Genomic DNA, 70,460 nt, shown 5'->3' with positions numbered 1-70,460 from the left:
GTCATATTCCCCTGCAGTCTGTACAGCTCCAACAGCAAGTGCACCTGCAAACAGCAATAGAGCAGACCAAATCAGCAAAAATCCTGGCCTTTGAGCAGGGACACCGTCCCAGGACAAGTAGGGAAGAATAACTTCCTCTCAATTTTCGCTGGGACTAGATGAGGCTGGCCAGGCTGGTTTTAGCTGGTGGTTTTCCAGCCTGACCAGCTAAGACCAGCCTGACCAGCCTGGAAAAAAGGCCAAAACCCCTCTAAAACCAGCCTGCCGACCAGCTATGACCAGCTAAAATCAGGCTGGTTGACCAGCTAAAACCAGCCAACCAGCCTAGGCTGTACTGTAGATCTTTTAACAAGGAAACTGAAAAAAAAAAAGACGGTTTTCAGAGCTACAGTTGAGGTCAAAAGCTTACACCTTGCAGAATCTGCAAAATGCTAATTATTGCTAATAATTATGCTAAATATTAAACTGCATGTTGTTCTTTTATTTAGTACTGACCTGAATAAGATATTTCACATAAAAGACATTTACAAATATTAGTTACATTTATAAAAATGACCCTGTTCAAAAGTTTATATACACCTGATTCTGAATACCGTGTTGTTACCTGGAATGATCCACAGCTGTTTTTTTTTTTTAATGTTTAGTGATAGTTGTTCATGAGTCCCTTGTTTTTCCTGAACAGTTAAACTGCCTGCTTTTCTTCAGAAAAGTCCTTCAGGTTCCACAAATTCTTTGATTTTCAGCATTTTTGTGTAATTGAACCCTTTCCAACAATGACTGTTTGATTTTAAGATCCATCTTTTCACACGGAGGACAACTGAGGGACTCATATGCAACTATTACAGAAGGTTCAAACGCTCAATGATGCTCCATTTTTCTTATTTCGCCTAAATATCATTTTTTTTTTTTAGTACTGCCCTTCAGAAGCTACAGAGGATACTTACATGTTTTCCCAAAAACTAAATAAGTTAAATTTACCCTGACCTTTAAATTCCAAAGGTTTTCACCACCGGCTCTTAATGCATCATATTTCCTTCTGGAACATCAGTGAGCGTTTGAACCACCCGTAACAGTTGCTGAGACCCTCAGTTGTCCTCAATGTAAAAAGTTGGATCTCAAAATCATACAGTCATTGCTGGGTTCAAATACACAAAAATGCTGAAAAAACAAATAATCTGTGGGACCTAAAGGCTTTTTCTGAAGAACAGCAGGGAGTTTAACTGTTCAGGACAAAAAAGGGACTCATGAACAACTATCACCAAACAAAAACACACAGCTGTGGATCATTCAGGTAATGACACAGTATTAAGAATCAAGGGTATGTAAACTTTTAAACAGGGTCATTTTTATAAATTCAACTTATTTTCTCTTGTGAAATATCTTATTCAGGTCAGTACCAAATAAAAAAAATAACATGCATTTTGTATGATCCCTCTTATTTTGGTAAAATGATTAACATTTTTGCAGATTCTGCAAGGTGTATGTAAACTTTTGACCTCCTAAAGGAGAGCACTAAACAAACCTTGTTGTTGTCATTGATGAGCTGCAGGGTCAGTCGGGAGTCACTGAGCTCCAAAGTTTCCAGAAGAGCTCGGTACGGTGACTGACCCGGCTTGAACGCTCGTTGACGTCTACAGACAAACAGACAAATCATTGCATCTCAATTTTACATATGCTATAATAATACAATAATACTGCTATCTTTCACAAGAATCTTAACATGTAAACCTATCTGCACACTGCAGAGGTCATTTATAATGTAGTGATTAACAATACAACTGACATACTTGCAAAAGGCACTCTGATCACAGGTTTTAAAGTTCCCCCGATCCACAGCAAAGGCGCTGCTGACAAACAGAGCCACACAGACCACAGACAGCAGCCCCATCCTACAAAAAAAATACAAAAGAAGAAAGTTACTGTTTGGATCAGGTTTGAGTAATGAATAAGCAGGACAGAGTAACAATAAGAGTCTATGTTCACTTCCTTGTTTGCTACCCTTGAGGATCATTTTCTTCTTGTCTGTAATTAGACATGTGATCAGGGTGGGAAATGAACACCCACAGCCACCCATGCGTTTTTACAGTGGCATGTAATTTTGTCTTATCTACTAAGCACTATGATAAGCCAACTTTTTTTAAATAAATTTTCTACAGGTATTCACAATTTCTTTGTATCATTTTTTTAAGAGATGGGAGAGAGAAGCTATTACCCACAATCCAAAGGAGATCAAAGTCCATTCACAAGACTTTGGCAGAATGTGTATGCAAAATAAACTGGGCTTTTATTATATTCACTTTTTGTTCAGTTTTTTTAAAGAGAACTTAAATGTGAAGAAAAAGGGAGATAACAGCTTTTTATAGTTACATGGTGCCTATTAAAAATATATATTATAAAAGTTTCACACCCTGCAGGTGACACAAGCTGGTGTCATTCATTCAAAAAACAGCTGAGATGCCATCTCAGATGTTAAGATGCATATAAAACAGTTTTATAATTCATAAAAAGCTGTATTTTTTTCAATTAATTTATTATTGTATATACTCATTCACTCCACAAAGCTTACCTTCACCTTAATTTAAAAAACACGATTCAATTCTGGTCTATGTGCTTGATAAAATTATTTGTAAACTCCTCGGATATTATTTAGCACTGCACACCGATCAAACAAGTACAATCTCGATTCCCGGATTGCCTTTTTTTTTTTTACAAAAAAAGATCAACGCCTAAATTATATGGAAAAGGCTACATGCATGCGCAAATATATATTATGGAAGATATTCGTGTACTGTTACATCAACCATAGAGCTGTATAAAGACATCCATGTCTTATAAATTAAAAGATGACTCGTCATTAATGCCAGCGATGGCTCAGCCACGCATTCACATCAACTATTTGCTTCCTCGTTCAACACCTGCAGCAGATTCACAGCCCAGCTCTCACACGAGCTGGTCGTCGGTTATCTTAAAATAAAGACAGTGGAAATTCGACAAAAGCCATAAAGACGAACTGATATGTAGCTTAAAGTCTTTGTTTTACCTTTCAATGGAGATAACCGCCATCTTGGACACACAGCGTTAAGCCCAGCCTCCCGGAGGTTGGTTGGTAAGTGTGTTTGCAGGAACACTATTGGGTAACAACCGAATCCCTAAAGACTGTACTTACCATGGAAACGAGTCCATCTGACATGTTTGCTTGTGTACACAAGATAATTGTGTGATGAAACTACATTAATTGCAGATAAGCAGGGATCATTCAGCAGAACTGTTGTTCGTTTCATGTCAATTTCTACTTTGTGTTAGGCAGATTTTTAATGATGCATATTAGGCATAACTTGCACTAATAGTACAAAACATGTATGTCATTGGTTTATCTCATGCAGACTTTAGTTTTATGTATTTTTTCTTCTTCATGTCATAATGAAGAATAAAAGGCTATTTCTGTAAAATAAAAAATGGAGGGTTTGCACTTATGTCATGATTTGGTCAGTTGCCTGGATGCGCTGCCATATTGGCGATATTCAGATGTAAACAACAGCATGGATTGCAAGAATAATGTACTACTGAATACACTGTTTTGTTAATCCATGGTCTAAATAATGGAAAAATTTTGGAGGCTGCTAAATCATATAGAGAAGAACTTAGAAAATAAGAAAGGGCGTAATATTTTGACAAACTAAACTTAATAGGTGATAAAGATACGTAAGAATTATTTAAGATATTAGCCTAATATTTCACCTGACAGGAAATAAGAACAAACATGAATGTTGTAAAGATTCTTGCCTTGGAAATCCTGGTTTAGTTTGGCTAACCACAAACACTTTTTGTTCCTCAGACAGCTTTTTGCACTCTTCTCCTTGATTTGTTAGACGTTTTGGCAGTCTACAGTACTCCCACATGTTTCTTCTGGTTTGACTGATTAGTACAGCCCCAAACATAACAATAACTGGACATTTTGAGCAGCAATAATCAGCAAAATATGTGAGTTTCATTCAGTTCAGTGGGATTGTTTACATTCGGTGCTGCCAATATGAACGACTGATAACGTGTGGTGAAAACAAGAGGCATTTTTAATGCATTTTTATTTTTATGCTTTCCCACCCAAAAACAGAGACAGAATGCAAAAACAGAATTTAGAAGTCTTTTACATTCTGCTGTAGGCATAAAACTTTTTCAGTGCTTAAAAAATGAAAAAAAATCTACAGAAAGCTGGACAATATAAATGTTAGATACAAAAACAGATAAGCAGTATTAACAGAAAAGCAGTTCCTAACAGTCACACTTAGGGTTTAAAGTGGTTTTCTGTTACTATTTTTGACAACTCTTAAAACGTAGAAATACCAATGTCACAACTAAGTTAACAATATGTAGAAAAATAACTGAATGCAATAAGTCCATGACCTCTCATAGTTTGATAGTCGTCAAACTTGAAACCTCCAACAAAGGTGTCCGAGGCGGTCAATGTTCTTATGCAGAACACTGTGGATGGGTGCAATATAGCGCGCAACATCACCATCCCGTGAAAAGTCCCTGAAGAAAAGTCCTTGGTCAGCACAGAAGGTGAACTTCTGTGGCATTGGGCTGTTCCCCCGCATGTACTCCCATACACCCAACAGCAGTAGCCTAACTTCAAAGGGTGAAAGGTGAGGGAAAACCTCATGGATGTTACTCAACACTGGTGGTAGTAGCTGACCTTCACCCATACATGATACAAGCAAACAGGAGGTCTGAAGGTGCCATGGGGAGTCCACCACCAATGGTTCTCTTGATGCTTCCCAGTGAGCTAGTAACGTGGAAAGCAGACCTCTTAAAATGACGGAGCAGTAACAGAGAGCTGGACGTCCAGCTGCAACTACACGGAGGAGATGGAACAGCACAGGGTTTCCTTCGAAGCAACGACGAATGTGTATGTCTCGCTCAACTGTGGTTTTCGCATGTTCTTCTGGAGGCCAGGACAGTTCTCCATTTGCAACATCTGGGCAAATGTTCTCCACCAGAGTTACAGCAATGACTTTTGCAGCTTCAGCATTAATTGGCGGAAGTTCATCAGAAATGAGAGGTTCACTAGCAGGGAAGCGGCCATTAGTGGTACCTCCAGTAGGGCTTCCTCCACCTGAGCTACAGCACTGAACCATGACTGCAAACAAGGTTTGCATATTCTGATTGACTCTATCTGGGTCAGGTTGTGAAGGGGTGTATGGAGGCTTCAACCCCTTTCCGATTACTCCAGCGTGGAAAACAGACCACACATTACCGGAGAAGTTAACGGAGGTGCCAAATTTGCAGTTGATGTCCAAAAGAGAGATACCCAAGTCTGGAACAAGGTTAGAGGACTGTGTAGTGCCATCACCTTGGTTCTCCTGTGGACCTCCAAACAAATCTCGGTTGCCTCTGTGCAAGGCTCCCTCCACCAATTGTTGCAGCACAGCTTTAAGCGTCAAGGGAGAGTAGGCTGCGAGACGTGACAACAGTCGCATAGAGTAGCCCACTTCCTCTTCCCCAATCGTAAGGCTATCTCCTTGCTGTCGTAAACACAAAAAGAAGTGTGACACGGCTGCTCTACATATCAGCAACAGATGAGCTGGAGAGCAAGCTCTGGGAAGCTGGCTACACGAAAGCAGATGGACAGCTGCCTTGGACACCATGGTGTCCCCATGGAGAAGCAATGGACAGAAATCCTGAAGGTGGCCGGAGATGGCAACTCTGACTTGTGTGGTCATAGACGACTGAGCTAAACTCCCAGTTGCAGCTCCACCATTTTTACGATCCTCATCTTGACTCTGTACCGCAGTAGCCAGGTTGTTCAGGAGCTGAGCCAACTCTTTATTGTCAAGGGTTTCAGTGTGGATCTGGGCAACACAGCGGGCTACTGTTGACGGAAGCAACCCGGAAAGTGAAGTGGAAAGTGGGGTGTACAATTGCGAGGCCAGAGCAAGCTCTTCTGGGTTTCGGGCTTGGGTGAAGAGCTGACACAAAGCTTCGGTGGCTACGCTCGGGCCGCCATACACTGATAGGAGACACAGGAGCTGATGCAACCAGAGATGCCTTTTCCGCTCAAGCCGGAGGGTTTCTGCACATAGATCACCTATGTGTCCCTGGAGCTCATCGAGAAATGGGATCACTTGGGGCATTGCCGAGGCAGTAGAGGACTGTGGGAAGGGTTCATCACCCTCTGGTCTGTTATGCACCAACTTGTGAAGATGTAGCAGAAGCATTTGCAGCAAGCGGTCACAGGCTTCTCGAATACTATCATGGGGAGAGGGTGTAGGGCCTGAAATTATCACTGAAGATGGTGTAGCAGTGTCCGCAAGGAACTTTAGCACCCTTGCTCCACCCGAAGGGCTTTGGCTTATGAGATGCACCGCTAGACCCAGCATATTCTCGAGCTCCTCTCGGGGCAAGGCCTGGAACTGAGCCTGGAGTTGAATTAGGATGGGCGGTCTGAGAAACTCCACCAGTTCTGCGGAAACCGCACCCAAGAGAGTGGGGGAAAGTGCAGCTAGTTGAAGCAAAAATGGTACAGTGGCTCTACGGAGATGAGGGGAGTTCTCCCACCCACCCGCCCCAGATGAATGCGGTGGAACATTTTGAGCGGGTGGAGATAGACTATCCTGAAACATCCTGAGAAGCTCTTTTTTGATGCTATCAGAATGTCTGGAAGCCAAATGCCCGAGGATACCAACCACCGAGCCTATTTTGGGGACTCTGCTGCTCTTATCTATTGCCTGCTGTTGGTTGATCTTCTCAGCAGAGGAATATCCGTGTGCATAAAAGTCTTTGAGGCCACAAGCCAGCACCCTGCTGATGATAGTGCCAGGAAAAGCTGAACCAATGTGGGCGACGACCCAGTCAAAATGAGGGGAGTGCTGGACAGAGGTATCCAGCAAGGCATCCACACAGGCATCGGGGCACCAGGCCAACATGGCCGCTAGACACTGTGAGTAGCACTCCATAAGTGAGCGAGTGGCTGCACATGACATCCAGAGCTGGAGCAGCTCATTCAGGCTGGACGAATGAGGAGCCGCTCTTCGTCCTGCATGCTTGCTGCTAAGCTGACCGAGAAGGTCAACGGCCCATGTGGACACAAGGGGAGCCCAAGCTTTAGGACTAAGTTTGATAAATTCAGAAAGGACTGCATGGACTTCCTTAATAACGTCCTCCAAATTGGATATACTGGTGCTGCCTCCGGCACTTGTACTGTTGCCAGCATTTTCACCCTCTGCCTCCAGATCTTGCAGAAAGGCTGCAACATATTCGTCATACACTCCCCTTAAGTGCTCCAAGACGGCTCCACGACAGGCTGGGACAGTTCGAAGGAGGCGCACTGCACAGCGGGCATGATCCCGAACGCTGAGTTTGCGTCCCTGTGTCTGGTCAACGCCACTGATGAAAGCCTTGATTTCTAAAGCCAGCTCTTGAGGACTGGTGACAAAGAAAAAAGACGGTTAGAATATATAGAAATGAAATTTAGAATGTAGTCCAAAACCAAAAATTATTCAGTCACCAGATATTTTTATTTTTATTTGACACTATAGTTCATTTATGTAAATGAGGATAGCAAAATAAAGTAAACAGTGACATATTATACCCCAAAATTAATCTTACAGTGGACTACAAGTAAAATGTATAAAAATTTGAGACCAAAAATATTCAGACACTTTGCCCTGTTTTGTTTACTTTTTTTTTTAATTGCTAATGCTTTTTACACAACAGACTAAATAAAATAATCATTGCTTGGTAATTGGTCAACAAAGTATTGAGAGTTATGTAAATATTGTCATACAGTTGTCTGAATTTTTAGTTGACTGCAATCCATTACATACCGTTCAACAACAAAGTTATCTGACATTATCAAGATAAATCTGTTGACAGTTTTATTACCATTTTTTTAACTATAGCGAATACACTGTGATAATGTGAGAAATGTTAAAGGTGTCTGAATAAATGTTGGTTTGACTGTACATTTGCAATAAAATATGATTTTTCTATATTGAACCATGACATGTCTAGAAGTCACAGCAGTATAAAGACATACAGTTTTATGACTGTGTATTAATTGAGAAACAACAAAGAACATTTATAACATTTATCATTTCAAAGAAATTGTCATACATTTTATAAGTGCATAAAATTTATGAAATAAATATTTTAAATATTACAGCCAAAACAATGGTTTGATATATTCTACAATTGTGCTGTTTAAGGAACTGTTTCATTTCATATTAGTTTTAGTTTTTTTTTTCTTCTAAAAAAATAGGCTGTTTAATAGTAGTTTCCATTCCAACTAACCCCATACAGTGTGACAACATGCCGTGTTTTAGGAATGCTGCCACAAAATGTCAACATATGTTTCATTAACTGTATCCTGGGCAATAGTTGTGAAAATATTTATTAATAAAAAACGAAAATGCATATTTTTAATGTTTTGGCAATGTAAAGCTGTTCACCATGTTAGGATATTTTACTGAACCTAAAATAAACAGATGCAATGACAAAGATATATGATATCCAAAATAGACATACAATTACAATGGGGATTTATGCTTCGAGTAGTTTTTTTTTTTTTAACCTTTACTAACATACTGGACTGAATTTGGCATACACATGCTGACTGTATCATTTCTATAAATCAAATAAACCAACTTCGTTTATTGCAGTTAAAAGAGAACAATAGTTTGTTTATTCATTCAGATAACAGAATTTAATATAAACTGGAATTCTTTCCAGAAACTGAAGCATTGTTTTATAAGCTACTGTTAACACATGAATATTCTATTATTGCTCACCTGTAATTGTTTAGAGGAGTGTGGCAGTGAGTCGTCTGCATGGCTGACAAGGCATTCCCCTCGAACATCGCAGACATCGTTTATGTGCTTATGCCAAATACTCCATGCACAATATTTTATCTACACAAAAAAAAACAACTAGTACAATGGCGAATTGTGAGGGGAAAATGTGCAGTATTTGCAACTTTTGCCAATTTCTACACCGTTTCAATGAACGATGCACTAAACAGCGGAAGCTCGCGTGTATTATTTCGTCGGAGGGAAATTACTAGTTGGCTATCTTTATCGCCCTCTGTAGTGTAGGAGTTATTATTCTCAAAGATGCATCCACATCTTCCTTGGTAAATCCGTGCAAAATGGGGTATTTGACGACGTTATAATGACTGGAATCTCTGTTTCTCCTGTTTGCGTTTTTCAGTTTAAATAATCCAGGAATAAACAAAAATGTAATCTCTGGTAACTTTATTATATGGTACACATTAGGCTACTTTATGCTTGGTTAATTTTTAGATAACACTGTATATTTCTAAATTCAAAGCTTAAGTTTTTGTTTGATTATTTATGAGGTCAGTAACATTAGTAGCTCATTGATACAGTTTCCAACAGGTGCGTTAACTTTTAGAGGAACTACTTGTCCAACATTACAAAAGTTGCCCCCTGGTCTACTCTGTCTGCCTTAACTATGTACAAAAAAATATGTTGTCTTGTTGAAAATAAAATATAAAATTGTAAATACATTTTAAATGGTTTTAGAAGAACGCCTAAACAGCTTTATGGCGTCTCTATCCTCACTGTGACCGGTTGATCTCGAAGCGCGATATATTCGCTTTGATAGCGCCGTATAAATCATTAACGTTAACACGATTAGTTTTAACAATATGCAACCACTTTATATCGACAAAAAAAGCAGAATAAAAACCGCCTACGTGTATTATAGCTGCAAATTTAAACCGGAGAAGGCTTTAAGGGACCGTCTGACAATTTCTCAGACTGGGTTAAAACGTCCATTGTATTTTAATTAAAATTACTTTTAATATTAAAAATAACACACTGTCAAACTTTAAAGCTTGTATTTCTCATAGTGATTTACTACAGCTGAGATTTAGCCAATGTCTTCCTTCATATTCCCACAATACACATTTATTTTCATTAAAAAAGTTACTGTAAGTGCCCAAAAGATTTTTTCTCATTACCAAGTGTTTTTTTTTTTCATGATCTAAAGGTTGTAGTATGTTCCTAGTGGCCTGACTACTACAAGTACAGTTTTGCCAAATACCGTATCTCCCTTAGGCCTGCTAGTACACAAATGTTCTTAGAAAAAAAAAAATCTTATTATTTTTGTTTTTGTTGTTACAAAGATTGTAGTATGTTCCTAGTTACAATAGTGAATGACTACACATGAGATTTTGCCTGTATGTTCAGTCAGGGGTGCCGCTCGCAATGTTGGGCCCTATGACAAAATATGAGGTTGGACCCCCCCTACCACACCAAAGCAGATCTCTGGGGGCCCCTGTAATCTACCAGCAGGTTTTTTCATGTTCCAAAGGTTGTAATAGATACACCACTGACTTACTACATGGTACATGTTGCTAATACTACAATTATTTTCATCAACAATTTCTATTAGTTTCCAAAAAATGTTTAATGTTCTAAAGGTTATTGTTTTTCTCTCTTACTGTACATACAGTACATACATTAGAAAAAAATACTGTAATGGTTGTATTTTAATGGTTGTAGTATATCCTCAGTGACTAGACTGACTTACAGTAGCGAAGGTTTGCTAAATATCTCCTTTAATGTACGTATTGTACGCAAATATTTTACTACAATCTTTGAAACATTTAAAAAAAAAACTTTTGGGGACTTAGAGTACTTTTTTAAAAAACAATTGTGTACTGTACATATATGAAGGGAGGTATTGGCTCACCTGTATTAAGCCAGTGTTGTCTCTAGGCAAGTTTGCAGTCCCTAAAGCAGCCTAGACTATATGCAGCGAATATCAAACCTTAAACTAACTCGCGTTGTCTCAGCGACGTAGCATTACTGCGACGTACACACTTGTAAGTATCCTAATTATTTAAGATTACATTAACTTTGCGTACTCGATTATGTAAAATGAATACCTTTTTAAACATTGATCCTAAAGCGCAAGCTTTGTTAGTTTGTTTATGGAAGACCGAAGTGTCGAGTTGCCTCTTCCGATGTTTCATATGAATTTATTTACGACAGCCTTTAAATTAATGTAGGCCTACATGAAATGGGATTTATGTAATTTAGAGAATGTGTTCCTTGACGTAGAGTTTTGAAATGTCGCATAAAATGTTTTGTTATGTGTTTCTTATAGGATGAAAGTGAAAGTTTGAGATTGCCATGTCCAAGGTAAGTATTTGTATGACCTTAAACAAAACGGAACAACGAGAGCTCACGTTACATAGGAAATATATATATTTGTTGTGCTGTTTATATATTTAAAAACGGATTGTTTGGTACTATTAAACGGTGTACTTATAGGTCGAAGTCTGTCGCAAAGCTATTTTTTTTCGGTAACAGAGAAACTTTAAAAACTACAAAAGTGCAACGTAGGTTGTTCTATAAGTTATAGGTTTGCGTACAGTTTCACTTTATGGATTTTATCTAGCCGATTCACTAGTGCAATGGTATTGCGTTATTAGTTAAATAGTAGCCTATAATATTATTTTTGACAGATTAAATGGCTCTGTATTTATGTATACATTATTATGTACTCATTTTTTTTTTAAATAATACGCCTGATATTGTCTCCTAGTACGAGGAAAAAGCCAGAGCTCGGAGACCTTATTGAAGTTTTCCGAGGCTTATACCAGCATTGGGCTATTTATGTTGGTGATGGTTATGTAATACATCTGGCACCACCCTGTGAGTGTTTACGTACCTAAACTTGCATTGAATCTGAAACATTCCATTTAAAAGTCTCATACTTTTCCATTTCTTTCTCTACAGCTGAACATGCTAATGCTGGGGCCAACAGTATGATGTCAGTAGTACACGAAAAAGCCAAAGTGAGGAAAGAAGAACTTTATGAAGTAGTCGGCAATAATGATTACCGTATCAACAACCTCATGGATGACAAATATAAACCACGCCCTGTTCGACAGATTCTACGGGATGCGCAGAGTTATGTGGGAAAAGAACTTCCATATAGTGTGTTTACAAGCAACTGTGAGCACTTTGTTACAGAGCTGAGATACGGAAAACCACAGTCCCGCCAGGTACAGCTGTTTGGCATGACCTGGCATACGAGATACCTCACACAAGTACTTGTAAACAAATTATGTCTCAACTAACTGTATTACATAGCTATTTTTATGGTCAAATGTTTTAAATTTATTTATTATAGGGCCGTATGGTCACAACAGCAACAACCTTTCACACAGTGAATTGATATAGATCATTTGTGTTTATTCTAACAGGTGCGAGATGCAGTGGAGACTGTTGCTGCGGCTGCTGGTGCAGGGATTGGCCTTGGAATCATTGCTTATGCTATTTCACAATTTCTTGGTTCAAATGACAAAGAGAAGCAGACACAATGAACAGTGAGAAATAAAGAACTAAAAGTACTGTTTTATTTTATTTAAAGCCAGTAAACTGTTTTGGTGTTTTTTATTAAATGTAAATAATTTAAATAAAACTTAAATGTAAAAACTTGGCAGCCTTTTATGTGTTTTATGAGCACAAATCTGATAGATTATAGAATGTAAATACAATAAAGCAATGGGTCCATAGTCCACTAATTCATCTTGTTTCTTTTCTTTGTTATTAAACATTTCGTCGTTTAATCACCTATAATCATTTTCACACATTCTCATTTGCCAATAAATAAATAAATATTAGCTAAAGATGACTGGTTAAACTATGGAACTATGGTTCCAATCTGAGGAATTTTATGTCGCTTTAGTCTGGCGTCCATTGTAGTTAACATGAAAAAAAAAATAGTTTCATTGTTGAATTAAGTTGTTATTTTTGTTTTCTTTGCGCACAAAAAATATTCTTGTAGCTTTATAAATTATGGTTGAATCACTGATGTCACATGGACTGTTTAAACCATGCCTTTACTGCCTTTCTGGGCCTTGAACGTGTCAGTTGTGTTGCTATCTATGCAGGGTCAGAAAGCTCTCTTGATTTCATCAAAAAAATCTTAATTTGTATTCTGAAGATGAACAAAGGTCTTATGGGTTTGGAACAACATGAGTATTAGTAATTAATGACAGAATTATCTACCCAGCACTGATCACAAACAAGCATACAACATATTTAATTGTTTTATTTCCATGGACCATGAATCTTGTAGAGTTTATCTCTTTGTAACTCTAAGTAATCAGCTTCATTTTTAAACTGTATTAGAAATAATAATTTCCCGTTCACTCTTTAATGATTTCGCACATGTCAGCTGTTTGGACTCTAAAGGCCAGGTAAATATCCATCTCTATTTTAATCTTTACCGATATGGAGTGTTTTCATGTTGCGTCATCACAATCAGCCATATTGGCTGCACTGAACGTACACAATGTCACTGAACGGAATGAAACTCGCGTATTTTATTGATTATTGGTTTATTTATTGATTACTAATGGTTAGAGAGTCGGACTTGTAACCCAAAGGTTGCAGGTTCGAGTCTCAGGTCCGGCAGGGATTGTAGGTGGGGGGAGTGAATGTACAGCACCCTCTCCACCCTCAATACCACGACTGAGGTGAGTCCCTTGAGCAAGGCACCAATCCCCCAACTGCTCTGGGTGTGTGTTCACGGTGTGTGTGCACTTGGATGGGTTAAATGCAGAGCACAAATTCCTAGTATGGGTCACCTCACTTCACCTCCTATAAAAATGGTCAATTATTGTCATGTTTTGGGCTGTACTAATCGTTCGGATTGTGAAAAACATTTATAGACTGCTAAAAGTTATAACAAACCAAGGAGAAGAGTGCAAAAAACTGTCTTGAGGAACAAAAGGTGTTTGTGGTTGGCAAAACTGAACCAGGATTTCCAGGGTAAGAATAATTTCTGGTCAGGTAGATGAAATATCAGGCCACTATCTTATTTAATACTGCTGGTACGTATATGTACCACCTATTAACTTTAGTTTGTCAAAATATTGCACCCTTTCCTGCTTACTAAGTCCTTCCCTATATGATTTAATGGTTCCATGCATTTTTTTCATGGGTTAGGCATGAATTAGCAGAACAATGTATTCAGTAGTACATTAAATCCGAGTATCGCCAATATTGCTGCGCATTCGGGTAACTGACCAAATCGTGATGTAAGTGCAAAAAAGATTTCAGGATCTTTTATTTAGTCTGTGCTATTTTGTATTTATGAAAAAAAAAAAAACTAAACATTTGTAGCACCTTATCACTGTGTAAGACAAAATAGTGTTTTTAAAGACAGCAGAATGAGCAAGAGCGCATGTCATTACCGCATCTACATTTAGGCAAAGTTAACAACACTTTCACTTTCTTTTTAACGCATTCATTGGGGAAATAGGCACAACCTTCCACGGGAAATGGGAATAACTGTAAAACACATGGTTTAAAAGTCTCCACACAAGCTGTCGCTGACGAAACGGAGTGTGGAATGTTGGACACTTCATGTACTCAACTGTCACAGCTTTAATGACAAAATACGATGCCTGATATTGTGTAGTATGTAGGAGTAGACCTCAATGACATCTTCCTATATTAACACTAGGGCTATTTTATGTTGGTGAAAGTTATGTGTGATACACCTGCCACCACCCTGTGAGTCATTTACATGATAATAATAATTAGAATGTGAGCCCTTTGTTTCAAAGCTGAGATACTGAAAACCAAAGCCCTGGCACAGTTGTTCGCCTTGACCTGGCATATTGAAATAATTCACACAAATACTGTAACTGAATGTTTATATGTACTCAATGTGAATTATATGTAGTCATAATATCTTACATTGTAAAATCGCAGCATTACAAGGTTTATATATTTTACATTAATTAACAGGAATTTGGTGGCAACAACTTTTCACACAGTGCATATGGAGGAAGCAACAACTTCATGTTTATTCTCATCGGCATTAAATGTGGAAATGGAAGTTGGTCTTAGTTTGCATTTTTCAGTCTTTGCTGCTGCTGTGGCCATTTTTGGTTTGAAGGAAGAGAAGCAGACAGTAAATAGTTGGAAACGAAGAACTAAAAGTACAGTTGTGGATGTTTTCGATTATTTAAAGTCAATAAACTGTTTGGTGCATGTTACTCAATTTAATTAAGTAATTTAAATGAACAATTAAACATGTAATAACATGAGAAAATCTATTAAGGTATTTGGTAACTTAAGAATAAAGCAATGCGTCTGTAGTCAACTGATTTTTTCTTTCTTTCTTTTTTTTTTCATATCACATTTCTAGTGCACTTTTGTAACTAATACATCCATACTTGACCAAATTATGTTTAAACCTTTGTTGATTTGGACTGAACTTACATTTGCAGACTGTTTCGTGCCTATAAATACTTAAAACCAAGAATCAGAATGAACAAACCACCTTCATGACAGTGAAAGCCCCATAAGTTGTTATTTTATACAGATAACAAAATTTAATGTAAACAAGACTTCCATCCATAAACTGAATTATTTTCCTGGTTTCACAGACAGGGTTTAGACTAAACCAGGATTAGGCCATATTTACTTAGGACATTTACACTACCAGTCAAAAGTTTTTGAACAGTAAGATTTTATGTTTTTTTGAAGAAGTCTCCTCTGTTCACCAATCCTGCATTTATTTCATCCAAAATACAGCAAAAGCAGTTATATTGTGAAATATTTGTACTATTTAAAATAACTGCTTTCTATTTGAATATGTTTTAAAATATAATTTATTCCTGTGATCAAAGCTAGATTTTCAGCATCATTACTCCAGGCTTCAGTGTCACATGATCCTTCATCATTATAATATGCTGATTTGCTGTTTAAGAAACATTTATTATTATTATTAACATCATCTTCAATATTTACAGGAATACATCACAATTAAAAATATATTCAAATAGAAACAGTTATTTTAAATAGTACAATATTTTACTGTTTCTGCTGTACTTCGGATCAAATAAATGCAGAATCGGCAAGCAGAAGAGAAAACATTAAAAATCTTACTATCCAAAAACTTTTGACTGGTACTGTAAGTAATTTTTTTGCTAAAAAAAAAACGCATTGTGCATCTTGAGAAAAAAACATCGGCACTAGAAAAAAGCTCAGACTTACATTTTAGTCTGGGTCTAGGCTTAAGCCTTGTCTGTGAAACTTATTTTCATAAGTTGTTGGTATTTTTATTGCCCACCTACAATTGGTTAGAGGAGTCTGACGTTAGTCAAGCGTCTGCACGACTGACAAAACATTCCTCTCGAACAGCGCACACGTCGTTTACCTGCTAAAGCAATCTACTGAATGCACAGTATTTTATTTACATGTAGAATAACAAAAGCAAATGGGAACATGTGAGTGGACAGTGTCGATTTTAAGCATTTCAACGCCTGATGCACCTGAAAGTCGGGGTTGCCAGGTTTTCACATAAAAAACCCGCCCAATTGCTGCTCAAAACTAGCCCAATTGCGTTTTGAGGGGACCCCCGGTAAAAATCGCGTTCAGAAGGGTAAAATACATGTTTGTTTGGCGTTGTTCCCCTGGTAAAATTCGCATTCCAGGGGGATAAATATCACCTTATTGTGCTCGCTTGAACCCGCGAAGATGAAAAACAACCCGGGGCAACAGTTAAAGTCCCCCTGAAATCAAAATTAAAGTTTTTTGGCTTTTAGTATGAATATATTAATCTTAAGGTGATCTATAAGCTAGTGTGCTGCAAAACAAAGACAAAATTCGCGTTTACAAGATATGGGCATTCTAAACTTACAGTCTCGTCACTTCCGCCAATATGAATCAAGGATTTGGATGATATCACCGTGCACTTCAGTTTCTCATCAAACGTTCTGTCCAATCAAATGCTCTCTAGAGTCCGTAGTGTCCCGCCCCCTACACAGAGACACGGAGCTGATCATAAGCGCTCATATGTGCGGTCGGCATGTATTAAACTACACAGCCTCAGCATGATAACGATCACTATTTCGTTTTAGCAAATTTCATATTGAATCTGTGGGGTAATTTATTAGTCTGTGGCTGTCATAAGCTTACAAATGCGGCTTTACCAAGCTCAACGGCTCTTGCCCGAGCAGATATAAATGGAGCCCTATTGTATGAAACACGCAGCGTTATTCTATGTGGTGACGTACTTTTAACTGAAACAAAAACATATCACCCAGCCCCGCCCACTAATTTTGAATAGCCAATAGCGTTCCATTTATATCTGCTTGGGCAAGAGCCGTTGAGCTCAGTAAAGCCGCATTTGTAAGCTTATGACAGCCACAGACTAATAAATCACCCACAGGTTCAATATGAAACTCTTGCTAAAACGAAATAGTGATCATAATCATGCTGAGGCTGTGTAGTTTAATACATGTCGATCGCACATATGATCTGCTCCGTGTATTGCGTCTCTGTGTAGGGGGCGGGACACTACGGACTCTAGAGAGGATTTGATTGGACAGAACGTTTGATGAGAAACTGAAGTGCACGGTGATATCATCCAAATCCTTGATTCATATTGGCGGAAGTGACGAGACTGTGAGTTTTGAATGCTCATATCTTGTAAACGCAAATTTTGTCATTGTTTTGAAGCACACTAGCTTATAGATAATCTTAAGGCTAATATATTCATACTAAAAGCCAAAAAACTTTAATTTTGATTTCAGGGGGACTTTAAAGTCTCGCAATTCCGCGGGAAAGTCACGGATTTGGCAACACTTCTGAAAGTTTGCTACATTCTTTCGCCACAAGGAAAATTACAATATGGCTACACTTACCGCCCTCTGTCGTTTAGGAGAGTTATTTTTATCAAAATATTCCGTGCTCAACATCGCACTTGACAACACTGCGTTAAAGTCTGACAACATCCGAGGTTAAAATGTATTTATACTCAATAACAGGCGGCCTGCTGTAACTGTTTGTCCAACAATTGAAAACTGGTCACCTAAATTTACAAAGCACACAAAGGAATTATTCCTGGTGATATTTATAAAAACGTAAGTGATATTGTTTACATTATTTAATAAGAACAGCAAGATGACTTTAAGAGCGTCATCCAATGATCTCTCTCAGCGCCGAATGACTCTGAACGCTGATTGGTCGAGATCAGCAGTCACGTCAGCTGGTTTGGTATATGATGTTATTTTTGCTTCAGGCACGAATAAGCGGTCTGTAGCTCAAGGAGAGATATATCAGAATTTGTAAGTATGATTCCTGAGATATGTAGGAATGACTGAATGTGTGCCGAATGACTTGGAAGCCTGGCTAGTTTGTTTTGCACGACGTTTACTTGTCGACTCTGCTTCTATAACTTGTTTTTTTTTTATCGAGGTTTCGACCTAGTATATTTAACGTTACTTCCACAGAAATGTGCTAAATGTAATTTCCAAAACATGTCGCACATTTGTTACTAGGCCTATCTAAAATTGTGGAAGTAAATAAACGATTTTTTTTTTTGACCGGAACACACAAATTGCATCTTAAATACCTTGTGGAAACGGGTCTAAATGTCGTTTTTGTCTCTCACAGGATTAGAGTAAAAACAAGAATTGTTTTTGTTGCCATGGCACCAAAGGTAAGTGAAATGTATTTTAATAATATCTAAACTGAATGTAACATCAAAATGCCAAACATATCATTTTAGTGCAGTTGTTACTGATGAAATCGTAGTGTTTGATACTTTTGCACAGTTAGGTAATTGTGTGCCTATTGGTCAAGGTCTGTTAGGGAGGAATTCTATTAAAGCGAGAGCGTTTAAAAAATGTAGAAGACAGGATTTTTTTTTCAAAGCCAACCGAAAGAGAAAGCTACCAAGAGCATACGTTTTCCTGGATCACAAAACCAGTCATAATGGTCAGTTTTTGAATAAATAAGCTTTCAATTGATGTATGGTTTGTTATTGTAGGACAATATTTGTCTGAGATACAACTATTTGAGAATCTGGAATCTGAGGGTGCAAAAAAATCTAAATATTGAGAAAACCGCCTTTAAAGTTGTCCAAATTAAGTTCCTAGCAACGCATATTACTAATCACAAATTACGTTTTGATATATTTACGGTAGGAAATTGACTAATCTTAATGGAACACGATCCTAATGATTTTTGACATAAAAGAAAATCGATCATTTTGACCCACACAATGTATTTTTGGCTATCGCTACAATTTTTGTTGGTTCAGGGTCACATGTCTTTGCGTTTAGGCAGTTACAGTTAGGCAGGTAAAATTTGCAAAAAGTGCAAAAGAATCTGTCTATACAAGTCAAACAGAATGATATATTATTGTCAATTTAAATGGCTATTTAAATATGACATCTATATCCTAGTATGATCAAAAGCCACAACTCGGAGACCTCATTGAAATCTTCAGAGGCACATATCAGCACTGGGCTATTTATGTTGGTGAAAGCTATGTAATACACCTGGCACCACCTTGTGAGTATATTACATACTTCAGATGATGTCTATTGTGCTTAATTTGCATTCAATCTGAAACATTCTATTTAAGTCTCCTGAATGACTTTTATTTTTTCTCTACAGCTGAACATGCTCAAGCTGGAGCCTACAGTATGATGTCAGTATTATGCGACAAAGCCAGAGTAAAGAAAGAAGAGCTTTATGAGGTAGTTGGCAATGATGAATACCGTATCAACAATCTTCTGGATGAGAAATACGAGCCACATCCTGTTCAAGAGATTCTACGGGATGCACACCGTCTTTTGGGACAAGAACTTCCATATTGTGTCTTTAGTGGCAACTGTGAGCACTTTGTTACGGAGATGAGATACGGAAAACCACAGTCCCGCCAGGTACAGTTTTAACATCACAGAAGTAATAGTTTGAAGTTGTACAGTTACACAGTATTACAGGTTTGATGGTAGACTATTTAATGTTGATTAAGACAACAGTGATTGGCGCTTAGCTTATCATACTAGTGAATTAATATAAATACTCTGTCTATTGTCATAGGTGCGGAAAGCGGTGGAGGTCGGCGTTGGAGTTGTTGGTGTTGCGGCGCTTACCGTAGGAGTTCTTGCTGCTGTTTCAGCCTTATTCGGTTCAAAAGAAAATCATAAACGGAAACAGTAAAGACTGGGAAATAAGGATGTGAAAGCACAGTTGTGGTGGCCTTTGATATTTAAAGTCTGTAGAATGTTTATTGCATTTAAAGGAAATAATTAAATATTTAATGTATGGTTTAGGCAGGCTTAGTTTTATGAGCACAAATGGAAATATTCCTAAACAACCTAAACAGTCAGAAATTAAACATAACCTCATCTGTTCTGCTGTTTGCTAACAGTTGTGCATTTTGCCACTGAGAAATCTCAGCTTGAAGTATTTTTTACAAAAAAAAATTTGATATCACATTTCTTTGTAATGGTTCTCTTATAACATTTCAAGCACTTTATTAACCACATAATCGAAAGAGGCTGACTATTTGATCAAATAATCCTAAAATAAACTGTTATTTTTGTATTTTTGTGCTATTAAATATTTGACATCACATGGTTGGTGTTTGTGTATTTTTTTTTGTGATTATACTATACTAGCATATTTTAGATGTCACATACTAAATTAATTCTGTAATTTCATGGTGCAAGATTACCATTTACACAAGAAAATCAGATGGTTTCTGCATTGTTGGTCTGCATTACATCAGCTCAATAGGACCTTTGTTACCACTTCTTGTGACAAAAGCTGTGGGAAGCATTGCAACTGAACAATCAACATCAGAGACATCACATTAAATATCTCCAATGAAACAAATGAAATGTTGATCAGTGATTCAAATTGTGTTGGGTCTGTACAGGTTATGCTTATTTAACAGCATTTTGTGGCATGTTGATCACCATAAATTATTTTGATTATGGCAATTACATCCATTAGGACAAGTGTCAACTACATAATAAAGCTAAATATTGATTCTGTGACGTTGGATTTGCCACCACTTCTTAAATAAACATTTACAAACATAGCACTGAACAAACATAAGGAAATGAGACAAATTAATATTACCCACTAGTTAGAATTTAAGAAACATACCTTCCTGAGTTCTGTTCATGAGCCAACAATGCACTTCAATACACCAGTAATGATTTTGCCCTCTGATATTTTTCAATGGCTCTCCCGAACCCAACCCCTAAATTTCAACTTATGAAAATATTTGTATTTCATTGTTGTTTTAAAAAAATATGTTTTAAATGAAGTTCAAAAAGCCTATTTTATATTTTATGAATATGAAAATGTGTCCCGCATTTTTAATGTCACTACTGGAACGGTGTGTGTTTTAGTCCATTGGCTGATTTTATATTCAAATGTCCTCCTGTATTATAGCTACATGGTGAGTAGATAGGTCCCATCATTTTGAGGTAAATTGTTTTGAAAAGTCTGAAAATCTGTGTAACTGTCACCACAGAAATACCTTTTCTTTTGCAATTGAGCACACTTTTTGGCAGTTATTTCATAACATTTAGGTTTTTATATGTGCACTGTTGAGAACTGTGCTAGCTAACCATGTGCTGATTAGCATCTTTGAGCTAGGTTAAAGACTATAGAAGACCTTAAAGGGACTTTGGCTAGGTTCAAAAGTATATGAAATTGTCACTACCAAAACAGTCACAACCAAAACATTTGGTGGAGTTTCAGGAGTGACATCATTGTTTTTTGGGTGTTATTCACTAAAATTGTCACTACCGTAACGGTCATGAGCAAAACATGTCAACATTGTTCAGTTGTGACAAAAGGGAATACATAATCCTTCATTTGCAGGAAATAAACAAAATTTTAGTAGAGTTATGCAAAATTTTTTGTATTTTAGCAAGTTTTAGTAGTGTTTTATTATGAGTAATATGATATGGTCATTAAACATTACTGTCAGTACTGAAACATGGGATGTTTTGTCAGAAATAAAGTATACTGAAATATCAGCTAAGATGTTACGATAGTTTTTGGTTCAACGTATATTCAAACTAATGAATCCTTATATTTGAAATCAGTATGATCAACATTTTGCCTTTTACAAAGAAAAATTTGATTTAAAATACAACAAATCTCATATATTTACAATGTGGATGTAAGCAAAATCTTAATAGATCAATATAACCCTCATTACATTATATATTATTGTGTTTCGACAAATTTGGGGAGAGGACAAATATTCCAAAACTGCACAATTACTAGAAATGTGTACCTTGGGTATTATACAATTTGCATACATACACATTTTTTAGAAAAAGACAAATTGTTTTTAAGATGTTTCCAACTCTGACTTTGGACCAACTCTGTAAAATGGCCCTACTACATAAAGATTATTATTTATTTATTTTTTGATTTTCCTTATTATTTTATAGCCTTTCAGGGTGCCATCGCACCACAAACAATCAAGCATCTCATCTTCTGTTCCGTATTTTTGGAAGGCGACACTGTGTTTCTGGCAGTTCAACGAGACCTTTGTTACCATTTTCTGGACTGATAGCAGTTGAGCAACATGATTCTGTACAGCACATTTCCAAAGACAGACTGTTTATCTTTATTATAATACATAGGAAGTTGGATTTTATATCTGTGTGTACAGTACATGAATTACCCCTTCTGAAAATATTGCACCAGATTTCACAGACTGTCTCATTAACTAAAATCATCTGTTGATTAGTTTATTTTACAACATGAGCAGTACCGCCTACTAGGAACTTAAAAGAAGGCACATACCAGAAATAGCAAGCACATCCACCCTCACCCTGTCATATGGCAAACAAAGTAAAAACAAAACGCCTTTCATGAGTTTCAATGTTTTTTTTGGTCAAGTGAATCCTTTGTTTTGAAAATATTCATCTGTGTTTATACATGCACTAGTTATGGCGTTGTCCCATCTAGGATCATGATTAAGTAACAGCTAACATGTTTGAGTTTCTCTGCATCTTCCACAATCAGTGCAAAGCAGTCCATAATTATTGTGTAATCAGTGTACATACATACAAAGATATCTAGGATTATATTGTTCAAATTTCCCTCAACTCCTAATATTCACACCAGCGAGTTCATGCACACTCAGTAAACTATGATATTGTGTAATATAAAAATCACACCATTGTGAGAAGAGTAAAGGAATATCATAGTTTAAGGTGTGTTAGCTGTTTCTCAGTCTGAATTTCAGTTCTCCCAAATTGCCCCGCATACAGACAGCTGTGAGGCTCCATCATGGAATGTTTCTTTTAAAATCCCAGTCCCTTCATCTTCAAAGAGTCAATGATCTGTTGTACCTCCAGTGCTCAATCCAGCTTGCGCGCACCCAGTTTAAGAGGACCCTTTGCCGCCTTGCGCTCGGCCCGTTTGGCTTCCAGCTCCTTTCGCCGCTCTTCTCGTTTCTTCTTTGCCAATTCTGCTTTACTTAAACCTGAGGAGTGAAAGCACAGTTTTTTGGGATGTACTTTCTATTTTCTCTAACTAAAACACAAGAATGAATGTGCATTTTAATTCCCTGTTTGGGATAAGTTCACTTCCAGAATAAAAAAAACCCCATCTGATCCAAGATGTTCATGTCTTTTTGTCATCAGTCGCAAAGAAATTAACATTTTGAGAAAAACATTCCAAGATTTTTCTCCATATAATGGACTTCAATGGTGGCCAATGGGTTGAAGGTCCAAACTGCAGTTTCAAGGGCTCTACAGCCGAGTAATAAGGGTCTTACCTATCGAAACAATCAGTAATTTTCCTCAAACTAAAAAGAATTATATAGTTTTTAATCACAAATGCCCATCTTGGACTAGCCCAACTTCATGCATTACATAGTCAAATTAGAAAGGTCATATGCGATGTAGAGGAAGTACCAACCCAATGTTTACAAAGTGAATGTGCAAAGGAAGTGAAACACCCTTTACAAAAGAAGGTAAAACAATGATGTCAAACGATTTTGAAGTTGGAGGAGAAAAAGAGATGGGAGTTTTTTGCCCTACCCTACCTTTTTGAACCAAAGTACACAGATGAAGAACTAACACTTTTTTATTCTGAAAGTGAACTTATCCTTTAAATCAGAATTGGGGAACCTTGATTCTTGAGGGCTGATGTCCCTGCAGAGTTTTAGCTCCAACCCTGAAAAAAAAACCTGTTTCCCTGAAGACCTTGCTTAGCTTGTTCAGGTGTGTTTGATTAGGGTTGGAATTAAACTCTGCAGGGACACCAGCCCTCGAGGCTCAAGGTTCCCCACCCCTGCTTTAAATGCATAAACTGAAAAAAAGGACCCTGACCCTGATCTCCATCAAGTGACTCCCAGTTTTCTTCTGTTCCCCAGTCTCCTGCATTGTCTGCATCCCAGCCATCAGACTTCTGTGGACAAAAAAACACATCAAACATGACACACAGAGAGTTAAATTGGGAGGGAACTACAATCCAGAATGGATTTCAGCCAATTCACAATTACAGGAAATACCCTATTTAAGGGGAATACCTCCACTAGAGCCTTACCGTAGTGCTTCGTTGCGACACACTGGACAGCAGATCAGATGTTGCTGATTTTCCTTCCGCTCCATCCCAGTTATAATCGCTAGCCAATCGTAACCCTTCCTGTGCAGCATTTAATCTGCCACTCTTTGGAGCTCCAGTTGAGGCTTTACTTCGAGGTGTTGGGCTGAAACTCTCAGCCAGATTTCCATCCTCTTCCCAGTCATTACCCCAGCCCTCATCAGCAGGTGAACTTTGACCCTGACCATCTGTTTCTTTCTCATTAGACCAGCTGTCGTCGGCATCCCAGCCAGAGCTCCAATCAGAACTCTGCTTCTTGACTGCTTCAGAGGATTTTCGGCTTGCCTATTAATGGATAATACATCATTTATTTGTGAAGTTACATTAGAATGAATAAAATTATCTAATTTGTGGTCATTCCAATGCAATACACATACAACATTTTTTTGAAATATGTTAATGAAAAATATTTAAAATCCCATCCCAGACAACCACTAATGTAGAGAATGAATATGGTTAAAAACGTGCCTTGTTTTTCCATTAAGTAATTATACACTACCAGTCAAAAGTTTTTGAACAGTAAGATTTTCAATGTTTTTTTTAAGATTTATCTTCTGCTCACCAAGCCTGCATTTATTTGATCTAAAACACAGCAATAAAAAGTAATATTGTGAAATATTTTTACTATTTTAAATAACTGCTTTCTATGTGAATATATTTTAAAATCTATTTATAATAAATTTTTAGCATCATTACTCCAGTCTTCAGTGTCACATGATCCTTCAGAAATCATTCTTTAATGTGCTGATTTGCTGTTTAAGCATTTTTACTTTGATGAATAGAAAGTTCCAAAGAGCAGCATTTATCTGAAATAAAAAGCTTTTGTAACATTATACACTATACCATTCAAAAGCTTGGAGTAAGTATAATTTTTGGGAGGGAGGAGAATAAATTATAGAAATTAATACTTTTATTTAGCAAGGTTGCTTTAAATTGACCAAAAGTGATCATAAACACATTTATAATGTTTAATAATTTCAAATAAACGCGGTTCTTTTGAACCAAAGAAACCTGAAACAATTCTACTCAGCTGTTTTCAACATTATAATAATAGATGTTTGTGAGCAGCAAATTAGAACATTAGAATGATTTCTAAAGAATCATGTGACTGGAGTAATGATGCTAAAATTCTAGTTTTTAGCATCACAGGAATAAAATTACATTTTAAAATATATTCAAATAGAAAATAGTTATTTTAAACAGTAAAAATATTTCCAAATGTTACTGTTTTTGCTGTACTTTGGATTAAATAAATGCAGGCTTGGTGAGCAGAAGAGACTTCTTTAAAAAAAAAAAAAAAAACATTAAAAATCTTACCGTTCAAAAACTTTTGACTGGTAGCATAAGTATGGATACTATCTATGTGTCCTCAACATTTACAGCATAGCACTCAACAAATCAATAGAATAAAGAGTGATCTTTTATCCGATATGCTACACTAAGGCAAATCATTTACATTGCTTTTCTTCTGTGTTGAGGACACTGCTGACCAATCAGAATGCCAGTCGTCTGGATCTGTTTGTACTTTCTCAGGGTCCTGTAGGTGCACAGAGATAAGGAACTATTTAAATTTCTCAGTACTCTTGTGTAAGATAACTTTTGACACTTTAAAATGTCAAGTACTTAAAAAAACACCAGTGACTTCACATAATTTGAATAACCATCATTCACCTCAAGGCTTCCCCAATCTTCATCATCCCACCGCTCTCCTTCTGGCTCCACTGTTCCCTCACCTGATGGCTCTGATTTGACTTCAGATTTGACCTGTGCTCTCATTTCTGGGCCTAACAGGAAAAGAGGAAGTTTATGAGAGTTTATAAAAGTTTTTTTTTTTTTTTTGGGGGGGGGGGTGATTAAATAAATAAATAAATAAAAAATAAATAAAATAAGTGCAATCAAGAAGTGTTAAATGTAAAATCATACTTTAAAATCCCTAAATAAAAAGTGATTTTTGTTTAAGTAAATATGCAACTCATTGAATGAAAACAGTTTTTTTGAATGAGTAAAAAATTATGAGTAAATAAGTATTAAAGCAACTAGTAGACAGTACAGTCATTTATGCTTCATTAATTGCCAATTGTATGATTTTTTTTTTTTAAATCAGACATCTGACAAATGTGACCTCCAGAGGGTGCAGCCTATGAAATGAGACATAACTTTCGTTAGACACACCTTTGTTTGCAGTATTTGTGGGTACTGGTCCAGCAGCAGGTTGAGAGGCAGGGCTGTTTTCAGCAGGTGGTGCCTCCGAACCGGCCGGAGCATTTCGGATGAGTTTAGAGGTGAGAGATGAGACTCCTGTTACTGCCCATCCCGCCCATGTAGCAGCTGACCCTCCTGTCTGCGCTGATGCACTCACATCCTTCTCTGAGATTAAATCATTTAATAATATTAACAGTAATTTTTATTCAATTGCATTTATTTGGAAAGATTAGAAATGTGTCATTTTTGAGTGAACTATCCATTTAAAGGGACAACCCAAAAATGAAAATTCTGTCATTAATTACTCACCCTCATGTCGTTCCAAACCTGTAAGACCTTCATCCATCTTTAGAACACAAATTAGGATATAGTTTTTTAATGAAATCTGAGAGATTTCTAACCCTTTTCCAATCCCATGCAGGGTCAAAAATATCTTAATTTGTGTTTCAAAGATTAATAAAGGTCTTCCAGGTTTAGAACGACTTGAGTAATTAATTACAGAATTTTCATTTTTGGGTTAACCATCCCTTTAAAGGGATGGTTCGGAGTAGAATTGACTTCATTGCTATGCACTCCGAAGCCCATCTAAATACCCCATCCGAAGTTTTTTTTACCTTAGTCGAACATTTATGGAGATATTAGAGTTTTTCGAATTGCTTGTTACAGGAGTGAATGGTACATGTGATGTATCTCGTAAATTGCACCACTAAACGTGCAAGTAATCTTACCAAACTTGTACAGTAGTGTAAATAGGTTATGTACTCACAAAACGCTGCATCAGAACATTTGTAAGTCCACCATGAGTGTTTTAAAAACACGTTTTACCCGAGAACTACTAGTCTCAGAAACTACAAGTCGACGTCACTTCCCTGGTTTGAAAAAAGCACGTAAAAGTCCTCCTACTACATCTGTGTGCATGTCAACTTGTAGGAGGACTTTTACGTGCTTTTTTCAAACCAGGGACGTGACGTCGACGTGTCGCCATTTGTAGTTTTTGAGACTAGTAGTTCTCGGGTAAAACGTGTTTTTAAAACTCTCATGGTGGACTTACAAATGTTCTGATGCAGCGTTTTGTGAGTACATAACCTATTTACACTACTGTACAAGTTTGGTAAGATTACTTGCACGTTTAGTGGTGCAATTTACGAGATACATCACATGTACCAATCACTCCTGTAACAAGCAATTCGAAAAACTCTAATATCTCCATAAATGTTTGACTAAGGTAAAAAAAAAACTTCGGATGGGGTATTTACATGGGCTTCGGAGTGCATAGCAATGAAGTCAATTCTACTCCTAACCATCCCTTTAAGATAAGGGACAAAATATGCTTTTAAAAACATCCTACCTATTTCAGCTACTTTAGAAGGGTCTTCAGAAACGGTTTCCAGCTTAGTGAGGAAACTTTTTATGGCTTTGAACGCCTACAGGAACAAAAGTACTTTTGAAATCATCCATTTAAAAAATTATGGATTATACACCTAAACCACAGAACATATAAATAGATACTGCGCCAATGTGCACCTCAGGTCTGCTGTGCATTTGCTTTACCTGATCTCTGACGTTTTTGTCTGGGTCCACAGTTAGTGTGCACAGTATGGGCAAGATACGATTAGCGCATTCTGCCACACTATAGTAATTATGGGTGGCAGCATATCCCAGCACACCTGCTGCACGTGAGGCAGGAAAGGGGTCTTTAGTTGCCCGCGAGAATGCAGAGATCAATACACGCTGGCGCATCTGAGAAAAAAACAAACAAACAGAGATGGTCATTGAGAGAAAAAAATATGCCTGAATAAGTGAAGGATTATGGATTCTAGCTGCAGTTACCCCAGCATTGAGGTAGGGGGCAATTTTGCCTAGGCAAACGGTGGTATTGCAGCGGATGGGGCCCTGATCATCCCGGGCCTGCAGTCGGGCGAAGTGACGCATCAACTCTTGATTTAAATTGGTCTCATTTAATTTAGGCGCCAACAGCAGCATGGACTACAGGAGAAAAAGAAATTCAAAGTAAAGTCATTTAAAGCATTTTAAGGAATAATAATGCCAAGGCCATGGGTTCACTTCCAAGGAAAGCATACACTAAAAAGCTTGAATGCAAAGTAAGCTGCTTATGCTAAATGCATGTAAATTTAGTGTAAATGTATGTCATTATCAGTTACACTGACTACCAAACACTGGAAAGGAGAGACGGAGCATACAAATACCTTTACAGTCTGCTCTCGGATGGCAGGGTTTGTGTCTGTGAAGCCATGAACCACATGTGGAAAAATCTGTGAGTTAACTGCTGCTTCATTCAAATACTGAATAAACTGCTCCATCTGGAAAAAGGAGAGACACACAGAAAAAGAACGAATTTAGAACTGAGAAAGTGTGTATGACAGAACCACAAAGTTTGGGTACATCTTTGGTATGACTGAACTCTAATGTAGGAAACTCTCACAAAAGCTACATGAAGCAATGAAGTGATGTAATACCTGCTGTAGCAGTCGTATCCTCATGGCACGGTCAGTAGAGGAGAACATCTTCACTATGACTGGGATGATTTTCTGCTGGTACTCCTCAGCTGACAAATACTTCCCTACCTAACTCAAACAAAATATCAGAACTGTATAAGAAACTTGAACCTTATCAGTAAAGATGCACTGAAAATAATATACAACATGGCATTAAAGGATTATTTTATTTGCAGAATGCCTCCTCATAATTTACTCACTCCTATGTCATCAAGAAATTAAGGCTTTTGAGGAAAACATTTCAGGACTTTATTTAGGGTTAGTGGGTTGAAGGTCCAAATTGCAGTTTCAATGGGCTCAACATGATCCCAGCCGAAGAATAAGGGGTTTATCTAGCGATTTTTTTGAACACAAATGCTTATCTTGCACTAGTGTGACTTGGCCTGTTACGTAGTTACGTCGAAAAGGTCACGCATGACATATGCGGTAGTGCTGACCCAGTGTTTTTTACCCTACTCTATCTTTTTGAATCGAAGTACACAGACGAAGAACTAACTGCACATGATCTTTACAATGTGATTAGGTAATGCGTGAATTTGCGGACATGCATCACAGAGCTAGTGCAAGACGAGCAATTGTGGTTTAAAAATATATACTTCTCGACTGGAATCGTGTAGAGCTCTTTAAAGCTGCATTGAATCTGCAATGTGGACTTTCAATTCACTGATCCCTATCAAAATCTTGGAATGTTTTCCTCAAAAACCTTAATTTGTTTTTTGACTGACTAAAGAAAGACATGAATATCTTGGATGACATGGGGGTGAGTAAATTATCAGGACATTTTATTCTGGAAGTGAACCAATCCTTTAATTTAAACTAAAAAAGTTAATCACCTTAAATAATGGAGTGAGGACGACAGCGCCAGCATTGCCGAACTCAAAGGCTGTAAGGAGCTGAGGCAGCACTTTATGTTTACAGAAATCCTCAGGAAATGAGTCGAGATTCTCACTCAGGTCCTGGAAAAACTGCTGCTTCTCTGCAGGTTCTTTAATCTACATGAACGCACAAACAAACAAGCATTTAGGTGACTTAACCGACCAAAATTCATGATAACCATGTTACAGTATTAATGAAAACCCATACACACAAAAATAGCCTGATCATTCTACATATTGTTTTCAAGAAATCATACCATTTATAAGGAGAATGTGAATTATTCAAAGCATATTCAGCAATATACATTACTGTTCAAATATTTGAGGTCAGTAAAAGAAATAGATTCAATTGATCAAAGATGACAAAGACATTTATAACAAGATTTCTATTCAACAAATGCTGTTCTTTGATAAACTTTTCTATTCATCAAAGAATCCTGAAGATTTTCAAAAATATTTAACAGCTCAATTGTTTTCAACAATTGTAATAAGAAATGTCTAAGCCCCAAAAGCCCCTTTTGAATGCTTCTGTAATGCAACACAACACAGTAAGATAAACATACAGCTGTTTAAATACCTGTATCTCTTCCAGAAACAAACAGCTTTCCACAAAGCTGTTGTTCATAAAGCCTCCCGGAGATCTGCAGTTCAGTAAGAAGCGAGCAGGGTTGGGACGGATCTTTGGGTTTGCTCCCACTAATTCACAGTAATGTGGCACTAACTGCTTTGGAATCTGTGATAAGTAAATAAGAAGGCAGTAATATTATTACTGAATTACTGAACTACTGAAGAAATTTGTTATTGCACAACTACTTTAAAAAGTGAAAATTCTGTCATTGATTTCTCACCCTCATGTTGTTCCAAACCTGTAAGATCTTTGTTCATCTTAGGAACACAAATAAAGATATTCTGATGAAATCCGAGAGCTTTCTGACCCTGTGCAGACAGCAACGGAACTGACACGTTCAGGACCCAGAAAAGTAGTAAGGACATTGTTAAACTGGTTCAAGTGACACCGTACTCTCCATGATGACAATAGGGTGACGTGGAGTAGAAGAACTGTTAAATAAAGTTGTTATTTATTTTTTTAAAAAGAATAAAAAGTATTGTTGTGGCTTTGTAAAATTACAGTTAAACCACTGATGTCACATGGACCGTTTTATCAATGTCCTTACTACATTTCTGTGCCTTGACCATGGTAGGGTGCTGTCTATGGAGGGTCAGAAAGCTCTCAGATTTCACCTAAAATATCTTAATTTGTGTTTTGAAGATGAACTAAGTCTTAATGGTTTGGAAAGACATAAGGGTGAATAATTATTGACAGAATTTTCATTCTTGGGTGAACCATCTCTTTAACACTAAGCAAAAATGATCTGGTACCTTGCCGAGAGATCGTAACGAGGAGGCACGTGGTAAAGATCCATTAAATACTTCCCAAATGAGACAACCGAGACGCCACACATCCCCTGTCCTGAGATCATACAGACACAAAGGTAAGCTATAACTAATTAAATATGAATTGATTGAAAGTCAGAAAATGTTCTGCATTCAGGAAAACGTATAACCGTAAATAGTAAATATTTAGGCTGAAAATGAAAAAAGAGAACTAGAAAAAGAGCTTTCTGCCTGTACCATTTTTCTCCACCACTGCCAGGGCTCTCTGGAGGGTCATATCTCTCCAAGTCGGGGTTGATTACTTTAGGTGGCGGTAATGAGGTGGAGTCTCCCTGGTCTGAGGTCACATGATCCAACCCTCCAAGTTTCCATTCACCAGCACGGTCGACAAAGACAGCCCACATGCCCAAGTTATTATGGTTGAGATGGCAATCATTCACCAAGAAGCTCAGCGCTTTCTGATGGGTAAATGAGTGACAGCAAACTGAGTAATTTTAATGACTGAACAATAATTTTAATTTTAGCCCATGTTTTTACTTGACAACTTACCACAATTTGATGAAGGCCCCATGACACCTCTAAATCACTCGCACCACCCTTCTCCGCCTGGAGCTTTAGATGAGCAGCAAGCAGGGTCACCGGCTCTGTGACGATGTACAAGCTTTTCTCTGTCTGATGTCAAACAGGTAAAAAAAAAAACATTTTTAATTATTACAATCAGGATAAATTTTGACTGTCAACAGTTGTGTAAAATGTCCCACTAACAGAAAGCAACTAAAATATTTTTATTCTGGGATTTGAGTGTACAGTTGAAGTCAAAAGTTTACATACAACTTGCAGTATCTACCATTAGCAAACGCAAAAATAGGCAGTTTTGATTTAAAACTTGTTTGCAGTGTGAGCAATGTAGCCATCTGCATTTTTGTGTTTTTGAACCCCTTTTCAACAATAACTGTATGATTTTGAGATCCATCTTTTCACACTGAGGACAACTGAGGGACTCATATGCAACTATTACAGAGGGTTCAAACGCTCACCGATGCTCCAGAATGAAAAACAATGCATTAAGAGCCAGGGGTGGAAACTTTTGAACAGAATGAAGATGTATACATTTTCCTTATTTTGCATAAATATCCATTAAAGGTTGTATCAGCGATTTCTAGCCTAAAACATAAAGTGTCAATTTCAGCTGACCTTTCATCACGATCCGCTCGCTGCCTGCCCCATAAATTGTCTGTGAAAAAAACGCGTCTCTCTGGTCAGCCTAGGGTCCGAGATATGCCAAAAAAACAATCGGCGCTATCAACTATTCCACAGATAAACAAACAGTGTTCCAACCAATCAGACAATTTATGGGGCAGGCAGCGAGCGGATCGTGATGAAAGGTCCGCTGAATTTGACACTTTATGTTTCAGGCTAGAAATCGCTGATACAACTAGGGCTGGGCGATTAATCGAAAAATAATCGAAATCGACATTCAGAACCTATAATCGTTCAAATTTTTCCAGGAAGATTATTTCAATTATTATTTTAATTTCCCTTTAAAAAACACAAGCGCTCCGTTACGTTATTCCGCCGACATGTCGATGGAGAGCTTAAACAGTATTTATACAGTAAAAAGTATTTACAGGATATACAAGGGTAATTTTATTTAGAGGAGATACTGCTTATTTTCTACTTTTAAAATGAAAAACATTGAAAATTATTTATTTTGTTTCCAATAGTGCAAGTTATTTATTTTCACTAATTTAAGAAAAATGTGACTTTTCGTTTTAAGCAATGCTTGCTTTAATTTCAGTTGTTCAACACTGATGTTCAATTAATAATCATAGATCGTAGATAGTGTGTTTCCTTCAATTATTTTAAAATCAAGTAATGCACCCTTCATCCAAAAATCTCTCGCTTGTAATATGTGAACATATTTACTGTACAAAACTTGTCAGTGAACTATGAGGGCAAAAAAATAATTATTATATAAATATAATTAAATATAATTTTATTAATAAATAAAATAATCGTTCATTAATCGTAATCGGGTTAAAATGTTCAATTAATCGAGATTTTGATTCTAAGCCAAATTGCCCAGCCCTAGATACAACCTTTAAGTACTGCCCTTCAGAAGCTACGGAATATACTTACATGTTTCCCAGAAGACAAAATATGAGAAATTTACCCTGATCTTCAACTTCAAAAAAGTTTCCACCCCTGGCTCTTAATGCATTGTTTTCACTTCTGGAGCACCAGTGAGCGTTTGAACCTTCTGTAATAGTTGCATATGAGTCCCTCAGTTGTCCTCAGTGTGAAAAGATGGATCTCAAATTCAAACAGTCATTGTTGAAAAGGGTTCAAATACACAAAAATGCTGAAAAACCAAAGAATTTCTGGGACCTGAAGGATTTTTCTGAAGAACAGCAGGCAGTTTAACTGTTCAGGACAAACAAGGGACTAATGAACAACTATCACTAAACAAAGAAAAAAAAAACAGGAGTGGATATTTCAAGTAACAACACAGTATTAAGAATCAAGTGTATGTAAACTTTTGAACAGGGTCATTTTTATAAATTGAACTATTATTTTCTCTTATGGACTACATGTAAACATCTTTTATGTGAATTATCTTTTTCAGGTAAGTACTAAATTAGAAATAACATGTGTTTTGCATGATTCCTCTTATTTTGTTAAATTAATTAACATTTTGCAGATTCTGCAAGGTGTATGTAAACTTTTGACTTAAACTGTATTTTTTTTTAATAAGGGCCGGAATTGACAAAGGGTTACAGTCAACCTGAATAATCAAGATGAAGAAAAGCTGAGGCATTGTTTCAAGAGAACAACTTCCTTATGATTCATCATCAGACTGATAAACAACATCATTTCATAAGATCCTTACCTCCAACCCATCTACGTAAGACAAGATGTTGGGATGTCTGAGAGTTTTTGTGCGTTTGAAAGCTGCTTTAGCCAGCTGCGTCTGCTCTTCTGTTCCCTGGGAAACATCATACACGAAGACTGACACTGGCTCACCAGTCGTCTAGAATAAAGAGGGGGTACTAGTTAAGTTGCAATTCACCGATATTTGGCAAAGAAGAACAGATTTGGAAAATGAGAGTGTCCTGATTATACAAACTAGTCTTTAAACTGATAAATAACCTTTAGTCAATAACATTATAGTAACAAGCTTCCCTGATGATTGAGCTGCCATTATAATGCTGATCAGATGATGATCAGATAGTTATTGATGTCTGCCAGTAAATGACGATACGATTCAATTATTGATATGACACAAGTAATTCTGGTAAATGATGATGATAATCTGATACAGATATTAATATGGCCTGTCAGGACACGTGTACAGTAAATACTAACACTGCAGGTTTTCTCTGCAATTTATATAATCACTCATAATACACTAAGTGATGACAGTGTAACACTCCATACAATATAAAAGGAAACGCATAAACAAAAAAGGCTTACGACTGTACTTAGTCATAAAACCATAATTTGGCCGTTTAATGTGTCTGCATTTTTCTGTTGACGTGGCCACAGCAACGACACATACATACAGTGGTGAAATTATGACAAAAGAAACCTTGTTTCTGCTATAAATGATCCTTATGTTCAAATAAATGCGTTTACAAAGATTTAGACTCTGTTTATTAAAACATATAACACTACAAATAATCTCAGGGTGTTTTGAGCTCTTTTTACCTTTCATTTACTGCACGCCACTGCGCTATGCTAAAGGATGTAGCTAAACTTTAGACCGAGGCTTCAGCGGCCTGCTGCGACACTACATGCTTTATATTCATATGTCAAGTCATTTTACCTTCCGCTTGCCCCGACTAAGAGTCCATATGCCTGACTTTTCTTGGTTTTCGGGTAAAATGTCATAGTTGAAGTCTTTGATAGGATCCCGTGCGAAAAAGGACCACATCCTTCCCCGTCAATCCAGCCTACGATGTTGCTGTAGGACGGACAGCGAACCAACGGAGGGCGCTACTGCTCCGCGACCAACAAGCCTCCTAGCAAGTGGATCGTAGGCCACGTGACCCTGAATCCTCTTTGAATCCTGTTTGTATGTTGCTTTATTCATGAGTATATGTGCCATTCTACAGAACTGGTGCAAACTGCTGTCCCACAACCGAAAAACACATTTAAAAAGCAGTTAAGTATTCAAATCTTAGATGTTTACCCAGACCCTTATATTATCTATTGAAACCCATATTAATATTTAAAATATCAGTAAGCCTAATATAAAATCATCATTTAGTGATAGTTATTCATGAGTCTCTTGTTTGTCCTGAACAGTTAAACTGCCTGCTGTTCTTCTGAAAAATCCTTTAGGTCCTAGAAATTCTTTGGTTTTTGGTTTTGGTTTTCTTTGGCGACCAACAAGCCACCTAGCAAATCCTGCTGGATTGTAGGACATGTGACCCTAAATCCTCTTTGAATCCTGTTTGTATGTTGTTTTATTCATCAGTATATGTGCCATTCTACAGTATTGGTGCAAACTGCTGTCCCACAACCAATTTTTATTTTGTTTGTAAATTTTTAAATCGTATGTAAAAAAAAAAAAAAAAAAGTGTTCTCATCTTTCATGTCATTGCTGAAACGGTGTATATTTTAGTCCATTGGCTGAGACTGATTTCAACTACACCCCTACATTTATGATCAGGAAATATACATGTCCAACTACAAGCTAAGTAGATCATTGTGTTCAAAAGTATGAAAAATCTGTGAGTAACATTAAAGAACGTCACTACCGAACACAATTTTTCTATAATTAAACACTTTTTTGGGAGTTATTCCGTAACATCTAGTTTTTATTTGTGTACAACTGTTCAGAAATCTGCTAGCTAACCATGTGCTGATTAGCATATTTGAGCTAGGTTCAAAAGTACCTAAAATTGTCACTAGTGACATCTTTTTTGGGTGTTATCCCATAAAATTGTAACTATCACAACAGTCACAACCTTAACATGTTATCATTGTTTCGGTATTGACAAAAGGGAACACATAATCCTTTATTTGTGGGAAATAAACTAATTTTTAGTATTAATATATAAAATATATTGAATTATCAACTAAGATGTTATAATAATGTTTGGTTCAGTGAATATTTAAACTAATGAATCCTTAACTTTGAAATCAGTATGATCAACTTTTTCCTTTTACAAAGAAAAATTCGATTTAAAATACAACAAATCTCTTAAATCACACTTGAAATATTGTTAAAATTGTAATTGTTACTGATTTACCTCAGAAAACATTTTAATAAAAAAGAAAAATATATATTTTCAAGGAAGATGTAAGCAAAATTTGAACAGGTCAATATAACCCTTCTTATTAAATTATATATTACTGTGTTTCTGTAATGACAAATTTGGGGAGAGGACAAATATTCCAAAACTTTCTAAAAATACATGAGAATTAACTGCACAATTACTAGAAATGTGTACCTTGGTTATTACACAATTTGTGTACATACAACATTGGTGGAAAAAATACTTTTTTCCCCCAAGAGTTTTCCAACTCTGTCTTTGAACCAATTGTGTAGAATGGCCCATATATTACATTACATCAAGTGTTATTATTGGCATGAAGGTGTCTCTCCCACAAGGCTTATATGTCTGTATAACTACTGCAATTCCACAAAAGTGTTTTCTTTAGCAGTGATTTTTTTAAGTAGTTTTCTCTTAAATTTTGTTAATTATATATTTTTAAACTATACTACATCTATAATATTTAATATTTTTACTATAGCTATTGAGTAAACAAGTGAATGCAATAAAAACACACTGGTGTACATTCAAACAAGTCAACTATACAACAGATAATTTTAAAAAAGGGTGAAATGTGTATTTATCTGCTGACATATGAAAAAACTCTTTAAGTTAAAGCAAGCTGCCATGTCTCAAATGTACATTTTGTACAAAGATTGTTTAGTTTGATACTGTTATACATTACCCTTTACTTTTAAAACTCAAGTTACTATTTAACTTGAGCTAAAAAGAAAATTACAGGCTGTTGAATGATAGGACCAATGATTGTGACCTTTGTTGATCATGTAACATCAGCATAGTGATTGAACTGTATGTTTTTCATGAACAATAAGAGACGTTTGATTATATATATATATAGAGCAATTATTTGATCCAAAGCACAGCAAAAACAGTAAGATTTCTACAACTTAAAATAACTTTTCTATTAGAATACATTTAACAATTTATTGCGGTGTATTCAAAACTGATTTTTTTACTCCAGTCACATAATCCTTCAGAACTTATTCTAATATTCTGATTTGCTGCTTAAAAAACCTTTATGATGTTGAAAACAGCAGAGTATATATTTTTTTTCAGATTAGAAGGTTCGGCAGAACATTTATCTGAAATGGAAATCTTTTGTAACCTTATGTCTTTATCATCACTTTTGATCAATTTAAAGCGTCCCTGCTAAATAAAAGTATCAGTTTCTACAATTAAATGTTTATCTTTGGATCTTTTTAATGTCATATAAAGAGAATTTAGCCTCTTAAAACTAACTCATATGCATTTGTTAATCTCAAATGAAACCAGACGCAGTAGAAGGATCAGTTTTGAGACTTTAATGTGATGCCAATGCAGTGGACTATTTGAAACAATTCATCAGGTCATACAATTGTGCAATTACCCAGTAATCCAGCAATACACAGACCCTGGAAAACTGCTGGCAGGGAAAATGGCTTTCCAGTTACATCCAAAGACTGTAATGAGGTACATATACAGAAATCTAGTAGCTGTAGATCGAATTAATGCAGGATTTCAGAAATACCATGCAGTTAAACTACATTTAGGAGCTTTTCTTCAATATAAAATTTTAGAAATGAATGAGGATACAAGTAGTAATATGAACTTGTACAAAGTTAAAGGTGACAACACACAATAGGCCATCAGCAAAACTCTTTATTTCACAAGTATAAACAAATATAGCATCAATTTTAAGCCCATGTAAAAAAGTATTATCAAAATAAAAATCACTAAATATTAGAAACAAACTAAACTTATGGTACACTAAAGAGTATCATTTGAGCAGAGGTTAGGAAGCAAAGACGCCGCAGGGAATTGAACCCCGTCCTGAGAAATCAGGAGTGCCTCCACCGGAGTCTTTTGCTTTTTTTCTTATGAGGTTAAAAAAGCAAAACCTGAAGGAACAACCCGAAGATTGTTCCCTCAGGAAAAGAAAAACCTCAAACCTGCTGCTCTACAATACTCTGGTCTTCTATGGCTCTTCTTCTTTAGCCTGAAACTACACAAAAGACTGCAGGTTTCCCCCAAATCCCCAGATAAATTCTTCAAAACAGCCGAAATGCCATTACTACTACTGAAGTAAATTTTCAAAATAATAATAATTTCCCATATGCTTCTACTTGGAAGATCAAATCTCTGACCAGCGAGGTCTTGAACAAGGTTGCACTTGCATTCGGGTGTGACTTGTTCCTATTTAAAAGCTGAAACACAAAGAGAAAAGTTTAGAGCCCCCCACCCCCCAAAGTGTCATAACCAATATAATACGAATGTCATTTACCACCAAACAATGGTCCAGGTCTCGAAATCCCACCAACATGGCCAGAACACAATCCTGCCTTTGTAAATCACCGTTCCTGTAACTAGACAGATGCTCGCAGGGTTTTTCCCGTCCCCCCAGATTCCCCAAACTACTTTCATTTCTCATAATCTTTAAAAGGCAAAAGTGCACGTATAAACTTATCTCCAGCCAGCGACGCTTTACGCCCAATTCTTCAGAGTAAAGTTTTAGAATGTCTACAGCTGTAATGAAAAGAGAGCAAAAGGTTTACAAGCCCACATCCCCCCCTCCCGTCCCATCCCAATGCAATTGAAAATCAATTGACAAACCATTGCAAATACTAGTTACGCAATTGCATCGACGCAAGCACATCCATCCACTCCCACGTTACGGCCCAGTCTCAATTTTAGAAGAATCATAACAGCATACCTGAAAAGAGAGAAAGTGTTGCCCCATCCCTCCCCAAAGCTACCAAATTCCAAACACTGACATTGGATTTGATTGCAATTTTAGTGCAAGTGTTATGTGCATGCATATTTATGAAAAGGTGAATGCTTGTTCTACCCATTCACAAGATTAAAAATCAACTACATGTACTTAACTCAGCAGATAGCAGCAGAGCGATGCTCAATTAGCAGCAAAATATGACGAACATGAGGTTGATCAAAGCGACTGGATGTTTCATCAGGCGGTTAGGGCTCTCCCAGACGACAAGACAATTGCTCCCTAAGTGAATTTGACCTAAGAAAATGAAGAATTGGAAAAGAAAAAAAAAAAAAAAAAGAAAGACGCGCAGACACAGAAGGACTTCGGCGAAGGGCTTCTTAGGTCTGGACAAAGCTCAAGCGCACAGTGGGGGGGGATTCGATCGCCATTCACTCAAGTGAAGACATTCACCAGGGCAACTGCGCTCACAGACAGCCTCGCATTCAGATGCAGTCGAGAAGGCAGGGGGACAGACGGGTAATCTGAAACAAAGAGCTTCTACACACAAACACTTCCACCACACCAATTGCAATACTAACTGTATGACTCAACTAAGGAGTTAAGAGATGTAAAAGAAACTTAAAGAAGTGCATGAAGCATAAAATAAGTAGTGTAGCTTCTGAAGCATTGGTGATTGAGGTTACTGAAGTTGACGAAATGTTGCATGATTCTACAATCAAGTTCAAAGATTCAGACACCTGGTCACTACAGACTCCACAGGACGACATCATGTAACTTTCACCACACAGCTGGATGAGATTTCTGCAGAAGAGAGAGAAAAGTGCAAAAGCCCTTCCCATCCCCACACACAAATCTTTCGGCTGTACAGCCAAGGCCAAATAAAGCTGCACAGTTGCGCAGCTTTTCCCAGCCACTCTAAATTTGGAGTCTGAGCACATTTGTGCAACAGCTGACTATTGCTATACATTTGTAAAGCAACTTTTGCACCCTGCACAGTTGCACAGGGCAGTGGCTGGGTAACGAAATGTTTTAAGTTGAGATTTAGTTAAAAAAAAAAAAAAAAAAAAACTACAAAATTGTCCTGCCTGCCGAAGCATTCGGTGGAACCGGGAGATTTCGGGTCATAACTTCAGAGCGGAGGCGTTCTTCACAAGGCTTTGTAAAAGTCTGCAAGACCAAAAGTGGCAATAACAAAGACCCCCCCTATGCCCACCCTTACAATATCCAACATAAAAACTACAAGATATTCAAAGTGTAGGCTTATAGCCAAAGAGACTACAATTGGTTAAATTGGTATATTTTGCCTTTCTTCCTTTGACCTGAGCACAGTTGTAGGACTGGACTGATCTGCCTCTCCACCTTGAACAGCCCTGGCATCCAAGTTCTACAAAAAGCGCCAAGCTTTACACTCACACCTGAAAAAGCATAGAGAAATACCCAAGAAAGCCCCACACATACCCCAAGAAACAAAATGCATACCAAAAATATTTCAATCACAATAAGCTATGCATTTATTAACTGAAAAATGGGAACAGTTACAGAATGTACACTTACATACAAATTACAAAAGCTAATTTGTAATAAGTGCTCGACCACACATCTTACAATTGTAACAGACTATTAATGGAAAAAGGTTAGGAACAAATGGGCTTGCTTAGTGACCTTACGTGACCAAAAGAGGCTGAAGTTGATTGATGCGAAAGCAAATCTTTACATACAATGTTAGGATGACATCTTCAGTTGAAAGCATTCAGGGACACTGCACACTGAAAAATGCAAAAGGGGAGGAAAAGAAAGCCTACACACATCCCCGCTCTTCAAAGGTACAAAAATGTAACCAAACAGTAAGCAACTGATACAATTACTGCTTAAACACTTAGCCATCAAATTGTATTCAAGTACAATACAAATGACAAACGAAAGCAAATGAATGCCGTTTACATGAATACCCAATTACTTGCCATTAGAAAACGTTAAAAGCATCTTGGCCTCTATTGAAGCAGCTTTGCTCCTTAAGTGGGGGGAGGGAGCAGATATTGGTTGGACCACCAGCTCTTTGAGGGTTTGTTTCAATCTGTAAGAGTCAAAATTAAGCATCCCCCCAGATCCACAAACCCCATAAACAATATAAATGCATACAACCAATATCGATATACCATTCAATAACGAGACAAAAGACTGCCATCATGATGTGTTAAATAAATGGAAGCGTTTGAGCCCATGCCGCGTTACCAAAGATGTAAACGCTGGTCTAGCTGCCATGGAAGGCTTGTAAGAGGGCCTCTCATCCACTGGCAGACACACTGGTGGTTCCTTCCCCCATACAGCGCTATTCAAGCCACTGCCACCCTTAAATAAAGCCGTTTTCACAAGCTGCAAAGTCTAGGAAAAGATTTTGGTTAACGGCCCACACCCTTCCCACCCCGTTGCCCATCACAATCCCCGACATTTAATACTGAAAAATATTTATGCAAGTATATGTATGGTTCACAAATCCAAACACGACTTAACACAAATTCAATGAGGTACCTTCCTAAATCCCATCAAAGTAGAGGCTTTCCTTGTAGCTTTGCAAGAATCGTTACAGAGCAGTCAACAATTTGACTCTAAAAGGGTCCACACAACATCCTGGAATCCCTTTTGGATCTATCGCCTCTAATGTGAACAGGGCCTGTGGGAAAGAGAACTCGAGAAACGCATTTGCCCCTCCCAAATCCCCAAAACACTGTGCAATGACATTACACCACTATATCAGAAACTGCATTTGCAAAATCTGTATGTTATCACTTTTTTTTTTTTTTAAACAGTAGCGCATTTACTTTTACAAAGAACGCATTGCGTTTACTTTTTTTTTTTTTTTTTTTTTAAATAAAAGGAGCTGTTGCTCCAATTAATCATTAAAATTCATGCATGAACTCGTCAAAATTTTTACCAGCAGGCAATACGCAGCTGCCCTGGCATCGTATGTCGGACTGACGCAGCGGGGGTGGTAGCAGTAGAGGTAGTTGTGTCGTGTAGGGACGCAGGGAACATCAACTCCGAATAACCCTTCGCACGTGGATTGCTTCTCTGGACAGACCTAATGGATTTAAGCGGACATGGGGACGACTTTTCCACGGGGGCCTATAGCCAAAACGCATCGGAGGCGTGGTCGATTAAGGACGGTCATCTCCACAGCACACTAACGCCATTCATCAGACTTGGCCAACAACCGGATAGATGACACATCGGAATTTCAAACATTGCCACTCACCACGCCTGAAAAGGAAAGAACAGAACTTCGCGAGCAAAAGTGTTCTGAAATGCAAACTACTGAAATGACTGTAAAATTTACACAGGATACCTCTACCCATACAAACCAAATGCCCTCTTCATGACTTTGCTATGGCGAAGACCCCCTGATACCCTCTGCTTGTGAGCCCTCTTTCTTTCTCTGCTGCTGGCTGTTGGGACATTCATCTTTGGCTTGCTCTGATCTAGACCAGCTGAGCTCCCTCTGGTGGCGAAAGTTGATCTGACGCTACTCTGCCTTGTGGCTCTGGCTCCCCCATCTGGATACTGATGCTGCTGCTGTTCTCCCTGCTCTCTGATCCTCCCCTGGTTCCCCTTTGGTCCTGCCTGGCACGCCATCTTGTCCTGATTCTCCCTGGTCCTGGCCTCTGCTGTCGATCTTTTCTTCCATCCGTTGTCATCTAAGCGCTAGGTCGCTACTGGATAAAATAAACTCAGTCCATTTCTCCTTTCCTCTGTAATTTGGTCTTCTCCTGCTGATATTTTTGGGTCGTGAAAAACAAGCTAAGCTGCCATTTTACAGCTGTTACGCAACATGTGACTCAGTCCATTACAGCAATCACTTAGGAAGGTCATTCAAGCACTCAAAGTGCGTCATCGCAGCTGATTAAAATGCTTCTAGGCTTAAGCATTGATGGTCGAAACTGGTTTTAGGCTTGAAAAAAAAAAAAAAAATCTTGAAAAACAAATAGGCTGTGACTATAATCATCGTCCAGATCTTCCCAACTATGAACTCACTTGACGTCCAATTTCTTCTGAATAAAAGCAACAAGACAAGCTTCTCCACTTTTAAATGCTTCAAAAACAAAGGACTAATTTGCCGTTTGTCTGGTGTTTATCTTTGCGGTAAGGCTTCTCTGCTTATGAGCTGATGGTCGAAATAGTTTTTTTTTTTTTTTGGTTAAAAAAAAAAAGAAAAAAAAAGAAAAAAAAAATATAGAAATCTTGAAAAACAAATGCTGCGACTATAATCGTCGTTCGGATCTTCTCAACTATGAACTCACTTGACGTTCAATCATTTCTTCCTAATAAAGGCAACAAGACGAGCTTCTCCATTTTTAAATGCTTCAGAAATAAAGGAGTAATTTTCGGTTTGTCTGGTGCTTATCTTTGCGGTAAGGCATCTCTGCTCATTAGCTGATGGTTGGAATATTGTTGCGTTTGTTTTCCCCTTTTTGTAGATTTTTTTTTTTTTTTGGAAAAACAAATAGGTTGCGACTATAATCTTTGTCCATATCTTAACTATGAAATCACTTGACGTCCAATTATTTCTTCCTAATAAAGGCAACAAGACAAGCTTCTCCATTTTTAAAGGCTTCAAAAATAAAAAATGACAAATTTTCTATTTGTCTGGTGTTTATCTTTGCGGTAAGGATTCTCTGCTTATGAGCTGATGGTTGAAATATTGTCTTTTTTTTTTGAAAAACAAATAGGTTGCAACTATAATCTTCGTCCATATCTTCTCAACTATGAACTCACTGGACATCCAATCATTTCTTCCTAATAAAGGCAACAAGACGAGCTTCTCCATTTTTAAAGGCTTCAAAAATAAAGGACTAATTTTTGTTTTGTTTGGTGTTTATCTTTGCGGTAAGGCTTTTCTGCTCATGAGCTGATGGTTGAAATATTATTGCTTTATTTCCTTTTTGCAAATTTTTTTTTTTGGAAAGCAAATAGTTTGCGACTATAATCTTCGTCCATATCTTCTCAACTATGAACTCACTTGACGTCCAATTATTTCTTCCTAATGAAGGCAACAAGATGAGCATCTCCATTTTTAAAGGCTTCAAAATAATAAAAATGACTAATTTTCTCTTCGTCTGGCGTTTATCTTTGCAGTAAGGCTTCCCTGCTTATGAGCTGATGGTTGAAATATTGTAGGATTATTTTCCTTTTTGTAAAAAAAATAAAATAAAACAATCTTGAAAAACAAACAGGTTGCGACTACGGTCTTCGTCCATATCTTCCCAACTATGCACTCACTTGATCTTCAATCATTTCCTTCTAATAAAAGCAACAAGATGAGCTTCTCCATTTTTAAAGGCTTCAAAAATAAATAAAAATGATTAATTTTCTCTTTGTCTGGGGTATCTTCGCAGTAAAGGCTTCTCTGCTTATGAGCTGATGGTTGAATAAGTTTTTTTTTTTGGTAAAAAAATAAATAGAAATCTTGAAACAAATAGGCTGTGACTATAATCTTCATCCATATCTTCATAACTATGAATTCGCTTGATCTTCAATAATTTCCTTCTAATAAAAGCAACAAGATGAGCTTTTCCATTTTTAAAGGCTTCAAAAATAAATAAAAATGACAAATTTTCTATTTGTCTGGTGTTTATCTTTGCAGTAAGGCTTCTCTGCTTATGAGCTGATGCTTGAAATATTGTCTTTTTTTTTTTTTTAAACAAATAGGTTGCGTCTATAATCTTCGTCCATATCTTCTCAACTATGAACTCACTTGAGGTCCAATTATTTCTTCCTAATAAAGGCAACAAGATGAGCATCTCCATTTTTAAAGGCTTCAAAATAATAAAAATGACTAATTTTCTCTTCGTCTGGCGTTTATCTTTGCGGTAAGGCTTTTCTGCTCATGAGCTGATGGTTGAAATATTATTGCTTTTTCCTTTTTGTAATTTTTTTTTTTTGGAAAACAAATAGGTTGCGACTATAATCTTCGTCCATATCTTCTCAACTATGAACTCACTTGACGTCCAATTATTTCTTCCTAATAAAGGCAGCTGATGGTTGAATAAGTTTTTTTTTTTTTTTTTGGTAAAAAAATAAATAGTAATCTTGAAACAAATAGGCTGTGACCATAATCTTCATCCATATCTTCATAACTATGAACTCGCTTGACTTCCAATAGTTTCTTCCTGATAAAGGCAACAAGACTGGCTTCTTCATTTTTAAAGGCTTCAAAAATACACCAAAAAATTTAGATTTTTTTTTTTTTGTTTGTCTGGTATATATCTTTGCGGTTCAATTTTCCTGGCTTATGAATTCATGGTCGAAACTGGTGTTATGTTTTAAAAAAAATAAAAAATAAAATAACGATCGTCCATATCTTCTCAACTATGAACTCACTTGATCAATATTTTTGTCTAATAAAGAATCTCCATTTTTAAAGGCTTTAAAAATAAAAAGATTTTATGCTTGTCTGGTGTTTATCTTAGCAGTAAGGCTGCTAAGCTTGAGCTGTTTGTCGAAAACTGTTTTATGTAAAATAAAATCTTGAAAAAACAAAGTAGGCTGCTACTAGAATCATCGTCCATATCTTTCAACTATGAACTCACTTGATGTTCAATAATTGTTTTCCTAATAAAGGCAACGAGACGGGCTTCTCCATTTTTAAAGGCTTCGAAGTAAAACGGACTAGTTTTCTGTTTGTCTGGCATTTATCCAAGCAGTAAGCTGTAACTGACTGTCCTTTTATGGTATAAAGAAAATAAACATAAGCTTTTTTTTTTTTTTTAAATAGAAAATCTACTGTAGCCTTGTCGTAGATTAGTTCGCCCTCGCTTTGGTCTATCTGTCGCGACCGCCATTTTGTAAAGGCGTTGCTAATGTTGAGAATGAGAAAGCAAATATCAATAAAAGGCTTTTAAGATCAAGTCACTTCATAAAAACCTTGTTGAAAGAATATTTTGAAAAGTAGCTTAATAAAATAAGATAACATAGTCATAGCTACAATTTGCTTTAACTTGGCTATTAGTACGCTAGTTAAACATCAGCTAATAGTAAAATAAGCATTAGGTATTCTATTAACGTTAGATACAACTGCTTATTTCATAGTTTGCCTTTCTTTTACAATAAAGTTTAATGTCAATCTCGTCAAAAAACAGCTTTTTCATAAATCTTCTCAAGGCTAGATATAATAAGTAGAAAGCCTTAATATAGTCAACTATAACAAAGTATACGCTCAAAAGCGAAAAACAAAAAAGTTCAAGACAGAGAACAGTGCCTCTAAATTATCGTCAAAAAGTAAAATAGAAATATAACGAAATAACATCACCGCATCAACGAAACCGCTCTGCCTTCCATCGCGCCTCACCCCGTTGTGACGCACTTCGTTGTTGCCACGGCTTTTATGGACCGGAGTGAGGCGGTCGGTTTCAGCTCCTTCCGCCGTCTGATAAAAAATAGTTCCTCTCAAAAGGCTCTTAAAAGACGTTTTTACAGACGTTTCAGAGATATATAGACCTGCCAAATACATGTTGCTGTGAACATTCATAAATACTGTTAAAGGTGAAATTGTGTTGTGATCAAAAACAGTTTTTTTATGATAGTTTTATGATACAGTGTCTATTAAAGGTTGTGTAAACAACTCAAATAAGACAGAAACTCGAATTAGAAAGCAACCGTTCATATAATTTAAAAGCAGATGACATGGGAAATTTTATAAAAGGAATTCCCCCACTATATACGCTTTCCATTGCAAGATCAACAGTCACAGCTGCCCAGAAACGCAGGGTGATTCATCAGAAATACACTTTTCAAATAACAACACTTACGTCAGAAGCGCAGTGCGGAGGAATACAACATGGAGAACACAAACCCCCTCTTTCAATCCGGCTCAAACCGGTTTTAGTGCACGGATCTTCTTTTCTTTTTACTGCAGTGGCCCAGTGCGCATGCGTGTAACGTTTTCGGCTTAAAAAAGACGATAGATCAACTAAATACCAGAATGTTCTAGTTTAATCCAGATGGAAAGTTAGGCGAAAAGCAACCCAGCTTGTTTGAAAGTCAAGAAAATAATTAAGAAGGTTAAATAAACGGCCCGTCATGACAAATTCTGTCCAGTGTTTCTGTTTTGATCTAAGTTAGTGCTGTACTTCTACTCACTTGTAAACAGCGTCCGATAAAACTGAATAAAGGTACATTTAAACTGAATTCGCTGTGAAGATACAGTAAAGGGGGTCGTTGAAAGAGTGGGTGAGGGGCAGACGAGACCTCGAGCACGTCTCCTTTCTGGTATTTGTGCTGACGTTCACATCGTGTGAGGAGAAGGGGGATGGGCAACACTGATATACACTTAAAAACACGAAATACCAGCCTGTTTATGTCTTAACATTCCTCATGTAATGGGCCAGTAGAAACCTGTTTAGTGACGAAGCTTTCAGTGCTCATTTAGTAAACAATGGATAATCTCTTAAACGGTTTTATATTACACTGCAATAAATAAACACTCATTTTGGGTTTACGTTTCAGGGATCGTCAACGTTACATTACAGCATATGAAATACGAAATTAATGTAAATGAGACAACTTGTTTTTCATTCCTATGCATATGCAACGATTTATTATTCTTGGCAGCTGTTGTCATTTGTTAAAAAAATGTCGTCGTTTGAAATGATTTTGCAGATTCGTCAGTCATACAGTAACTTTCCGACTCACTGCTAATATAAAATTGTCTCGTTTTATTGTACCCCATCGTGTCATTTTGCGTCAGAACATTGTGTGTAAAAATGTATTAAAATAAAATTAAGTTATTCATGTGACGAATGTGGAGAAGTGTGGAAAGAACTACATATTTGGGCCTGTGTTTTCATTTGAAAGTTAACCACTAGATGGCACCAATCTCACAATAATCACATAACATTCTTAGCTAAAGTCTATTTGCCTATTGATAAATCTGGTCATTCGAAATGACCTGAAAGAAAACCTTCAGCCAGTGAGTTAGTCTTTATTCTTAGTTTTTATATATCATGTTTTGAACATGGAAATGGAAGGTGACTTTTGGACAGTATAATTTTTAACGTTTTATAATAAAGTCTCTTCTGCTCACCAAGCCTGCATTTATTTGATTCAAAGTACAGCATAAAATATTTGTACTATTTAAAACTGTTTTCTATGTGAATATATTTTAAAAAACAATTTATTCCTGTGATCAAAGCTACATTTTTACTCCTTCAAAAACCATTCTAATGTAATAAGCTTTAAGCTTTTGTAACATTATTACACTATCAAAAAACATTCAAAAGCTTGGAGTAATTTCATTTACATTTCATTTTTTGGCAAAGAAATTATAGAAATGAATACTTTTATTTAGCAAGGAGCTTTAAATTGATCAAAAGTGATGATAAAAACATTTATAATGTTACAAAAGATTTCTATTTCAGATAGATGCTGTTCTTCTGAACTTTCTATTCATTAAAGAAACCTGAAAAAATTCTGCTCAGCTGTTTTCAACACAATAATAAAAGTTTTTTGAACAGCAAATCAGAATATTATAATGATTTCTGAAGGATCATGTGACTGGAGTAATAATGCTAAAAATTCAGCTTTGAAATCACAGGAATAAATTACATTTAAAATATATAAAAAATAGGAAACAGTTATTTTTAAATAGCAAAAATAGTTAAAAATTGTGCTGTTTTAAATTTTAAATTTAAATTTCCTTTAGAAAGCATTCTAATATTCCGATTTGCTGCTCTAAAACCACTTATTATTATTATGTTGAAACAGCTGAGAAGATTTTTTTTAGGTTTCTTTGATGAATAGAAAGTTCAGAAAAACAGCATTTATCTGAAATAGAAATCTTTTGTAACATTATAAATGCTGTTATCATCACTTTGCTTAATAAAAGTATTGATTTCTATCATTTCTTTCACAGATTTTTTTCTATTCATCAGTGATTCCTGAACAAAGTACTGTTTTAACTGCTTTAAATATTGACAATAATATTAATAAATGTTTCTTGAACAGCAAATCAGCTTATTTCTAGACTGGACAAATGGTGCTGAAAATTTTGCTTTGATCACAGGAATAAATTACATTTTAAAATATATTCAAATAGAGAGCAGTCATTTTAAATAGTCAAATTATTTCACAATATTACTGCTTTTGCTGTATTTTGGATCAAATAAATGCAGACTTTGGTGAGCAGAAGAGATTTCTATAAAAACGTTTAAAAAAAATCTTACTGTCCAAAAAACGTTTGACTAGTAGTGTATAAATAAATGTCTTCCAATGGGTCCATTGTGATGTAACTGAGTAGCCTTTTGAATTTCATTCACACCATTTTGTGTACATAACCCAAATAGCCTTCTATGTCATGCAATGTCCTTTCACCAAAGCCTGATCGATTGTGTTCCAGCTGTGTTTTTCCCATGAGGGCGTTTTCACTGACTTTAGTGTGGAGTCATTACATCAGAATTCGATGGATATTGGGTGACAGAAAGCCCTGGCAGCATTAGACTTGTTTCACTCTGGCTGCTTGGGCCTGCTTGTGAAAGGATGCACAATTTCTTTAGAAGATCATTCATTCTTTAGCTTACTGGAACTTTAAAACCTCAAAAAGCAACAAGGATCACATGCCCAAATCAGAGCTAAAAAAAAAGTCATTTTCAGGAAATACAAGCGAGACATCAACAGAGTACAACAGCTGAATACTGATAGTGTAGCAAGTATAAAAGATGGAAAGATACTTCACACCTGTGCGTGGCTCCTCAGAGGACGAGGTGAAAATTTACAAGCATTACCATCCCATACCTCAACAACATCCTCACAATCATCATTATCACCACAACCATTATCACCAGCATGGATCACACAGGTATGTGCTTAAACTTTCTCTAGAGGATATGTAAAATAGACTTTTTAATTGAAGCTAAATAAATCAAAATATAAATATACAAACTTAATCTTGAAAAACTGATGTTTTTTGGTGAAATTTAATCTTTTTCCTTTTTTATCATAAAACTTTTATTTCACTATAGGTTAGTCCCTTGAGTTTAAAATCTTATCTAACCTGGCCAAAATAGTAGCATAAAACCTTATACGAAAACAAAAATCACACAAACTACACATTACAGCAATGACAAAATTCAGTGTTTTTCTTTTTTATTATTAAACCATTATTTCACCAGGTTAGTCCATTGAGTTTAAAATCATTTCAATCTGACCATAATACTAGCATTAAATAAAACCTTATAATAAAACAATATTCACACAAACTATGCATTACAGAGGTGACTTTTAAAACTACAGTTGAAGTCAAAAGTTTACATACACCTTGCAGAATCTGCTAAATTATTTTACCAAAATTAGAGGAATCATACAAAACGTATGTTATTTTTTACTTTGTACTGACCTGAATAAGGTATTTCACATAAAAGACATATAGTCCACAAGAGAAAATAATAGCTGGATTTATAGAAATGACCCCGTTGAAAAGATTATTATTATTATTATTTTTTGTTTAGTAATAGTTGTTTATGAGTCCCTTGTTTGTCCTGAACAGTTAAACTGCCCGCTTTACTTCAGAAAAATCCTTCAGGTCCCACAAATTCTTTGGTTTTTCAGCATTTTTGTGTATTTTTAAACCCTTTCTAACAATGGCTGTATGGTTTTGAGATCCATCTTATCACACTGAGGAAACACGCAATGCAAACTTTTGAACAGAATGAAGATACATTTTTGTACATTTTTCTTTTTTTTTTTAATTTAGTACCACACTTCAGAACATTGGTGTAGTGGTGCCTGTAGAAGTGGGTATATGCCCCTAATTCATGCTGAAAATAATAACTTACTGACATCTGGATGTGATTCTCCGCAATCTGTGATGAAATTGGTTGGGTTTTCTCTGTAGAGCCATTTGAACGCATTCGTTTACTTAATCCTTGGACTGAAAAGTTTACAGGGGTTCACCAGTAAACAGTTGTTTTTATTATAATGTACTGATTTAAATTGCTAATCAATAAGTAATTATTATTTTACCAGTCTGTGCACCTCCCCTGACATGTTCTCGTGTATGAACAGGCATTTGGGGTGAGAAGAACGGAGAAGGAGCGGGAACAATGACCGCATCACAGTGTCTTGTTCAGTGGGTGTTCTTAGGGTATATTTGCATTTATTAACTTGTGACTGAATTAGCTATTCTTGTGATGGACTGTCGTGATTTTGGCTAATGCAGGACACTACTGAATGATGAACAGAGGGGATTTAGAAGCCACTACACCGCTGCTTCAGAAGCTACAGAAGATACTTACATGTTTCCCAGAAGACAAAATAAGTAAAACTTACCCTTATCTTCAAATTTAATTTGATTTAGTTTTCACCCCCTGGCTCTTAATGCATTGTGTTTTCTTCTGGAGCATCAGTGAGTGTTTGAACCTTCTGTAATAGTTGCATATGAGTCCCTCAGTTGTCCTCAGTGTGAAAAGACAGATCTCAAAATCACACAGTCATTGTTGGAAAAGGTTCAAAAACACAAAAATGCTGAAAAACCAAAGAATTTTTCTGAAGAACAGTAGGCAGTTTAACTGTTCAGGACAAACAAGGGACTCATGAACAACCATCACTAAATAAAAAAAAAACAGATGTGTATCATTCAGAATCAAGTGTATGTAAACTTTTGAATGGGGTGACTTTTATAAATTTAACTGCGTTTTTCTCTTGTGGACTTTATGTAAACCTATTTTACACATAACATATAACAATATCTTATTCAGGTCAGTACTAAATAAAAAATAACATGCATTGTGTATGACCCCTCTTATTTTGGTAAAACAAATAACATTTAGCAGATTCTGCAAGGTGTATGTAAACTTTGATTTCAACTGTATATAAATATGTATAACTTTCCCATCCAATTTATGGCTTTATGTCTTGTGTATTGCAATTTTTTCTTACAGTTACAGATAATAATTGAGAAATTGTTATTCAACACAATGTAAACCTCCCTACTGCTATTGTGTAAATTTGCCAATTTATAACAAGAAGAGATCACATACTGCTTTCATTATTATTATTCATTTCGTTTCCTTATGTAACCCCTTTTTAAATCAGTCACAGCTCTTCAAGCATTCATGGAAAACAAAGTGATAAACATACTCACCATCACCACAACAGCCAGCATCACTTTTATCATCCTGCAAACCCTAAAATGTCCGGAGACCATCACAGCTTCTGTAAAAGGTCTTCCTCCAGCCTGTCCTCCTCCTCTTCCACATCTTCATCTGCATCTTGGACCTCAGAACCCAGCCTGGATGATGAGACGTATCTCATGGCCAAACCCCAGCATTCCCTGTCCTGCTCCAACATCCCTCAGGTTCAGAGGAAAAGCCATGACAGAGAATCCGAGGACTTTGATTTTGATCACAGAGATCAGAGGCACCGTCACAGCCTAGAACACGCCACCGAACTGCTGCCTGGTGCTCAGCATGGACATCGGATACCGAAACTCTCCCGGGGCCATAGCAAAAGCGAGGAGGGCCTTCAACAAAACAAACCAAAAGATGGTTACTCAGCAGGATCTCACCCCATAGTTCATGGGCCACTTTACAAGACTGCAAGCCTGGGACAAAACCTTGCCTTTGGTGGCAATAATGACAACACCGTAGGTGGCAGGGTGGTTCCCAAGAAGGCCGTTTCGTCTATTCAGCTGCCCAGCAAAGGTATTCTCAAAAACAAAGATGAAGGACAGAAAGAAGGAAACTTCAGGAAAGCGAAGTCTATGGAGGTGCTCTCTACCAGGGTGCAAGTCACAGGAGCATCCAAGCAGATCTCTATGGAAGCTGCGAGGGATAACTTTGTGAAAGGGAAGCTACAGTTCTCTGCATTTCTGGACGAGATCACCAAGCAGGTTATCAGTCCGTGTGCTCTTAGCTCTTTCGGCCTATCCACACCGACGCCACCAAAATCTCCCAATGAAGAGCGCAAGAACCGCAGCAGCAAGCAGGAGAGCTTCGTCCCGCCACCAAAACAGCAGCAGAGCAGCAGAGTTGAGAGACCTGATTCAGGAAAAACAGATTCCAGTTCACTTTCTCGATCACATAAGAAACCCAGCAAATACTACAACCGAAACCTGACCAGTACTCCACCGCCGCCCCGCCACCCTTCAAAAGCAGAAAGACAAGGGTCTGCTTCAGGTAAACAGCACCACAGGCAATATTCTCAGATGCTCACTGATGGTACCAGCACCAGCCCGGAAACTATCCACACCAACCTCTCAAAACACAAAGGGCGACATCAAAGTAGTCAAAAAGGCCTGTCCAGGAACTTCCATAGTAGGCAAGAGAAGGGATCACCCCCGCCTCTGCGAGCCACAGGGATGGAGTCTGAGTCTCAGTCGAGTAAATCATCCACCAGTGCTAGTTCAGAGAAAAGTGACAGACCCAAACACATGGGACACAGGAAGCAGTCCAAACCACACAGGGTGAGTTCATCAAATTAAGCAGTCATCTAATACACATTAAATATTATATACAGACAAACCAAAAAAAATTCAGACACGAGATATAATTTTAGATTTTTTTACTAGTTGGCGCAGGACACTATAGTTCATTTATGTAAGTGAAAATAAGGAAAATAAAGTAAGCTGTGACATATACCTCAAAAGTATTCATACAGTGGACTACCAGTAAAAATTGATTTGACACTTTGACCTGACCATGTTTTGTTGCATACTATTCTATCAAAGCTATCTGACATTATCAAGATGAATTTGTTCTGACACAATTTAACTTCTTAGTACAGCGAATAAACGGTGATGATGTAAGACATATTGAAGGTGTCTGAATACATTTTGGTTTGACTGTAATTCATTTTTGATTATCAAGATGAATTTGTTCTGACACAGTTTAATTCTGAGTTCTTCTCATATTTCATTACCATTTTCTAAACTATAGCGAATAAACTGTGATGTGTGAAACATAATTTTGTTTCCCTTTTTCTTATCATCAAGGCTGAGTTCATTTAACTAAAAATCCAGAAAAAACAGCAATATTGTAAAATATTTTTGCAATTTAAAATAGTGGTTTTCTTTTTTAATATACTTTTAAATAGAATTTATTCCTGTGATGAAAAGCTGAATTTTCAGGATCATTACTCATGTCTTCAGTGTCAAATGATCCTTTAGAAATCATTCTAAAATGCTGAATTATTATCACTGTTGGAAACAGTTGTACTGCTTAATTTTCTTTTGGAACATACTTTTTTTTCAGGATTCTTTGATGAATAACATTTTTTAAAATAACAGCATTTGTTTAAAATAGAAATCTTTTGTAACATTATACACTACCGTTCAAAGTCTTAAAGTCTTAAGCTTCGCTTAATTTTTTTCTTTCTTTCTATAAAAGAAATTAATATTTTCATTCAAGGATGTGTTAAATTAATAAAACGTGATAGTAAATACTTATATATTGTTATAAAAATATATATTTTTAATAAATGCTGTTCTTTTAACTTTTTATTCATAAAAATTCTGAAAAAAGTATCACAGGTTCCAAAAAAATATTAAGCAGCACAACTGTTTCCAACATTGATAATAAATCAGCAAATCAGAATGATTTCTTAAGGATCATTAGACACTGAAGACACGAGTAATGATACTGATGAAAATTCAGCTTTGCATCACAGAAATAAATTATATTTTAAAGTATATTAAAATAGAAAACCGCTATTTTAAATTGCAGTATTATTTCATAATTTGACTTTTTTCTGTATTTTTGATCAAATAAATAGAAATTTGACGAGCATAAATGACGTCTTTAAAAAATACTAAATATCTTACTGATCATTTTTTCCCCTCACACACACTTGGGTAACAGAATGGTTGATATTGAAGAATTGGTATATGTGTTATTAGTAGGCACAAATCAGAAAGATCAAAATTAAGGAATAATTAAAATAAAGGTCAGCCTTGGATTAACCTCTAATGCTGGAAGCATGAGGGATACCCTTCATTGTGTCCATATCCGTTGATTAGCACAATTGAACCAGATGAGTCATCAATCAATGGTCGTCCCTGGAACATATCACTTCAAAAATCAATTTTCTATTTTCTGTCCTGTTCTGTCCTCTATTTACTGTTTCACTCCCCTCTCTCTTCTCCTTTGCCCTTAGGATTCATCCGGTTCCATGGACAGAGTTCAGTAAGTGGTTTCCCCCCTTTTTCTGATTGGTTATTTCAAGCTATTGATTTTGCTCTTATTCCAGAGCTTTCCCCCATTTTACTCTGCTCCATTTCCCAAACTCTGCCATCCAGTGCGAGCCATATCGATTGCTTCTATTTTAATCTGTCTCTGTTCATCTGTCCAGTACACAGTCAGAGCAGTGTCAGAGTACTTTTTATTTACGAATGATTTATAATATTGAGTTTCTGCAAAAACACAGCAGTTTACCTCCTGACATAGACAGATAAACACACTGATCTGTAATATATTGCAGTATGCTGGAGGAGTACAACAAAGAGCTACACGAGAACCTGTTGCAGACGGTGGCGTGCATTGAGAACATGGAGGCAGAACTGCAGTGCACCAAGGCAGAGTTACTCAGCTTCAAAGAGAAATACAGAAGGTCAGCATCTAAGCTGTAAACATACCACTGTGAAAAATAAACATTTTTAGTTCATAAAATGATAGCACCATCTCTCATTCTTTATTACGTATCATTTGCAGGCTTCAGGAAAGCTATTCTGTTTCTCAGCAGGCAAACAGTGTCTTGGAGCAGAAACTCAAATCTGCGGTAAGGTTAATGCAAACAGGAGGCACTTTTCACAAAAAGAGTACAAATAAAGAAAGTCGGATCCAAAAGAAATTGTTTTAAAGAAGGTGCTTACTTTTGTAAAATATATAGAACTGACTTAGAATGTCAGCAAAAACATTTATTAATTTTGTAATTATTTTATATTAAGTTTGCAAAATTTTGACAAATTTCTAACAAACAGTAAACATCAAATAAATATCAAAATGATATATTAAAGGGAACCCCAGGTATTAAGACTTGTATGGCTTAATATAACATAAATGATGTCTCTTACTGAAATATGTAGTAAAAAACCACAAAAGAATTGCGTTATTTAAAAATCCACATTGTTTTAAAGTGCCTTGAAAAAGTATTCATACCCCTTCATTTTTTTCACATTTTGTTTTGTTGCAGCATTATGTTAAACTGCTTTAAATTACTTTTTTCCCCACATCAATCTACATCTCATACACCATAATGACAAAGCACAAAACAGGTTTGTAACAACTTTGCAAATTTATTAGAAATAAAACAACTGAAAATATCCTGTTGCATAAGTATTCATACCCATTTTTGGGACACTCGAAATTTAGCTCAGGAGCATTCATATTGCTTCTAGATGTTACTACACTTCGAGTGGAGTTAAACTGTGGCAAATTCATTTGAATGAGTATGATGTAGAAAGGCACACACCTCTCAGAAAAGGTCTAACAGCTGAAAATGCATATCAGAGCAAAAACCAAGTCCTGAGGTCAAGATAACTGCCTGTAGAGCTCAGTGACAGACTTGCGTTAAGTCAATGATCTAGGGAAGAGTTCAGAAAAAAATCTGCTGCATTGAAGGTTCACAGAAGCATTATCCATAATGGAAGATGACTGGAACAACTAGGACTCTAGAAAATGTCTGCCAGCCCCCATCCAAGCTGACAGAGCTTGAGAGGTGAAAAGGTGAGGCAAAGAATGGCAGATAATTGCCAAATGCAGATGTGCAAAGCTTGTCACATCATACCCAAAAAGACTTAAGGCTGTAAAGGTGCTTCAACTATGTACTGGGTTAAGGGTATGAATACTTATGCAATGTACTTATTTCAGTGCTTTATTTTTAATAAATTTGTACAATTTGCAAATCTGGTTTTTGCTTTGTCATTATTATGGTGTATGGAGTGTAAACTGATGTGGGGAAAAACTAATTTAAAGCAGTTTAACATAATGCTGCAACAAAACAAAATGTGAAAAAAATGAATACTTTTGCAAGGCACCGTATACATATGTTGGATTATGGGGGCGCCATTATGCTGTTAAATGGTTGCACTCGGTGAGCTACTGGCACTATCTGTTGCTATTTTTACTGCAACACAACTCAGAAAATAAAATACTGATACGATAACCACAGCTATTGAAAGAGCTCACAGGTGGAGATGGATATAAGTGTAGGTTTAAACTAAATACCGAACCATTTATTTTTCCCCACAAAGATGTTAAACCCCAGCTATACAGAGGTAAATCTCAAATCTGTGGTGAGAAACTCCTTCAGTGGCTGCGGCGTCACGACAAGCATCAGCTTGTTTACATCCTGCCAGGATGCCATCCAGCATTTCTTGTCCCTGCTGTTTGTATGCTATTTCTGTAGCTGTGGTCTACTAAAAGCCCAAAAGGCCTCATGGCTAAAGTAGCCAGTCAAAATAATGACGCCCCCTTAGTCCAAAATATGTCAATCTTTTATGGGTTTTTACTACATATTTCAGTAAGAGACATCATTTACGCTTTATTAAGCCATACAGGTCTAATACCCAGCTAAAAATAGAAAATATGAACAAGAAGAAGTCACAGGTTGTTGCAAAAGATACACATAGTACAGAGAAGCTCTGTGTTGTGAATTGCGGTCTTAAGTTTTTTTCTTATACATAAAGTGCACATCTGCAAAATATGATGGTACTCTTTTCAAGCCTTATGGCTTACTAATTAAGCCACCTGCTGTCCCTTGCACTGGGCTCTTTAAAAATGCAAATTCCCATCTGCTGATTTTTTTTAGTACTGTCACTTGTGTTATATTTAAGCTGTATTTGTTCTGACAGGCAGACAGCTTGGACTCAGAGAGGAAGTTCCTCGTGCAGAGAGTTGCAGATCTGACTAAACAGCTGGATACTGCTCAGAAGACCATCAGCTCTCTGGAAAACATCAATGTAAGTGTACCCACAGACAGATTCAGCAAACAGATGCCCCATGTCGTCTATTCTTTGCACAAACTAGACAATTCCCCACTAAACGGCTTAGAGTATACAGTATATACAATACCAGTCAAAAGTTTTTGAACAGTAAGATTTGTAATGTTTTTTAAAGAAGCCTCTTCTGCTCACCAAACCTGCATTTATTTGATCCAAAGTGCAGGAAAAACTGTAACATTCTGAAATATTTTTACTATTTAAAAGTTTTCCATTTGAATATTTTATGATTTATTTATTCCTAATTATTTATTTATTTATTAATATTCATTCCTGTGATCAAACCTTTTTTTAATTATGTTTCAGCATGGATTTGTGTCCCTAACAAAATGTTAAAGGTTAACATCTTTCTCTCTTTAGGTTCCCTCACTGATTAAAGAGTTGTTAAAAAATCACTTTGACTCTCAGGAAGCACTGGCGCACTTAAGTCCTCGAACATCTCCACGCCAGCCTGATGGTGACCAATCAGAGAGGGTGCAGGAGCTCAGAAACAATCAACCATTTGTTGGAAAAGCGGATATTTTTGAATGGCCTCAGACTGGACACACATGCTCAGGCGCCAGACAACAGCCTGCCACAACCTTTCTGCCATGGAAACATGATCACGATCCATGGGCAGCACCAGGGCAACTCGTGGCAAAAGGAAGTGACTCACAACTTCCTTTTTCTTTTGCTGATGATGTGCCAACCCACAAAAGTATGGCAGATACAAAAGTCCCTCTGTGTTCAAAAGCTATGAACACAGAGATGCACTTGATTCCCCCAAACCCATATAATCTAGATGAGATGAGGCTCAGCAGACAGACAGGTGAAGAGGGAACCTTCACAGTAAGGAAAGAGCCCACTGATGTCAGCTATTGTACAGCTCAGAGGATGCTGAATGAATTTTTGAACCAGATTACTCCTCCAACGCATGAAGGTGAAGGGAAAGATAGTTTAGAAGCAGAACTAACAGAAAGAAGCAGTAACATTTAACGTTTCCAAACTGTTAAACTGATAAAAATCTCAATAACATCTCCCATTACTAATTTTGCAGCAAGGATGCAAGTAACTGTGGCTCTAATGGCTCTTTGTTGGTAGTTGTGAAATACACTTAATTTCTAGTTCTAGTTTTACATGTAGAACTGCTGTGATGTGGAAAATACGAACGGAATCGCAGAATGTAGTCATAAAAATGGAATTTAACTGAACGTGATATTGTGGTCACAAATTCCTGGCGACACCCCTGCATGAACACATAAACATAAACTTTAGAGAGTCACTTCATAAGCATTTTACCATGTATTTTGAAAAAAAAAAAAAAACTATCATCATATCATATACAAACAGAAAATTAAAGGTCTTCACAGCAACCCGTCAAAATAAAAGTTCAATTTAACTTGAAGAAACAGTGACAGAAACATTTTACTTAATGTAATGATAGCACTAGTACTACTAATGAAATTATTACAACATTATTTTAGAGATATGATTTACCAGAAAAAAATTAAAAATATAAAAATAAGGTATGAAAAAAGTTATTAAATCCAACTAGAGTTTAAATCATTAAACTTTCGTTTTTGTTAAACTTTTAATAAATTGCTGTTAAATTGTGTAAGTTTTATGATTTCAATTAATTAGACATGCGTTCTGATTGATATTTTTTAATTTAACCATTAAAACAGTCTGGAGTCTAGGAAAAAAAAAAAAAACTGAATCCAGAAAAATTTTAAACGGAATTGAAGAAAAAAGAAAACGGATTTCATAGGGCCCTGTATATCCAATAAAACTATTAGTTTTCTAGTTTTCCTGCTTTTATTTGTAATATGCAAAAGACATCCTCCATATTTGTGTTTTTATACCTGTTTGCATTTTTTGCTCTGTTTATTGTGAAATACTTAACATTGGTAAAATACTATAGGCCTATTTAGACATTCATATTATTTTACTGCTAATCAAATTTACTGTCAATGAGCTGCTTGGAAAAGTAAGATTTTTTTTTCTTTTATCTTTGAGTGTTTGCCTGTATAAAATTAAACTGTAGAGTGAATAGCACTTCTGTGAAATATGTAAATGAATTACTAAGACAATTACTGTCTCTATTTTTCATGTGTCTATTTATTGTATAAATTAACATTTAGAGAAGTTTGAATTGTTGTCTTTGTGAAATCTTAATTGAAAACTGATAGAATGTAAGTTATATTTTCTGATAGAAAGCAAATAAGCCATATAACCATATACATTTATTATAGAATATCCTTGTATTAATAAAGCCTTGTGTGCATTTCCTCTACATTTGGGAATGGTTTATATCTGTCTTAGTCATTTCAGGGGTGTCTTTATATCCATATCCTTATTACATCAAGTAAAAATTAAATCAGCATGCTCAATAAATCGTAACACCGCTTCGTCATATTTCAAATGACCCATCTATCCATCTTTTTCTTTAACGTGGAATTAAGCCTATGGGTGAGACTTCCGGTTCATTAGCCGCTGTAGCGAAATAATGAGAAGAATAACAACGTCAGTGTGTTCACAATTAGGATAATAAATTAAAATAACATGGTAAGACACAACTGCAATATCAAGCAGCAAAACAAGCTGTTTTGTACAGCTAAAAATAGCTGGACGCGGATGAGACCGGAAGCCAAACCCATAAAATCTACAAATGGCTGTGCCCGCTCTTACGGGAAAAATAAGGTGGATATTCTATATATGGTCACATTGGATTATGAGGGACACAGTGTGTCCATTTAAAAAAAAAGCTACTATTAGACACACATTATCACTTACCTTTGAGGCAGCAAATACACACAGCCAACAGTGATACACAACTACAGTGTCTGCAAAGGCACTAACCCATCCCTAGATTGGCAATTTTTGCTATTACATGTTTAATCTGGGGCATTTTTATTACTTTTAGTGTGTTTTTGACTTGAGGCCTCATTTATTTCTATTATTGAGGCTCACAGTGTTAAAATGCATCACACTCTGCCATGCCTGTTTTCTTCTCCATTCTTTTCAGTTTCACGGTTTCTCAGTCCATTAAATGGCACACTTTGCGTCAAACCCCTCCCTCTGGCACTCTTCTGGACTTGTTGACCAAGGGCAGGTTTGCTTAGAGGACACTGGCCTGGATTCCTATTGGTGGAATCGGTCTAATAGGATCAGACATGACAGGAGATTATGACACTCAAGACATAATGCTCTATATCATATTTTTAAGACCTAGTCAAAATGGCTGCCAAACTGTAGGAGGCATATTGAAGGCTCAGGGTCTGAAAGAAAGGGCACTCAAACGATCTTAAAGGTAATGAATAATTTTTTCTTATGCTAAAATCAGATGATCTTGGGGACAACATAAATGTCATTTTAAATCAACATCAAAACTATTTTTTGTCCCATGTCCTTGTATTACTTATATTGAAAGTATTTTGGAGGTGACTTCCAAGTAATGCTTTTTAAAGAACCTGATGAAACTATGGGAATTTACCTGAGAATGGCTGATTTGGATGGGGATACTGCATGACCTCGATTAAATTCCTCTTCTGCAATCTAAACTTCTCTCTCTCCTCTATCCTACACTTCTTCCTTAGCAGCATGGTGTTGTTAAAAATAAAGTTCCCCTTCCAAAAGAGGGTGCGTCTGGCCCAGGGTCTCTGGCTGCTGTCATGGGTGGCCATGTTCTCTGGAGCCATCACCTTTGCTATGGGAGTCTTCCTCAAAACTGAGCTACATCGCAGATCAGAGGTAATGAAACTCTCCTTAATGAAAAAGCAGTAATAGAATCTGAAAATGAAGAATGTTATTCACTAATGCATCCCTAGATACATACTTGTTTGCCAAACATAAATGGAAACATGATAAATTGCAATGCGCAGTGTGTCTGCCATTATAGTCCATTAGGATCTATAAATGCACTGCTTAACAGTTTTTAGAAACGCTCTGTGTTTTGTAGAGTAAACAAATGTTTTACTAAGTAATATTTACTTAAACAATGGTGTGCAGATATGATTTATTTGACAGAGTGAATACATTACTATTATATTTACAATTCTACAATACTAATTATTACTTTCATTTACCCTTTATAATGTCAACACCAGTATAACAGGCCTAAGCTTTGTCTTGTTGAGAGGAATAATCTCACCTAATCTGCGGATTGGCACTCAGATAATGTCCTGTATTGTGCACCAATACCAGAGCTGGTATGTAGAATAAAGTCAATAGACTTTAGAATGAAACCTGAGTGAAGAATTTAAGGATTAAAAAAAATTCACATAATGCTTCTGTTCAATAAGTGTGGGATAATTATAAGGTCTACAATGTATAGGTAACCCAAAACATTTGGTCATGTCTGTAGGCTATATGCAGATGTTGGAAGAATTGAAGTTGCTTAATGGTTACCTAGAGCTCAAACAGTAGAGTATGGTGCTGGCAACACCATGGGTTTGATTCCCAAGGAAAGCAAGAACTGTTAATATCTAAATGTGTACCATTAATCCAATGCCAAAATGAAATGTTAACAGTTGGTGAACTGTTTTTCTTATACTGGATTCATTTAAGGTTTAAGTTTTTAGTTGAAACATCAGCCTTGAGGTAAGAAAGTAAACACTGGTTTTGACCTGATTAAATACATGTACATAACTAAAAATAAAAACAGGAGAAATAACAAATATTCAACCCCTCTTACTCTATACAGGTGATGCACAGTATGGACATCCACATTGTGCCAAATCTGCTGATGGCAGTGGGGTTAGCATCAGTGGGCATCAACATCTGTGCTGGTAAAGTTTGCCAGGACTCACTGGACCCCTCGCGTTTCCCACGCTGGAAGACGTTTCTTCCTCCGTTCTTCTGCTTCTCTGTCTTCCTCACCTCCCTGCTGCTGGTGGCCATGATTCTCAGCTTCGCCCTGCAGCCCAGCCTGGAGGAGTCTCTGAAGATCGGGCTGAAGAACGGCATCCGTTTCTACAAGGTTGGTGACAAAAAGAATAAAGTAGGGCCTAAAAGTTATTTAACTGCAATGAGGTGTCAGTTGAATTTTATTTAGCAATTTATGCAAATCACTTATAAATACACATACAGCATATAGATACAAACACACATAGGATTTTATATATACACTACCAGTAAAAAGTTTTTGATCAGTATTTTTAATGTTTTTTAAAGAAATCTCTTTTGCTCACCAAGCCTGCATTTATTTATCCAAAGTACAGCAAAAACAGTAAATATTTTTACATTTAAAAAAAGCTAAATTTTTAGCATCATTACTTCAGTTTTCAGTGTCACATGATCCTTCAGAAATTATTCTAATCTGCTGATTTTTTATTAATATTTTTACTATCAATACTTAAAGCAGTTAAGTACATTTTCCAGGATTCTTTGATGAATAGAAAGATCCAAACATCAGCATTTATCTGAAATAAAAAGCTTTTGTAACATAATACACAATACCAATACTATTTTTTTTTTAAATAAATCATATAAATTAATACCTTTCTTTAGCAAGGATGCTTTAAATTGAACAAAATTGATGATAAAGCCATTTATAATGTTACAAAAGATTTCTAATTGAGATAAATGCTGTTCTTCTGAACTTTCTATTCATCAAAAAACCTGAAAAAATACTACTCCACTGTTTTTAACAATAATAATAATAATAAATGTTTTTTGTGCAGCAAATCAGAATATTACAATGATTTCTGTAGGATCATGTGACTGGAGTAATGATGCTAAAAATTCAACTTTGAAATCACAGGAATAAATTACATTTTAAGATATATTTAAATAGAAAGTGTGTATTTTAAATTGTTTTTGCTGTACTTTGGCTTAAATAAATGCAGGCTTTGTGAGCAGAAGAGACTTCTTTAAAAAACATTAAAAATCTTACTGTTCAAAATCTTTTAACTGGTAGTGTGTGTGTATGTGTGAGTAATTTAAACACTCTATTCTTGTATTATATCTTGTCTTGGTGTATACATTTTTTTTAATTACTTAAATTACTTTAGCTGGGATTCACTTTTGAAATGCAGAAATTTCTTATTTGTCATATTATTTTACACACACAGGACATAGTTTACTCCTATGTGTAAAATAAAATAGTGAGAAATTTCTGAATTTCAAGTGCATATCACTGCTGAATTTTTTAAATCCTATCCATCTTATTTTTCTCGCAAGAGCGGGCACCGCCATTTGTAAATTTAATGTGCCTGGCTTCCGATCTCATCTGCGTCCAGTCATTTTTAGCTGTACAAATTGCTTAATATTGCAAAATGGTGTTACATCCACTTTGAAAAATAGGACTCTGAAATGCTAGCTGTGCATTAAATGTGGCATTTCAGAGTACTATAGATATTTATTAAAATGAATGAATAAATTAATCTGGCATTTCAGAGGCCTTTAATACGACATTTGTATTCTAGACATCACTCTAGAACTCAAAGAAATATTTCCAAAGGCAGGACAATATAATGTACTAAAGTCTAAAATCCAAAGAAAAGAAAGAATTAAATTAATTAAATTTAATTACATTGCATTGAATTTCAAGTCATAAATATTTCTCCTAAGGAAGTAGGTATCTGATGTTTCATATCTCTACAGGATACAGACACACCAGGCCGTTGCTTCCAGAAGGAGACTATTGATCGTTTACAGATTGAGTTCCAGTGCTGTGGTAATACTAACTACAGGGACTGGTTTGAGGTGCAGTGGATCAGCAACCGCTACCTGGACTTTACATCCAAAGAAGTCAAAGAGTGAGTCCAAAAATCATAGATAAACTCACATTCCTCCTGCACACTCTCCTGAATGCATGTTGGGTATGAATACAAAGGTATGAGTGGTTAGTCAACATACTGCAAGTTATTTAAATAAGTAAAACATCTTAAAATGCTTTCTTTTAGCTTCTGGTGAATCAGAATTTAGAACGTCATGTTCTGAAACAGGATGTAATCACCAAATGAGCCTGATACATTCATCAGAAAGTCTATAAAGATAGTTCCAGAATCAATGGTGTAACAAAACTAGAAATATTATACTATTAACTGAAATGTTTCTGTCTATTCCATTTTGCTAACACAGTCGTGTGAGGAGTAACGTAGACGGCCGTTATCTGCTGGATGGGGTCCCATTCAGCTGCTGTAACCCTGCCTCCTCCCGGCCCTGCATCCAGTACAGTCTCCTGGACAACTCTGCCCATTACAACTATGAGTACCAGACCGAAGAGCTGAACCTGTATAACCGAGGTTGCCGCCAGGCCCTTGTCAACTACTACATGGGTTTAATGAACACCATCGGCCCTTGTGTGCTATTTGATTTCCTTCTCCAGGTATGAGCTGATTAATGGCTTGAATGTGTAGTAATTACAGGCCACTGATCCCCATTTTCCAAAAAGAAAAATAATTTGCTTTTCCGAGTCATAGCTTCTCTCAGGAATCTCCTGTGGGTTTTTATAATTGAACTTTGTGATTTATGAGTAAAATAAGATTTGTATTAGACTTTCGTGTTTTGTTCTCCAACATAAATTATTCATGTGAAACCTGAACACCCTAATTTAATAACATAAGTTGCTAGGAAGGTTACATAAGGACTAAAATGGTTGTCAGCAAAACACTGCCATTCAAAAGTTTGGGGATTTATCTTTTTAATGAATACTTTTATTAAGCAAGCATGCATTAAATTAATCAAAAGTGACAGTAAAGTCATTTATAATGTTTGTTTGAATATTCTATTCATCAAACAATCCTGAAAACCAAATCAGCATATTAGAATGAATTCTGAAGGATCATGTGACACTGAAGACTGGAGTAATGACTGCTAAAAAAAATTCAGCTTTGACATCTGAGGAATAAATTACATTTTAAAGTATATTAAAATAGAAAATTGTTATTTTAAATTGTAATATAATTTGGAAAATGTAATACTATTTTACAATATTTCTGTTTTTACTGTATGTTCTATATTTCTAATGATAACTACAGAACTTATTTCACTCATAAAGTACAAAATTCATGTCAACTAAGTTGAACTCATTGCAAATTAGCCTACAAACTGACATCAGAGCATCATTATGAATGTTTTGTGAGGACTCCCCCAAATAACCAAATGATTTTGAGCGTCAACTTTGAATAACACATTGTATAATCTAATGCGCTCAACACATCGAACCGTTCACAAGTTCATCACCCAGTTAATATTGACACGCTTCCGGGGCAGCTGGCAATATGGTTGCAAACTCAAAGGTGTCAATATTCATTATTCAAGCATTAAAATAACTTCAACCCAAAACCACATCACGCTCTCAGCTTTTATAACAGTCACAGCTTTTGTAACACTGACTGCATAATTCATTACTTCTCCTACACTAATTTATTAGACAACAAGTCAATGTCTGTTGCCAGAACCAGGAAATAAAACTAGTTTTCTACAATGTGTGATATTAACATGGCATATCAGTTATTTCACAAATTCAAGTGTAGTTTGTTGTTGTTCGGGCCCCATAAGTTATACAGTGCGGTTATAATATAGAGAATAACCAAAAGAGAAAACCAAAAATGAAAATGTGACCCTGGACCACAAAACCAGTCATAATGGTCAGTTTTTTAAAATTGAGATTTATACACTACCTGAATGCTGAAAATTTTTCTACAGAAATATTGAGAAAAAGTTGTCCAAATGAAGTTCTTAGCAATGCATATTACTATTCAGAAATTAGGTTTTGATATATTTATGGTAGGAAGTCTACAAAGTATCTTCACGGAACATGATCTTTACTTAATATCCTAATGGTTTTTGGCATAAAGGAAAAAAATATAATTTTGACCCATACAGTGTATTGTTGGGTATTGCTACAAATACATCCGTGCTATTTAAGATCGTTTTTGTGGTCCAGGGTCACAAATGTGGTTACCATTTACGTCATTATAAACCTGTATGACTTTCTTTTTTCTGTGGAACACAAAATAAGACTATATATTTTTTTTTAATATATGAATGTTTACAATGTTTACATACACTGAAAGTTAATAGGGTCTGATGTTGCTAGAAAGAATTGTAGACAGGTTTGCAATGACAATGAGGGTGTATGAATGACAGAATTTTCATTTTAGGCTGAACTACTGGTCCAGACTCTTTAAGAAGAGCTGTTTGGGTAAACCTGAGGAAAACCTCTTAAACAAACTTGAATTCTGACCTTTTTAATCTCTTTGGCCTTCAGATGACCATTCTGGTGAGTCTGCGCTATCTCCAGACTGCAATGGAGGGTGTGATTGGACAGGAGAATGTGGAGATCGAGACAGAGGGATACATCCTGGAGAAGGGAGTGAAGGAGACATTGCTGGAGACTAAAGAAAAGATGAAGATGCTCCTTCAGTTCGCTCAGGTGGGCGACGCATCCACTACGACCCCGGAAACCCAGCCAGAGGCAGAAAAGCCAGCCACAGCCTAAAAGACCAAGTGTAATTATTTATAATGAGTGCACACTTGAGTGCTAACTGCCCTTGATTATCATCATCCAAAGGGAATACATAATCATAATTGCAATGTAACATTGGTACTTCATTATATTGTTAAATGAAGTCAAAAATTTGAGGTAAAAAACAGTAACCTCTCAAAACGCTGGAAACTGTTAATGCAAAACCTGACAATAATAAAATACCCCTTTGAAAATTATATACAATGTGTGACCCTGGAACACAAAACCATAAGTATCACGGGTATATTTGTAGCAATAGCCAAAAATACATTGTATAGGTCAAAATTATCGATTTTGCTTTTATGCCAAAAATCATTCGAATACTGAGTAAAGATCATGTTCCATGAAGGTATTTTGCAAATTTCCTACCGTAAATATATCAAAACTTATTTTTTGATTATTAACATGCATTGCTAAGAACTTTATTTAGACAACTTTAAAGGGCGATTTTCTCAGATTCCTGATTTCAGCTTAAATAAAAAAAATTAAAAAAAATCCCTTATGACTGGTTTTGTGGTCCAGGGTCACATATAAACTGAAGATGTATCCACCTTTTTCTTCAGCGCGGAAGTATGCTTACGGGTGAGATCTCCAATTTAAGAAGAAATGTGCAGTAAATGATAAAACTGTTTGCCCAACAAATCAGTGTGTTCATAATTAAGAAAATACATTGAAATAACATAGTAAGGCACACCAATTTGCAATATCAAGCATCAAAATGAGTTGTAAAAATAGGTGGATGTGATGAGACCGGAAGCCTGACCCATAAAATTTACAAAATGGCCGCGCCCGTTTTTACGGAAAGAAAGGTGGATAAAGAAGAGCCATAAAGAAGATATAAAGTTAAAGAGTACATTTTTATCACATGCGGTCTGTAGATGTTCTGCTGCTTCATGCTTTGCTTAAATAGACAATGATAAACAGTTGATATGGCAAAAGATGCATGCGAAAAATAAAGATTTGAGTTTTTAACTGATCTATGAAGTTGCGTCGTCATTGTGTCCTATGGATGTTCATCAAGTGCTTATTTTTGTTTTTCTCTTTCGTGTTGAAATGTGCTTTTCACGTGGGCACTTCTTACCTCACACTAGCCTGATGTTAACTTCCCTTGTGAAATGGTGTAGTGTTCAATTCCTCTTCTTTTGCCCATGCAGTGAGAGAGAGACAAAGAGCGAGTGAAAGAGAAATGAATAGGATTACGCGGGACATATTGTTGGGTGTCCTGTTCTGACACCTGAAATCTCTTTATCCCTTTGATGATGGTTAATACTATGACTGCTGCCAAAGCACTCATACACAAAACACAACAGTAGGCCAGCACAAGAAATACAACTGCGCCATGCATCTCGTTATTTATTAAAAGCAGTTAGTTTTGCACTAGTGATCATAATAGTTACTCGTTTCAGTGGATTGGTCATTCCAGGAATTTTTATATTATATTATATTATTTTTACAATTAAATTCGTGGTTTTATATAGCTATGAGACATTTAATCGATTTAAAATGACAGAATATTTGACATTATCTGCTATCGCACTATATCGTTTCACCATTAGAGAGCGGCAAAACCCAATTTTCCGCTTCTGTCACTCTCAAGTTCGATAAAAATCTTACCCATGTCACCTTGCAAACCATGCATAGATGCCTTTGCATGTAACCTACATCATTTATTTTGGTACATTGTCGATGACTTTCATTGACATGAATAGATTTCATTTTCCTGTGTTGCCCACACATAAATGTTGTGTCTCAATAGTAATTTGCCTGCCTAGACAGCAGTTTGGACATCAGAGACGAGTTTGTGGACGTGCAACTCAAAATGTAACACAAAATGCATTCTAGATAGGAAGCCTGTGAGGTTTTGAAACACAGCCCTATGTTGCGGTCTCGTTCTGTTCAATGTGGAAACGCGCGCGTCACGGGCGTCATGCTGACATGAGGACGCGCAGAGGGGAACAAAACTAATGCAATGCAACTCTAGATTCCGGTGTGGTTTCGAAGTGTGACGAATGAGGGAAGGGAAAGGCACAGAAAGCAAAGATGTTAACAGTTAAAAAGTTTGATCTTGACAGCTTATTGTCAAGAGAATTACGGTAACCATGAGTGTCTTCGTCTATTATTTAAATAATCCGTTGTGTTTTAAGGAATAAAGCTGGTCAGGTACAGTACATGAAGATGGACGTAGACGTTACGGAAATGTTAGAAGAATTTATGGGAAGTGCACTTGTTACATGGGTAGGTGGTAAGCATAACAGTTAAAGTTCTTTGATAATCTTCATTTTGTTCGATAGAAAGTTTTGTAAACTTTTCAAAAGAGTTCAGAAGTGTTCTGAAACTATAAATAATGTTCAGAAATCATTGTTGATCAATTCATGTTGCTTACAGTTAAATCTGAACATTAACGAATAAACAAATGGTCAACATTTATGCTGTTCTCTCCTGAAAACTTTGTTTTGAAACATGTTAGCTGGTTTGGTACCTGTTTTTGCAGCTAATGACCAACTTGGACTAGCTAAAAACAGCTACCATGATTTAAAACAGATCTATTTTAAACAGCGAGGGATATCTTAAAATACATCAATCATTTCTTGAGAA

At 36.4% G+C, this 70,460-nt stretch overlaps 8 protein-coding genes and 1 long non-coding RNA gene across 11 annotated transcripts in view; 6 read left to right on the top strand and 3 right to left on the bottom strand.

Annotated features, from left to right (window-relative positions):
- Positions 1-3,096, bottom strand: part of ganabb (glucosidase II alpha subunit b) — a 12,449-nt gene extending 9,353 nt beyond the window's left edge. Inside the window, exons 1-4 of the mRNA XM_073820217.1 lie at positions 3,041-3,096; positions 1,788-1,889; positions 1,523-1,631; positions 1-44 (exon numbers count right to left, since the gene is read on the bottom strand). The exon at positions 1-44 is cut by the window's left edge and continues 84 nt beyond it. Coding sequence (XP_073676318.1) covers positions 1-44; positions 1,523-1,631; positions 1,788-1,889; positions 3,041-3,063 — 278 coding nt within the window. The 5' untranslated portion in view covers positions 3,064-3,096. The remainder of the gene's footprint in view (positions 45-1,522; positions 1,632-1,787; positions 1,890-3,040) is intronic.
- A 975-nt stretch (positions 3,097-4,071) lies between these two features.
- On the bottom strand, positions 4,072-9,022 carry ints5 (integrator complex subunit 5). The gene is made up of 2 exons (XM_073820801.1): positions 8,787-9,022; positions 4,072-7,422 (listed from the first exon to the last, which is right to left on the bottom strand). The coding sequence occupies exons 1-2, from the start codon at positions 8,861-8,863 to the stop codon at positions 4,422-4,424; spliced, it is 3,078 nt and encodes a 1,025-aa protein (XP_073676902.1). The 5' UTR covers positions 8,864-9,022; the 3' UTR covers positions 4,072-4,421.
- Positions 9,023-11,156: 2,134 nt separating this feature from the next.
- On the top strand, positions 11,157-12,545 carry LOC141288104 (phospholipase A and acyltransferase 3-like). Its single transcript, XM_073820216.1, has 4 exons — positions 11,157-11,165; positions 11,564-11,681; positions 11,766-12,034; positions 12,236-12,545. The coding sequence occupies exons 1-4, from the start codon at positions 11,157-11,159 to the stop codon at positions 12,353-12,355; spliced, it is 516 nt and encodes a 171-aa protein (XP_073676317.1). The 3' UTR covers positions 12,356-12,545.
- A 5,306-nt stretch (positions 12,546-17,851) lies between these two features.
- On the top strand, positions 17,852-20,421 carry rarres3l (retinoic acid receptor responder 3-like). Its single transcript, XM_073820666.1, has 5 exons — positions 17,852-18,121; positions 18,450-18,495; positions 19,244-19,352; positions 19,458-19,726; positions 19,887-20,421. The coding sequence occupies exons 1-5, from the start codon at positions 17,958-17,960 to the stop codon at positions 20,004-20,006; spliced, it is 708 nt and encodes a 235-aa protein (XP_073676767.1). The 5' UTR covers positions 17,852-17,957; the 3' UTR covers positions 20,007-20,421.
- A 2,135-nt stretch (positions 20,422-22,556) lies between these two features.
- Positions 22,557-35,387, bottom strand: scyl1 (SCY1-like, kinase-like 1). 2 transcript variants are annotated; one of them, XM_073820024.1, is made up of 18 exons: positions 35,249-35,387; positions 34,313-34,453; positions 31,972-32,094; positions 31,660-31,880; positions 31,408-31,498; positions 30,605-30,760; positions 29,986-30,144; positions 29,114-29,221; positions 28,844-28,957; positions 28,467-28,622; positions 28,188-28,376; positions 27,985-28,060; positions 26,607-26,801; positions 26,106-26,218; positions 25,891-25,971; positions 24,378-24,719; positions 24,161-24,239; positions 22,557-23,310 (listed from the first exon to the last, which is right to left on the bottom strand). In XM_073820024.1, exons 1-18 carry the CDS (start codon positions 35,354-35,356, stop codon positions 23,186-23,188), a joined length of 2,577 nt encoding a protein of 858 aa, XP_073676125.1. In that variant the 5' UTR covers positions 35,357-35,387; the 3' UTR covers positions 22,557-23,185. The 2 variants fall into 2 exon arrangements, with proteins under 2 accessions (XP_073676125.1, XP_073676126.1); XM_073820025.1 differs by lacking the exon at positions 25,891-25,971.
- A 5,153-nt stretch (positions 35,388-40,540) lies between these two features.
- Positions 40,541-45,123, top strand: LOC141288724 (uncharacterized). Its single transcript, XR_012339729.1, has 2 exons — positions 40,541-44,037; positions 45,013-45,123. It is a non-coding gene; the product is annotated as an uncharacterized lncRNA (long non-coding RNA).
- A 4,820-nt stretch (positions 45,124-49,943) lies between these two features.
- On the top strand, positions 49,944-60,674 carry LOC141288798 (uncharacterized). Its single transcript, XM_073820968.1, has 7 exons — positions 49,944-50,278; positions 52,513-53,881; positions 55,570-55,598; positions 55,894-56,022; positions 56,124-56,190; positions 58,265-58,372; positions 58,772-60,674. Exons 1-7 carry the CDS (start codon positions 50,139-50,141, stop codon positions 59,384-59,386), a joined length of 2,457 nt encoding a protein of 818 aa, XP_073677069.1. The 5' UTR covers positions 49,944-50,138; the 3' UTR covers positions 59,387-60,674.
- A 902-nt stretch (positions 60,675-61,576) lies between these two features.
- Positions 61,577-68,314, top strand: rom1b (retinal outer segment membrane protein 1b). Of its 2 annotated transcripts, none has more exons than XM_073821176.1 (6): positions 61,577-61,700; positions 61,990-62,140; positions 63,093-63,368; positions 64,994-65,148; positions 65,474-65,720; positions 67,608-68,314. In XM_073821176.1, the coding sequence occupies exons 2-6, from the start codon at positions 61,991-61,993 to the stop codon at positions 67,836-67,838; spliced, it is 1,059 nt and encodes a 352-aa protein (XP_073677277.1). In that variant the 5' UTR covers positions 61,577-61,700; position 61,990; the 3' UTR covers positions 67,839-68,314. The 2 variants fall into 2 exon arrangements, with proteins under 2 accessions (XP_073677277.1, XP_073677278.1); XM_073821177.1 differs by having other exon boundaries at positions 61,586-61,700; positions 61,987-62,140.
- Positions 68,315-69,836: 1,522 nt separating this feature from the next.
- ccdc88b (coiled-coil domain containing 88B) overlaps positions 69,837-70,460 on the top strand; it is a 28,159-nt gene continuing 27,535 nt past the window's right edge. Inside the window, exon 1 of the mRNA XM_073821014.1 lies at positions 69,837-70,100. Within this exon, the coding sequence (XP_073677115.1) occupies positions 70,035-70,100 (66 nt within the window). The 5' untranslated portion in view covers positions 69,837-70,034. The remainder of the gene's footprint in view (positions 70,101-70,460) is intronic.

The sequence above is a fragment of the Garra rufa genome, chromosome 16, assembly GCF_049309525.1.
Source record: "Garra rufa chromosome 16, GarRuf1.0, whole genome shotgun sequence".
NCBI lineage: Eukaryota > Metazoa > Chordata > Actinopteri > Cypriniformes > Cyprinidae > Garra > Garra rufa.
This window is presented reverse-complemented; position numbering and strand designations above follow the sequence as displayed.

Excerpts from the sequence above, each read along its gene's own strand:
- ints5 (XM_073820801.1), bottom strand. The coding sequence starts at position 8,863 with ATGTCTGCGATGTTCGAGGGGAATGCCTTGTCAGCCATGCAGACGACT. Across the intron at positions 7,423-8,786 it reads ACTCCTCTAAACAATTACAG|TCCTCAAGAGCTGGCTTTAG; the intron begins GTGAGCAATAAT and ends CTTTGTCACCAG.
- LOC141288104 (XM_073820216.1), top strand. Across the intron at positions 11,682-11,765 it reads AATACATCTGGCACCACCCT|CTGAACATGCTAATGCTGGG; the intron begins GTGAGTGTTTAC and ends CTTTCTCTACAG. Across the intron at positions 12,035-12,235 it reads GAAAACCACAGTCCCGCCAG|GTGCGAGATGCAGTGGAGAC; the intron begins GTACAGCTGTTT and ends TTATTCTAACAG.
- rarres3l (XM_073820666.1), top strand. The coding sequence starts at position 17,958 with ATGACTTTAAGAGCGTCATCCAATGATCTCTCTCAGCGCCGAATGACT. Across the intron at positions 18,122-18,449 it reads GGAGAGATATATCAGAATTT|GATTAGAGTAAAAACAAGAA; the intron begins GTAAGTATGATT and ends TGTCTCTCACAG. Across the intron at positions 18,496-19,243 it reads TTGTTGCCATGGCACCAAAG|TATGATCAAAAGCCACAACT; the intron begins GTAAGTGAAATG and ends TCTATATCCTAG.
- scyl1 (XM_073820024.1), bottom strand. The coding sequence starts at position 35,356 with ATGTGGTCCTTTTTCGCACGGGATCCTATCAAAGACTTCAACTATGAC. Across the intron at positions 29,222-29,985 it reads TCCTCACTCCATTATTTAAG|GTAGGGAAGTATTTGTCAGC; the intron begins GTGATTAACTTT and ends TGTTTGAGTTAG. Across the intron at positions 24,720-25,890 it reads CAACACAGAAGAAAAGCAAT|GCAAGCCGAAAATCCTCTGA; the intron begins GTAAATGATTTG and ends ATCCATTAATAG.
- LOC141288798 (XM_073820968.1), top strand. The coding sequence starts at position 50,139 with ATGGAAAGATACTTCACACCTGTGCGTGGCTCCTCAGAGGACGAGGTG. Across the intron at positions 50,279-52,512 it reads CACCAGCATGGATCACACAG|TCACAGCTCTTCAAGCATTC; the intron begins GTATGTGCTTAA and ends TTTTTAAATCAG. Across the intron at positions 58,373-58,771 it reads GCTCTCTGGAAAACATCAAT|GTTCCCTCACTGATTAAAGA; the intron begins GTAAGTGTACCC and ends TTCTCTCTTTAG.
- rom1b (XM_073821176.1), top strand. The coding sequence starts at position 61,991 with ATGGTGTTGTTAAAAATAAAGTTCCCCTTCCAAAAGAGGGTGCGTCTG. Across the intron at positions 63,369-64,993 it reads ACGGCATCCGTTTCTACAAG|GATACAGACACACCAGGCCG; the intron begins GTTGGTGACAAA and ends ATATCTCTACAG. Across the intron at positions 65,721-67,607 it reads TATTTGATTTCCTTCTCCAG|ATGACCATTCTGGTGAGTCT; the intron begins GTATGAGCTGAT and ends TTTGGCCTTCAG.